At 28.6% G+C, this 72,089-nt stretch overlaps 1 long non-coding RNA gene across 8 annotated transcripts; it reads left to right on the top strand.

Moving 5' to 3' along the window:
• The first annotated feature begins 27,467 nt into the window (after nt 1-27,467).
• On the top strand, nt 27,468-69,950 carry LOC147810009 (uncharacterized). 8 transcript variants are annotated; one of them, XR_015434052.1, is made up of 13 exons: nt 27,468-27,692; nt 28,153-28,171; nt 30,096-30,203; nt 36,226-36,487; nt 38,007-38,200; nt 40,221-40,401; nt 42,369-42,580; nt 46,244-46,343; nt 47,528-47,661; nt 48,247-48,338; nt 53,878-54,061; nt 57,320-57,382; nt 62,876-62,950. It is a non-coding gene; the product is annotated as an uncharacterized LOC147810009 (long non-coding RNA). The 8 variants fall into 8 exon arrangements; XR_015434049.1 differs by lacking the exons at nt 27,468-27,692; nt 62,876-62,950 and adding an exon at nt 69,786-69,950 and having other exon boundaries at nt 27,699-28,171; XR_015434048.1 differs by lacking the exon at nt 27,468-27,692 and having other exon boundaries at nt 27,699-28,171.
• Nucleotides 69,951-72,089: the final 2,139 nt, after the last annotated feature.

Here is a 72,089-nt window from a genome sequence, read left to right as displayed (position 1 = left end):
ATTTTCATAATGACTGTCGAAGTTTCGTTTAATGTCTCACAGGCGTTGACATTCAATGTTCTGATTTATTATTATTCTATCCGAGTTACTTAAGCATGAAAAGATCTGCATGTTTTTGGCTTTTTTGACAGAATATCGCTGATGAATAACTGAGCTCTGGGGTTTTGTTTATGTATTTTGATGGAATGGAAAAGAATGGGATGCTTATTGCTTTTTTGGGGTGTAGATTTGGGATTTGCTAAGTAGTATTTTGAGTTCGATTCCCAGTCGATACGAATTCCGCATCCGGATTGCACCGACCACAGTGCTTACGTAAAATATCCTCAGTGGTAGACGGATCATGGGTTAGAGTCCCCTTTCCGTCAGGCTAACCATGGGAGGTTCTCATGGTCTTCCTCTCCATGTACCGCAAATGCGGGTTAGCTCCACCAAAATGTCCTCTAAGAAGGCATATTTCTCCCAAAACTTGATCCAGGAGTTCCTTTGTCTTCTGGATTGGGTTTGAAAAGACAAGGCTACGGAGTTGCACATCAGTAGTCGTAAACCCATAAAATTGGATCTTCTGTTTAACGACGGTAATAAAAGTAGTATTTTGCATGTTTTGGGTTAGTATGGCAGTTTCTTTTTCTTTCTTTTGCGAACCTTTTAATACAGTAGATGATTTTAGATGAATTTTTAAATGAAATTAGGTGTAACGTTTAAAAAAAAACGAAAACTAGATTTGTCAAATATATTTTTCGAGTTTAGGCAAAGTGCTTCTTCTTTCTCCGTTCGCTAAGGAAAAATAGGAAATAAAATTTCAATTACTTCACAGAGTTCAATATTCATATCTTTTTGCTTAATTTTTCTATTCTAGAAAAAAAATTAAAATAACATGTTTTTGATATTTTTTTTAAAGAAACTTTATTATTTTTCAGAGAAATTTACTTTTTTTATGATAATTTTTTCTCTCAAATCGATGAAGATAGTTTTTTTTTTAATTTGATCAAACAAAGGGTTCTGAAATTTCTGGAATTGAGAATTTTATAAATTTCTGAAGATATTTAACCTCTATATAATAAACGTCGTAGAGTTGTACAAAACTAATGCTTTATGGAGAATTTATTATAAGTCTAACTCTTTAATATTTATAATCATCACTAATAAATACCATTGTTAAAGCTATTAGCTAAATAAACTAAATAACGAATAAGTTAATTAAGTTATATCTAGTAACTAAAAACATACAATAAAAATGCAGTGAATCAAATTCCTATTTAAGTTAGTACTATTTGTAAACTGAAATTGTTTTTACAAAAGAAATTTTTAAAAAAATCGGGTAATTCAAGCAATAAGTAATATTAAAAAATAATGATAAATAAGAATTCATAATATTGTAGACAGAAAAAATAATTATTGAATGGATAAACCAGAAAAAAAAAAGAATTATAGTGAAAATCTTCTTGAATTAAACTCAGTGTTTCGTTTATAAGTAAGTAATATACCTCTAGGAAGCAGTATCATTAACGATGGTTTTACTACTATTCAAATTGCGCCTTCAATTCTCAAAATTGGCTTTTATCATTTTAAGGGAAAAACATTCTTAAGGTGTACTTCTAATATATAAGTAGCCTTGTACTTTTGAACCCAATCCAGAAGGAAAGGAAACTCCTGGATCCTTCGTGGGGGACGTTCTGTTGAAATGAACTCTCATTTGCGTTACAGAGTGGAAAACCACGAAAACCTCTCACTACTAGCCTGACTGCTAGGGGACTCTAACCCATGATCCATCTACCACTGAGGGTATTTCACTTCAGCGCTGTGGTTTGTGTGAGCCGGATGCGTATCGACTAGCCCTCGCTGGTGTTCGAATCACCTCATTTTGAGTCGAGCACTCTCAGCCCTCACGGCTTATGTGCGGCAATTTTGTTTTATAATCATCGTTGAACAGCCGACCCAATTTTGATTTACGACTGCTAATTTTCTACTCCATGGAGTTGTAATTTTATACCTAGTCACGAAGACACTGCGGGATCAAATATTGGGAGGAATTCGCCTTAATGTAGGACTCATCAAAGGAACTAATCCCAAATTTACTTTACATGTGGAGAAAAATTACCACGGTTTGCCCGACGGCAAAGGGACTCTAACCCACGAACCGTCTATCACTGAGGATGCTTTAAGTTAGCACTGTGGTCGGTGCCAGCTGGGTGAGGAATTCGCATCGATCCGATATCGCTTGGATTCGAACTCGTTTTACTTTATTGGAAAGCGACGGCGCATCGGGTCCATGAGGCAGCAATTGATGATTTCTCATATTCCTGATAATGTCTGTCGAGTACTTTCAATCAAGTTCTAAAGCGTTTGTACAGCAAGGAATGTAGTCAAGGTTGTACTGCAAGGAATGGGCCTTCAACTATTATCGAAACTGATAGAATGTTTTAGAGACCAATCAAACCTTAAAATAAACCAAAACTGCAGAGGATCGAAGCAATTTTATAATAAACTGTAAAAAAATGGCGATGTACATTCTGAAAAGTAACAAACTTCGTAGGGTTAAGTAACAAGGATTGAAAATACAAGCCTATTTTTGAAACATGTCGACTGTTATTTTCAGTCTGTATATTTTCTGAAGAGAATGAAGTTTTTTTTAATCAAATATCCTTCCGCTTTAGTTTATTTAATCATAATAAAGTTGTATTTGCAGTTATTATAATGCATTATCTATAATATTTGTAGAAATGAATTTCATGAAGAAGGTGGCCGGTTCCTGTCTGACGGGTTTCAGGTAAATGTTCGATTATAAATTTATTTATTTATTGTTCATTAAATTCTACAAACAAATGGAATGCAGTAAAAGAAAGTAGTTAGGAGGGAAGAAATTTAATCTCTACAAACCTTTATAAAGTATTAAAGAAGCTAGTATATTATTTTTCAGATAAGAATATATATTTTTCATAGATGATAACAAAGGACAATTCTTTCTGTGTGTAATACATAAAATAATATGAAGAGTATTTAAAGATGAGGCAATTTGCGGCATCACGATGAGGATAAAGTAAAAGTTCTTGTAAAAAGAGTTGTAAAAATGTATTAAAATTAATTTTTTTTAATGTGATGACGTTTTACTGAATATTTTTTAAAATCATTTTCCTTCCAATGTTGGTTTATGTTCTTGGTTATGCTATGTATATAAGGGACATTAAAATGAAACCCGGTCACTAGTGTAAAATAACGGTAACGATTTTATTAACTCACAAATGTAGTTATACACAGTACACATACTCAAAAATAGTCGCCAAAACTGTTGGCACACATTTATCCCATTGCGACACTAGCTGGTCTATTACATCTTTGAAGAAGCTAGTATAGGCTGCTGTCGGATCCAGGCCTGTCACACATGTCGTCGTCCATTGTGAATCGATATCCTCGAATAGCTTGTTTTAGAGGTCCAAAAACACGAAAGACACACGGCGAAAGGTCTGGACAGTACGGTGGATGTTCCAGCTTTTCCCACCTAAACTCGTTGTTCCTGCTTACTCGCCTGCATGTTCCGTAGTGGACGATAACTTGTATGGCCACCTTCTCTTCGACGTGCAACCACACTGTCGCTATGCAACCTCAAACGTTGCGCATATGTCAGTCTCTCTACCAATAGATGGTGCAGCCATACACGCAGTTACGTGGCGCCCCATTACGTCTAATGCAAAGTAAGACGCATTGATCAGATTTCATTTGAACGACTCTCATATATGGTGGAAAATACAATTATATTGTGGAATTTTAGTGCTGGATTGGCCTAAATTAGTTATTATTTTTTCTTTCATCGATTTGCTTCTGTACTTATTAGAAACGAAGAGAAATCAAGCTTAGAAACGGTTTACTTATTTTAGTAAAGAGTCAGAAATATTTTCTGAATGTAATATGAAACTACAGAATTTCTAACCAGAGTTTCGTTCTTTTTTTAAAAAAAAATTTGATTATTTACCTTTACCATAAACAACTGAAATTTATTTTTATACTCGTAGTTACTTATTAGATTGTAATAGTTATCCGTAATTTCGCATTTAGTGCACACATAACAGTAAAAAATGAAATAAGTATAATAAAATGTCCAAATAAGTATAGAATAAGGCTAAGAATGAAATTCAAGAATCTTCAAATCCATGAATGAGCAAATAAATAAATAAGCGAGTCAGTGGATAATGAATCATTAAATTAAAAAAAAAACAGTGAATCGATGTATCAAAAATAAATTACCATATTAAAAAACGGATCAAGTGAAATAAACAAAAATTTAATGCATCTAATTATCAGTCAGGGGAAGAAAGAGAGAAAAGATTAATTACATTATTAGTAGGAAAATGAAACAGCGAATTACTGAATTAGGGTATTAAAGAAAAAATGAATCAATGAGAAGCGAATCAGTAATCAGTGATTCTTTGAACTTTTAGTCGATTGAACTCTTAGTCGCACTATTTTATTGATTCATTAATGTGTTGATTCTCTTTCATTTTCGTTTACATATTTATCGATTCAGTAATTCAATCACCTGTTAAATCACGCATTCGATGATTAAGTCTCTGATGAATCGATTGTTGATACATGCATTCTCTTATTTATCAATTCATTAAGTCAAATTTGCTAATTTATTGATTTGCTGATAATCATTGATTGGCGACTTTATTAATTCTCTGTTTCATAAATTTGCTCATTCATTGTGTCTATGATTGATTCACAAATTTATTGCTTCAGAGATACGAATTAGTGTTTCGTTTATTTTTCTACGCTAAAATTATTAATAAATTTTTATCAACAATTATAAATGTAAATTCACAAAATGCGATAGTTCTTAAGTTAAAATTTTATTTTTCAAAAAAAAAAAGAATTTTTTTTACTTTTTTCAAAAAATAATATTTAAATAAAAACATAATGAGAAGCAATCATGCAAGCTGGAGATTATATTTAAAAAGAAAAAATGAAGAATTGCTATTATCTAAATCAGCGTTCGTGAATTCATTAATATCATGGACCACCAAGTTGAGAATACAGTCAAACCTCGCTATAGTGAACACGGTTTATAGTGAATTCCCGGATAAAGTGAACGAAATGTTCGCTCCCCTGCCTTGCTGCACACGTATAATGTTATTTTTTGTGGATATAGTGACAGAAGAGAATTTGGATAGTATGCACTTTTTTTCATCTTATTTTCTTCATTTTCTTGCAATAATTTTGAAATGTCTACTTCAAAACAAATACATATACCGATTTTTAAAAACCATCTATAGCATGGAATGTAGCAATAAGCATTTTTTCTTGTGTGCTTCATTATTGAATGGGTTCAGCATTCAAAGAAGCCGCCCTCTTCCAATGTCTGGCCACAAATGATTCAAGTCAAAGCCGATGAATTTGCTAAGCGATTTTGTGAGATTACTTTTATGTGCTCGAATGGCTGGTTAAACAGGTTTAATAAAAAGCGGAATAACATAAATTCTAGAAAAATTATCGGAGAGTCGGGAAGTGTTTCAATATTCGCGATGTTGAAAATTGCTCATCCACTAAAGATAACTAAATTTTTTTTTTGTACGCAAGACGAAGAATAATAAAAAATAAAAGTGAACATATTTTTGTTACTACGAATTATTTTTCAGTCATTTTTGTATTTCGTTCTATGGGTCAATAATTTAAATAATGCGTAATAAAAGGGGGGGGGGAGTTTGGAACTATTAGTTAAAATCGTTTGCGGAATGGTTATAGAGAAGTCCCGGTTATAGTGAACCAAAATTTCTGTCCTTTGAACGTTCACTATAGCGAGGTTCGTCTGTACAAACTTTAATTCTTTCACTTTTTTTAATGTAGTGACAGTTAAGCAGTTCATCCAGATCCCTTCCTAAATGAAAATGAAACTTTTAGACGAGGAATAAGTCTTATTTTTTGTATGACGAACTAAGTGTTAATTTTATTGATGATGACCGATAATTTGTAAGCGTTAATAAATATATTCTAAGAAATAATAACATGTGTCAAAGTTAATTGCTATTATTGCATTTGTTTGTCTCCTTTGCTAATTACCATATTTGTTATTTTCGTGTTTAGGAACACCTTGAGAAAAATGAACATCTTGTCAGAAAGGGATGAAATGTAAGTTCATTTAATTTATTTCATTCTAAAAAGAAATTCTTATAGATTTACTTGAATTTGAGAAATCATTTTTATTGCAGTCCCTGGCCGAATTATTAGACGTATTATAAGATTCTACGTAAAATCTTAAATGATCAGGTGATTACTCTATACAGCTTAATTGTTATTATGTGACTGATGCCAGTTTGCATTTTCTTACGTCCGTGTATCGATTGGTTAACATTGTAATTGGGTATAATATAGCCTACGTCACAGGTTGTGTTGTTCCTACTAAATTTAACCCATGAACGGCATTTTCTGCAAGCCTAACTTCAAGCCACAAATAAACAAACGAAGTGTTCGATCGTTTAAATAGCTGCTCGCCAGATTTTATTGCATTATAAAGAAAAGTTATTGAAACTAAATACAACTAAATAAACAACAACAACTAAAACAAATAACAGCAACTACTAATAACAATAACTAAATAAACAACAACTAAATTCCATTCGTTTAGCATTGCGTCATATGTTGTTCCTACTAAATCGAAGTAGTTGTGTTTTTTTCATATTATACCCAATTCAATACGTTAAGACATATATACAAACAGGAAGTATATCAAAAATCTCCTGAATTAAAACCCATTACATGTATGTTTAAATATAAAAGTATTGCTTATAAACTCGAGCAAATCTTGTCATTATTAAAACTCTACACTGTGTCTAATAATTTGGTCAAATTACTATAGTATGCTAATATAATACCTGATAAAATAAATATTCTAAATTTATATAATATATCGTCTAATTTATTCAATCCTCGAAATTATAATATATAGCGTCTGATTTCGCCAATTGATTCACCAATTGATTCACCAATTGATTCACAAGTGCAAACCGGTTTCTGTCTCGTAAAAAACAATAAAGCTGTATAGAATCACCTGATAATTCACACCGAATCTTACAGTGCGTCTAATAATTTGACCAGGGACGGTGCATTAATATCAAATTTGCATCCATAATATTTTTATATCAGCACTAATTGTGGAACTTAGATTCTGAATAAAGGTCAAAAAATTTACAAACTGTTATCACTGTAGAGCGATCCAAAATTTTGTTTACTGAACTTCTTTCTAAACAGAAAATAAATAAGTAAAAAATTGTTAATTGAAAGAGACACACCGCTAGAGAGTTTGTAAATCTGGTCCGATTGCGTGCTGGCAAAATTGGACATATTTCTAAATGCATTAATATTACCCATAGACAAAGCTCGAAATGTGTTTTTAGAAAAATGGACGTAGATCAAAGGAAGCTTTTTTCTATATTAAGCAGCGAGCCCAGTTTTGAAGCCGTTCCATAACACTGATCAGAGAATTTTGTGCTTTTAATATCCATATATATTAAGCTTAGTTTTAATATACATCCATTATCACTGCCCAGATTTTCTGATATTGATCCTAAAATGGCTTTCAATATTGAACCAAGAATTATTTTTCTTATCTGGAAGAAATATTACGAAATATAAACATCCAATTATGTGAGGCCTAGATAGAAATGAATCTTGATCCATTGTTGAAGGCCATTCGAAAAAATTTAGATATCCCAATGTTTATCCTATAATATTAGACCATAAGGCTCCTGCGCAGAAAATAATATTGGTCCATTGTTGAAAGCTATTCTAGGACCAAAATCACAAAATATGGACACTCAAATATTGTTTAGATACTGTAAGTCTTTATCTAAAATTCATTACTGGTTCAATGTTCGAAAGGAAACAAGCGATTGAAGGATTAATCATCACTGATGGGCACCACAAATCGCTTTGAAGACCATTCAGTTGAAAAAGATCGGTGAGCTTTTCCTAAGGACTAGTTAAACGGTCATTCTTTCTATTTTCAAAAAGGAAAAAAAGCGCTTTGTTCGGGTTGAATTAATTTTATTTAAATGTACATTCATATTTCTTTTCTTTTTTCAAAAAGTAAAAGAAAGAAAGAAAATTTTCTTTGGAAAAATATTTTTCAACTAAGCAGAAACTTTTATACACATAAAAGATTTTAAAAAGTCCAAAAAAAAAATCTATACAACTAATTTTTGAATCAGTTACTAAGTATTTAATAAGATTAATTCGGAATAATTTTTATACACTTTTTTTATTGTCCCGCAGTGGACTGATCATTAAGACACGGTTCCCAGCAGATCACCGAAGTCAAGCATCACTGGCTGCGGTCAGTGTGCGGGTGGGTGACCACTTGGATCAGTCTGCGTAGGGACCGAGAGTGTGCGGTATTGGTCCTCGTTAAACTGTGCTACCGTAAAGTGCTCGACTTCGCGTGCAGGTCGTTGGGCTACCGAAGCGGGGGTGCCATCCCCTCTGCAGAGGATCAAAATTGCGATGGCATGTCTTCGGATCATCCCCAGGGATGCTTCCCAGACCGTCGCCAATAGCCCATTGTGCAGCTCTAGTGCGACGTAAATGAACTACAACAACAACCCTTTTTTATTGAAATTAATGTGTTACAGTGTGACGCTTTACTTTAAGCGAAATGCTTTGGAGCAATTTATGTATATATATATACGGACCTCCTCGAATAACTTTTGATCTAATGATCGGATCTTCCCATTTTGAGACTCAATCGTTTGGAGGGTTGACCTCACATATGCTAATTAATAAGTACAAACTATATTTTAAGTTGAAAAATCAGACGTAAAAACAAACTTCTTCTGAATATACATAATTTTTTTTGTTGGTCAATTCGGATATCTAACCACCATCAAAATATAAAGGGTAGCCGCAATCTGAGAAATAAGGTTCCAATAGTTTTGTCAGGAGTGCTGTCCAAAGTTTGCACCCCTAAATCTTAATTTTACTTTTTGCGTATTTCACCATGTCTCCAGAACTTTTGAATCGAAATGTCTGCACACAATTATAAAATTGATATACCCAACGACAATTCCACAAAAAAGTAACTTTAAAAAAATATTTATTATTTCTTTATTTAATTTAATATTAGTTGGAAAAAATAATTTAACATTTATTTTAAAAATTAAAATTAACTTGAATCGTAAGGTGTTTTACATCATTTAAAATTAAGGTGTTTTACACCACAAAAGTTCTTTACACATGTATGAATATATTTCAAATATCCAAATCAGTCAGAAAAAAATTATGTTTTTTCAGAGAAAGTATGTTTTTGTGCCTAATTTTGCAACTTAAAATATACGACCCAATATTGGGTTTTCGACTACTATCTACTATTGCTCAACTCCGTAGCCTTGTAATTTTGAACCAATCCAGAAAACAAGGAAACTTCTGTATCGATATTGATGTGTTAAGGGAACATGGAGGACTTTGTGACTCGACAGATTTAACGTGCGTCAGTCACCATTTACTACACTGGGAGTCTTCGGCCGGCGGGGATCGAACCCACGAACTCTTGGACATGTGCCCAATCCCCTACAAACCAGGCTATACCGGCCCTCATTAGCATATTTGTAGCCATTTTATTGATTCCTTATTCATTATTATTACTCGAGCCCATTTTATTGAGTCCTAGAACGTCAAAACCTGATCAAAGTTATTCAGGGTGGTCCATTTTATTTTTTGGCTTACTGTGCACACTTATATAGTGTGTCCTATGATAAGAGGATGATTGGAATTCATACTCTTATCGTATATTTCGAATATTTCGATAATTGTGATTACCTGTAATCATACATTTCGTTTATTTGTGATTAGAATGGCATGTTCAATTTCCCATTTTAATTCATTGTAATCTTGATTATTTGATTCTTTTTGGTGATTGCAAACAATCACGACCCTATGTTATCAGAGATCACGTTACTTGTAATCGTAATTCCCTGTCATTGTGATTACAGGTAATCTATTACATTGTAGTTATCCAGGTGGCTGAATTTACAGGAGGCAAGCAACAGCAATATCTTTTAAAATTTCGAAATTAACTGCGACTTTTATGGAGGTCGCGTCATTTTTACTCTCACCCTCTGTCGCGAGAAAAGAAAACATCGCATGCAATTCGTAACAAATAAATACTAGAAGAAGAATTAGGTGAACGTCGTGCGAGCACAACTCGTCGTAGCAAGTACATTTTGTTTTTGTTTTTGTTACTGAAATGCATAGATTGTGGAATACAACACACTAATATTGTTTACGAAAAGAAGCTTACTAAATCCTAAAGAGGAGCATGATAATTTCGGGATGTATATTGGTTTTCAAATATCATTTAATTAGCATTTATCTTTTCCAAGCAAAATATTTGTATGAGTCGTACATATTAGTCGCAAGAAAATATAATACTCGAGATTGTTCAAGTTTTATTTTTCAAGCTTAATCCGTACTTTAAAACGTATTACCAGTTATCATTTATTTTTTATTTTATTTAATTTCTGTTTTTGCTGCGGTATTTCTTTTTCGAGGTTAAAGAAGGAAGTAACTAAAATTAGCTACCACATACGAAGACTTTTACAACAGACATTAGGGAGGAGACAATTTTCTCTACTTTTGGCCTGTCATTTACCCAGTCAGGGTTGCCCACCCCTTGGATGATTTTTTTTTAAATCACGCCAAGGTGGCGATTATTACTTGAATTGAAATCGCTTTTTTTATTATTCAAATTCATTAAAATATTTTTAATAAATTAAAATAAAAAAATAACTTACCTTTACTCTGATGAACCAGATCTACCACAAACCTAATTTGGCGAGATTTCGAAAAGGATTCTAAGATTCATCCAGCAATTAGGCAGTGGCTATTAATGTAAATTATCAAAATTAAATCTAGCATACATTTCGTGCCATTTAAAGATATAAAATATTATAAAGTTATGTAAAATAAAGTTATGTATGTTAGTGGTGTTAAAATGTAGTTTGAGTTTTATGCAATTCATTCTTTACCTTTGCCCAAAAGGAGAAAAAACACATGCTTTATGCTAAGCCAAAGTAAAAAAAAATCAGATAAAACGGTTCACCTTGTAGAAAAAAGGCTTACTGTTCGCAAATTTAACAATTTATCTTTTTGTGCATTTTATAGCATCTTCAATCTACTGTATTAGATATAATGGTAAATGAATGTCTCCTTCATTTGATCATAATTGCAACTTAAATATGAGCAAATGGTACGCAATAATTTTTTTTATTTAATGTCATCTTTCATTGAGACCTTCTTTTACAGCTCTTGCAAAAGACATAGCAACCGCTATGCAATAATTGAAAGACGAAGAGGCCACTATGAGGTGGAAATTGAAGAGGATTCTCCACAAGTAGGAGCATTTTAAAATACTATGATCAATTATTTTTTGTTTAATTAATTTTTAATATATATTCATTACCTACGACGATGATTGTGTTTAATTCATACAGTAAGATGATTTAAGCAAAAATTTCAAACTCAGTCATGTGAAACGTTTATTTTGCTTCGGAATTAAATTATGACTTATATTCCTGCTGTTTTTGTTCCGTAAATCTTAAAATGTTTTAACCAAAAGATTTCTTTTTTTCTTAGGAAGCTACTTTTCGGGAGACAATAAGAACAATGATCGAAAGCCACGAGAAAGATGTAAAAGAACCCCAAGATAAAATAAAGGCTTATGAAAGAATTTTACAAACAAAAAGAAGCCGGTAAGAAATATTCTAAAACGTTGGAAAGTATACGTTTAAAAAAATATTGCTTGTTGTTCATATTATTCATATTCTAACCAATCTGTAGTTAAAGTCGGAAAGGGGAAAGAATAAAATCACCAAAAAACCATTCGAGAAACTGAATTATGTTCCGTTGCCGTTCTGAATCGCCATTAAGATTCATCCTTAAATAAAATTATTGATCACACCTACCCTATTCAGTTTATTTGCAACATTTTACTTTTAAAACGAAAAGTATTTCAATTTAATAACCAATACTGTTATTTAATCCAAATATTATCGATTGGTTTGTAGCTCGAAATGCAATGCAGCCACTCAAACAGATGAAGAGCTGAGAACACCAGAGGCTGAAAGATCTTCCTCACCCAGTCCAACAGACGGTGTTTTCGATGATGATGGTGCAGATCACGAGGAACCTCGCGGTGCTTTCGATGATGATGGTGCAGATCACGAGGAACCTCGCGGTGCTTCGATGATGATGGTGCAGATCACGAGGAACCTCGCGGTGCTTCGATGATGATGGTGCAGATCACGAGGAACCTCGCGGTGCTTCGATGATGATGGTGCAGATCACGAGGAACCTCGCTAGTTGCCTTCTCACAGTTAGTAATTTTCACATTCTATTTTCTTTATTTTCATAGCAAATTATAGTAATTTATTTTTTACATTGAAAAAAATGACTCTTTATTTTGTTAAAAAAAATCGGAAACTGAAGTTCTGTTTTTTAAGGATTTCGACATCCAGTTCTACTCATGAGCATTTTTAAGAGATAATATGAAGAGATAATCTGCTGTCTTTTACCTCAAACTCATTTTTATATTTTAGCGATATACAGACATTATAAAGAGTCATTTTTATCTGAGGATTATTCTTTATTTTGAAATATCACATTTACCATCGTAAAGGAATGCGTCCCAAAGGGAACTTTTACGATCCAATCAACGAAATCAAACGTGCTGTAAAAACGCGCAATAAAAGATCTCTATATTTACGCTTGTAACCTCGATTTGCTCTTTTATTTTCGTATTTTGCAATCTGGTAAACTTTTTAACGAAAATATTTTAAACCTTTCTTTAAACATTCTGGAACGCGTAAGTTCATTTGAATTCACTACTCGCTTTAAAGATTAATTTTATTCTTTATTTTTCTTACGTTTTATTTTCTATTTTCTGCATTATATCTTTTATTTCATATATTTTTTACTTCATATTTTCTGTTTCGTTTCAATTTTAAGGGGTGCTCTTCACACTGCTGCATTGATATTTATGGCTACACTATTAGAAAATACTCTTTTGAGCGGATATAATCGTGTTGTAGCTGATGATGAGATTTTATCTTTTCATTATTTTGTTTTTTTAATTTTTTTAAATAGTTTTTTCTTAAGTATGTTTAAAAACATCTTATTTTAATATTTCTTCTCTTTTCATTCATCTTATATTATTTTCCATGTTTTCTCTATTTTTTTCAAACTTATTTTATGACTTCTGTATACTTGCAATGTATGCGCAGTAAATAAAGGCTTTTATTTTTCTTAATTTTCTTTTTTATTTTTCTCATTTTTCTTCGTTTTTCTCTGTTTTTTAAAACTGAATTCATGTCTTGAAGGGTGGCAAAATGAAGGAATTCCTCATTTTGTTGTCTCACTCCTTTGCCTAAGACAGCGCCGTTGCCAACATGTATCCATTTGATGTTTGGTCCAAGCGATGTGCGTAATTGCTTTGGAGGGCAGATTCTTCCAGTCTTTGTTGTTATAAATGGCTTTTTGGATGGCAATTGATCCTCGTATTTATGCCGCATTTTATTACCTTATTCTTAAAACGGCATGACAAGTTTAATAATACTCATATTTTGAATCAGCGAATCGTATTTTTACTAATACTTAACATCTGGCTCCCTAATTTTTAATAATACTTTTTTCACGCTTAACATTTTGGATACCAAACTTCTCTTTTTTTTCTGTAGGCATTGCTCAAATAATGCGAAGATTGGCAGATCCAAGTTTGCTGTCTTTTGGACTTGGCGGCAATCGATATCACCCCTATAGTGTAAGTAGTTTTCATATCATTTATTATTAGCAACGAAGATCTTTCTCTGTGTATATATATATATATAGGACTCCTCAGAAATAAATGGTTCCATGTTACTTTTAATATTAATTAATTTTTATATATTAAAAATAAGATAGAACCATTTATTTCTGATCTGTCGTGTCCAAGGAAATAAAAATTAAAGAAAGATCAAATTTTTTTTCTGGTTTCAATCTCGTCTTTTGAAGTCGAAGTGAACTATTGCTTTAAAATTTTGGTGAAAAAAAAATGTTCTTCATGCATATATGATCATACTATATTACCTTATATAACATTTAATTACAAATTCAAAATATGGGTCTGTTTTAGGTACTAAGACAGAAAATAACCCACTAAATTGACTTAATTGAATTTTTTTTCCATATTGATTTTTTAAATGTTACACTCTATAACAAAAAAATCGATGCATCAAGAAGCAATCATCCGATTGCTTTGAAATTTCGTACGCATGAAAGTTTCGAACAGATATGACTGGAATGATGCCGACTGGTTACGTATAATCTTTAGAGACGAATCCCGCTTCCAACTGTGTCCTGACGATCATCGAAGACGTGTTTGGAGACGCACAGGGCAGAGGAGGGATCCTGCCTTCACTATTGCACGCCACATCGGTCCTCAGCAAGGCATTATGGTCTGGGGTGCCATTTCCTTCGACAGCTGGACCCCTTTGGTCGTCATTAGAGGTACAATTACTGCACAGCGGTACGTCGGCGATATCCTAAGACCTGTTTTACTACCGTTTCTTTTGCAGCGCCCTGGGCTGGTTTTTCAGCAGGACAATGCCAGACCACATACGGCACGTGTTGCTATGAACTAACTGCAAGCTTGTCAACCTCTTCCTTGGCCTGCCAGATCATCTGATCTCTCTCCCATCAAGCATGTCTGGGATATGATAGGAAGGCGATTGCATCTGGCAAAGAATGTTGATGACCTCGCTCGACAATTGGATCGAATTTGGCAGGAAATACCACAAGAGACCATCCGGGGGCTTTATCGGTCTATGCCAAACCGTGAGGCAGCTTGTATCCAGGCTAGAGGTGGGTCAACACCTTATTGAACTTGTTACTGTAACTCTTCAATAAAATATTCAATTGTTCTGAAATTTTAATCATTTACTATTCTGTACATTGTCTTCCTATCCACGAATTTTCGTTTCAATCGGACAATTCCTTCTTGGTGCTTCGATTTTTTTGTTATAGAGCGTATTTTCGAGGATTTATTTGATTTCTTAATTTCAAAAAGATAAAGTTAGAAAGCATTTTTTTAAATTCCAATTTCATACTTGAGAATGAGTAATAAGTATTTTTTTAAAGTCCAGAAGAAAAGTATATTTCTTTTTATTCATTACTTATGAAATTTTTAATAAATGGTAAAAACTTGACTGTAGTTGGTTGTAAGTGATTAAGGGTATAAGAGTGTGAAATTGCTATTGAACAATTGTCGTTTTTTTTCTGATGTAGCTCTTTATTCTGAATTACAGTCCTTTCCCAAATTATTATCCCTAGAAAAATTATGTAACTGAAACCAGGTTGAACTTGTTTTCGTTCGTGTATCAATCGTTTAACATTGTAATACAATACGTTAAAAATAAATACAAATAGGAAGCATATAAAAAGTCTCCAAAATAAAAACCCATTACATGCATGTTTGAATACAAACGTATTGCATATAAACTCATGCCGCACATGTAATTATTAAAAAACTACAGTGTGTCTAATAATTAGACCTAGTTATAATAATATATTAATATAATACCTTATATAAAAAATATTCTAATTTATACAATAGATCGTCAAATTTATCCAATCCTCGAATTTATATGATATATCGTCGAATTTAACGAACAAAAGAAATAACACTTCAGCAGTTATAAGTTTTTTGTCCCCCTAAATAAAATTATTTGATAAAATCCAATGCTTTGTATGAAAAAAAAATCAAATAACTTCTGAATTATTCATCTTATTGATTAAATGGATTGATTTAATTTCATTCAGTTCAGCGTAAAAAAATTAGAACAAATGAAATAATAATTAGTGAAATAATAAATTAAATAGTAATGAATGAAATAATATAATGCAATTAACAATGTTTTTCTTGTTTTCTAGTAGCTACCTGATATATATCTGTTGTATATGCAATGTTAGATACGTAACGATAAAATCCAAATTTTTCTTTAAGCTGAAAAATGTTTTTTTTTCTTTACTGAAAAAAAAATTTTTTTCTACACGAAACTTTTTTTTATAAGATAAATAGTCTCAATTAGTTAATGAATGTTCATTTCCGTTGCAGCAACCCCCATCGCCGCAACCTCAAGAGCAAAAAACTCAATTGCAAGAACCTATATTGCTGCAACCTCTACTGCAGCAGGTTCCGAATCCTGTAGGGTAAGTCAAAGCGAATTTTTATCTATAAATGCTATTATCATATGTTAAACTAATATTAATGGGTCTTATATATTAAGCAACAGTGTAAAATCTTCATTTTAATAATGACACTTCTCACATTTTCCCTACTCTACCATAAATTTTTCATAATTTTTTTAGATTGGGTAAATTTTTTATGCAAGTCAATATCTTGTGTCCCATAACATAGTACAGTCAAACCCCGCTATTGTGAACCTTCAAGGGACCGAAATTTCGGTTCACTATAACCGGAACTTCACTGTAACCATTCCGCAAACGATTTTTACTAATGGTACCAAACGCCTCCCTTTTATTACACATTATTTAAATAAATGACCCATGGAATGAAATGCAAAAATGACTGAAAAATAATACGTAGTAACAAATATGTGTTCACTTTTATTTCTTATGACCCTCCGTCTTACTTACACAAATTTTTTTTTAAATTCAATTTTAGCTGATAAGCAATCTTCAATATCAAATATAGAAACACTTCCCGACTCTCCAATAATTTTTCCTGAACCCCTATTCGGCTTTTTAAACCTGTCTAACCAGCCATTCGAGCACATAAAAGTAATCTCACAAAATCGTTCAGCAAATTCATCCGCTTTGACTTGAAGCATTTGTCCAGATACTGGAAGAGGGCGGCTTCATTGAATGCTGAACCCATTCAATAATGAAGCAAACAAGAAAAACTTATGCTTATTGCTACATTCCATGCTATAGATGGTTTTAAAAATTTGTATATGTCTTTGTTTTGAAGTAGAAATTTCAAAAATTGAAGAAAATAAGACAGAAAAAAGTTCATACTATCCAACTTTCCTACTGTCTTAGGTTCACTATATCCACAAAGAATAACAATACATGTGTAGCAAGACACAGGAGCGAACATTTCGTTCACTATATATCCGGGAGTTCACAATAAACCGTGTGCATTGTAGCGTTGTTTGACTGTATAAATAAAAAAAATAAAAATCGATTGAAATTTTTACTTATATTTTGTTTTTTTATCTTTGATACAGTGATTACCGGTCTCCACATATCGTTCGCCTAAGACCAGCAGATGTTCCACCTGTTGCGGTTCTACCAGTAAGTTATGTTTCATTATTATTAATTTTTATTGCTTAACAAGTATTCATTCAGAAGAGATTGTAGTTTCAGTTAAAAACAAAACATTCCTATTTTCTAATTTAAAAAGTTTGCTTTTTGAAATGAGTAATGAAATGTTTTATTTGAGTTTTAAGCCATTCTCTATTTCTGTTGCTGTTTCCAACCTTTTAACAGATTTCTTGATTATAGCGAGTTAACTCGGGCATGTATTTTATATGTATTTTAAACATATCTTAAAGCAAAGTAGGCCTTACAGACTGGTTAGAAATAAACAAAATACGCATGGTAAATAACGCAAAGGGCTCTTTATTAAAATATAACTTAAATAATAAATATAAATTATTAAAATATAACTTTTTGTGAACATATAATTTTCTTTTATGAAAAAAATGTCAGAACTATCTATAGTGAATGGATAAAATATATTTCAATCTTACTTAATAGGTCAGATAAAACCCCTAACGATCTGGAAGTGTCACAAACTGTGGACACAAATTTTTTGAAGTAAAGATTTAATTTGTAAAACTAAATTATAATTACTATGCTGATTTGAAATATTAATTATATAAATAATTAAAATAGTATAATTGAATATTATTGAATCGACAATTATATGTCAATAGAAATAATAAAAAGGGGGCAACATTCGACCCCTTCTGAATATATAGTGGAAATGAAGGCCCGTTAAGGGTTAATTCATTTCTCATGTGATAAAGCATTTATTTCTTTAATTCATTTAATAGTATAATACATTACTCAATTTATCTATATTAATCTAAAGATTAAGTACAAAGATCCGTTAATTTTTTTTAATTTCACTATCATAAAATAGCTATCTTTTATTTTAAATAATTGATATTTGTGCTAAAATATATTTCTTAAAATATATATCTTAATATTGTAAATCAAAGTATGTGCATACAAAAAAATGTCTTTGAATTAGTTTTCTCATTTTTATCTTTTCGACATTTTTAATGAATTGAATTTAGTTTGTTGTGGAAATTCAATTAAATGATTAATTCAAAAATTACTGGCAAAAATATGAATTTAAATATTAGTTTTCATCAAAATGAGTGTTTAACCTTTTAAAAATTAATAGTCAACTATTTAATTAATGTTCAATTTTAAAATTTGAAGAAAAAAATGTCAAATTATCTACTTTAATTATTTTACCATTAAATAAGTACCAAAAATAATTAAGTTGACTTTGCTAATTTTTGTTTTCTAAAATTAAATTCCTCGTCATACAATTTTTGTTTAAGATATTATATTTAAATTGAATGTTTTATAAGAATTTATTGGATCTAAATGTTTTATATCCAGATTCAATATTTGAAAAGCATTTATGCATTTTAACAGGTTTTTATTAAGGTGTATATGATTGGTGGCTGTTAAGGAACTATGAATTGAGTTTAAAGATTGGTTGAAATATTAAAATTATAAAGTGCTAAATCTTTGATTCGAATAATTAAAATATTCATTCCAACAAGCATTTTAACTCTGATTTGAGTCAGTCTTCAATTAATCTTACGAGTTTGTGATTTCCAGCGATGAAATGATTCAATAACATTCATATTTAACCCCTTTTGCCTCAAATCCGAGTTTCTAATAAACTTAATTAGTTTATTCAAATGAAATCAGTTAGCCCATTTCATGTTTCGATTCGATCATTTTTAATAACTCTATTTAAAATGAAGTTAGTTTCGATTCGTGAATATCAAAATTGACCTAGAGTAGCAGACAGTATTCAGTATTAAGATGCATATCAAAAAGTATTATTTGTATCCTATTTCAACACGGTTACCTATTAGTTATTAAAAGTTGATTTTCACGTGCTTCTTTTTTCGCAACACAAGATTCAATATTTCATTAATGAGTTACGCAACACAGGAAGACTAATATGACATTCTACTGCGCATCAGCTATTAAATACATGAATCAATTTTTCCTATTCAAAAGCACACTTTCTCTTACCGAATTGTTATAAACTGAGATACTTATAGAATAAATGAAAGAAACAATTTAAAAAAAAGGTTTTTTTTTACATTAAGAACTGCAATAATAATATAAATATTTCATCCATTTTTTAAAGGAATCAGGATTTTGATAGTTATGTTTAATATAAATGTATTGCTAGTTATAATATTGATTTTAGATAAATAATAAGCAGCCAATGTGTAAGCATCTGATAACTTGTTTCTAACAATTAAAATTTTTGAGTAAAAGCTGAACACACTTAAAAACAATATTGAGTCTTCCCGATGAAATTATTAATCATATGAAAAGCTACGAAAGTAAAATTGGTTATTTAAATTCAATAAATATTAAAAAAAAACTATAGAATACAAACTATTTATTTCATCTTATTTCTGGAGTGTTTTTTTAATGGAGACAGTTGTGTTGATGCTTTAATGCTAGATATTTTGTTATCTGAGCAATTTTAAAATATTACTTATTTTTGCTATTTCAAATTTGCATCAAAACAGTGAAAAACTTGTTACGTATTTTTAAATTCCAGTTTTTGTCCTATTATTGATTTTTCATCTCATTTGCTTTGTGTTCTTCTTTCTGAATAATAAGGAAAAGAGGAAGAAAAATTCTTTCGAAAATGTCATTTAAAGCATTTCAAAAAGTTGAAGTATTTTAAAAAGTTATATATTAAAAAGAGGATCTGGAATTATAAACATCTCGATAAATTACGACTTTTTTTACGATATTTCTTCAATCCTTTTTTTATTGTACAATTTCACAACTGTCTTCCCCTTTAGTAATAAATTTCTTGAAACTGGTAACTTAGTGTAATATTATATTATTCCATTGTAAAAGGTAAAGCTAGGAGAGAAAGAATATTAATACTATTCCAGTAGTTTTACAACAGTATTCTTTCATTTAATGAACAAATTGACTGTTCAGATATAAAGCTTTCGTTATTTTAATTAATTTTACTAAAGCCTCTAAATTTCTCGAGAGTGACAGTTCGATCAACTACTTTTAAATGAAACTATTTCTCAGAAGTTTCGCCAACAAACCTTTTTTTCCTTCAAAAAACGATTAGTGTTTAAACAAAAAGACTACGTGATCGCAAAATAGGAGGTCTGTTAATTAGAAGACTATTTCATTTTAAGAGTTAATTTTTTCTGCTTTTGTGACTTTTTGTTTGAATAATTTTTTTACTCAATAATTACATTTCTATAATGTTTTAATTGCAATCAAAATAAAATCCTTTTCCACCTTTATGCTTCTGAAATCCTTTTATAGCTTGCTCGTAGCTTTACCTTACTCTTGAATTTAATTAATTTAATGCATAAAGTTAATGACGAACCGGATCATAAATAATTGCTATTCATTTAAATTTAAGTTTTGAATCCTGGGCTATTTTTAATTTTTTTTTATTTAGAAAATAAACTTTTTTTGTTCAGTTGTTTTTGTACACGATTGTATGATAAATTCTTACTGCTGATTGCACATGCTGATGATTGTATGAACTGGTGATTGTATACAAGTAATATACTCAAAAGTGTAAAACATTTCGAGTTTTCCATGATTATTATTGTTTTAGATTGAAAATTAAGTAAAAAAAATTGCAGTTCTTACGAATTTCGTAAAAATTTCTTTCTGTATGACGGCACATAACGTTTTGCTAACTATTATTTTTAATTAAATAATACTTTAAATTTAATGATTTAGTGCACAAATTCTTTTGTTTATATTTTATTCCTAAAAGAGTATATTTCATCATGTTCCATTACCTAAAACTTAGTAAAGGTGCTGTTTAGCCACTCTGTATAATCATAATTATGCTTAAAAAATTCAAGAATTTTGAGTCGAATCTCCCAAGTTATTGTAGATCAGTGAGTTTAAAAACAATTCGTCACGATTTTTATTTCTCTTAATGTCATATTTAAACTATATTAACTAATGAGAAATGTAATAGCTTTAAGAGAGCAAATACTTTTAAAAAACTTTCAAAAGGATGATTTCATTCACTGATGTTGTAAATTGTTTCGTAATTTTGTATCATTACATAAGTGTTACTTATTTTATTCAATGGTAAATTAATGCATAATTTAATTTATTTTATATATCTATATCGAATTAAAGAATAAATACATTTTAAATGTGAGTAAATTTAAATTTCATAAAGGCTAACATGTATATATTTCTGTTATTGTTTTACTGATAAATGATAGCAAGATTGGAAAGTTCATAACTCTGTATACTGATTTTATAATGGAAATTTGATTATTAACTGTATTTTTGACTTGTAAATATGTAAATAACAAAAAAAAATTAATTTTCACAGTAGACTCCCAATTGAAAATTATTTTTAGTTGATTCTGACTCATTTTAAATAAAAATTAAATAAATATAAAATTACTGATATAAAATAATTTAATTAATATATCCATAAATATATCAATAGAGTTCTTTTTATATAAATAATGTATTATGCAAATAAATTTCTTGATAAAACTTTGAAAAACAATGCATTTAAAAAAAAATTTGTGAAAATTAAAAATTTTAATTACAGAAACATTTATTAAGATATTTTAAGCTTACAACCTATTATGATTTTGTTCAAATGTTTCAATTTTTATGTTTAGTTCATAGTTAAAGATAACTATTTTGGATTGCCTACGGTAGCCTGAATTTGTATTTTTTCTTAATATGTTTATTTACTTTAAAATTTGAAAATATCAAATTATTTTAATTTATGTCAAAAGTTTTGTCATTGTCCAATTAATAAAATGTTAATGTTTGATTAAAAAAATTATTCCTTCATGTTTGTTACATAGTGTGGTGTTTTTGTTTTCGAAGCTCAGTGTATTCATACTTAGAAACTATAGTAGACACTAGCCCGATTCAGAAATTAATATAATGCCTAATTTAAATAACGACGTAAAATAACAATTGAGGAAGCTTTAAGAAAATAACCCGAATATGCGTTACACGCAAAAGGAAACCACTAAAACTGTGAGCTTTCTGACTTTCAACTCTTGTTGGATTAAATACTCAATAAGATTCAATTTTTGAAATAAGGCTAAAAAAATGCATTTTTAATAGCTACACGAGCAATAAAAAGTATAAGAATAACAAAAAGAGTCAAATAATGGGACAACCTTGAACTTCATGAAACCAATTACGAGTTATTAACCAAAGTCTTTTTAAACAATGGACTGTTTCGTCACATCCGTTTTAGAATGTTTGCAAAAAAATGGTAAGAATAAAAGTGACCATCATATTGAGTGAAAAATCTTTTGTGGCGAATCATTATCGAGAACAATTAAAGCAAAGGGTGTATTAAAATCAATAAAAAGCACTCGAATTTGCGGGATGCAGCTGAAATACAATTACTTACACTAGACATCGCTTTTCAGTCTCATTTGACAAACGAGTTTTCAATGGTTTATTTATACCTTTGCTTTAATCAATCTCATAATGTTGTCCTTAGTTGTCATTTTTATGTAAGTTCTAATGAATATAGTCTGAACACGTGCGATTTCCCAATAAGTCAATCTTAGAAATTTCATTTTAAGTCAATGAAAAGCGAAGTATTTTCTTGATATAGTATAGTGAAAGATATTTAGGACAAACTAATATCTCATTTATAAATACATCAACGTTACAATTGATAATAACAAAGTTGTTTTATGTAATACTAATTCCTACAGAACAGAATTACATCCCTAGCGAAGATTTTACCTCTGCTCCATGAAACCCAACTGCAGTTAGGTTAAATACTGGGTTAACATGTGATGCACTATATGCACTACATGCAGTATGGGTCCAAGAATGGCCTATATCGAACCTATATTGTCTGTTGTTGCCTTTAATTCAAGGGGTGTGATTGTTCTTGTTTTCCATTTGACCCATTTATGGCCAAGAATTCAACTTCTGCAACATCCATACGTCACACCCATTTATAGGGGAAAACCATTCTTACATCCATCCACTCATTCATCGACTGATCGTAATTTTGACCTGAATAAGAGAACGATCAATCCCCAATTCAGTACCAAAAGAGATATAATTTGCTATGGTAACATGAAGGATTTCGTAACCCGACAGATTTAACGTGCACCAGTTACCATTTATTACATAGGGAGTCTTCGGCCGGTAGGATTCGAATTCCCGTTCCCACGAACGGAAGTCCAGCGCTCTGCCAACCAAGGTATCCCGGCCTGCCTATATTGGCTAAATAATGCATGCAAAATATTGGGTGAATCTGATAATTCTATATATATACCGATATTCGTAGCAAGGTGGGTGTAAAAAATCGAATGAATCGGAGCCAAGATTCATAAATATTGGTCCAATAATTCCAAAGTTTTTTTGCTACTAAGGATAGCCCAGTTAAAGTGTACCATTTTTGTTTTGATAAGGAGTATTTTAGAACTGGTAAATAATTTTTAAAAATCTGCTACATCAACATTTAAAATATTCTTATCTAAGAATAAGACAATAATTACAATTACAGTAATCTCCCTAAAAATGAAAAAGGGGAGTGTGACAAAAAAAGAGCACCTTCAAAGGGCACTAATCTTGCAAATTATCATTTCAATCATATTTAGCTGGCAATAACAATTGTATTTATCTAATTGTATTTAGATCGGTTGTATTTAGCTAAACTAGAGCCTCTCAAAACAGAATCAGAAATATTCAAATATGAGAAATAATATTTTATGCGCATTAACTTCTAATCTAAAAATAATTTGTTGTAAGTTATTGTATTTTGAAGTTACTGCAATCTCTTTTCTTATAATATACAGTCCCCGTCCAAACTATTAGACGCACTCTAAAATTCTATGTAAAATATTAATCATCAGATGATACTAAACAGTTTTATTGTTTTTACGGGACTAAAACCCGTTTGCACTTGTTTTCGTCAGTGTATCAATTGGTTAAATTAGGCGATATATAATGTTAATTCAACGATTGGATAAATTAGATGATATATTAGATAAATATAGAATATTTAATTCATCAGGTATTATATAAGTATATTATAATAAATATACGAAATTATTAGAAGCACTGTAGTTTTTTAATAATTACATATTTTCCAGGAGTTTATAGGCAATACTTTTGTATTTAAACATACATGTAATGGGTTTTTATTCAGGAGATTTTCTATAAACTTCCGATTTATATTTATTTTTAACGTATTACAACATTAACCAATTGATACACGAACACAAACAAATCGGCAAATCAGTCACATAAAAACAATAAAGCTGTATAGTATCACTTGATAATTAAAATTTTACCTTAGAGTGAGTTTAATAATTTGTGAGACAAATCACATAAAAGTGACTTTAGTAACACAACGATGTGAAAAGGGATCCCACGTGACTTTAAAGGTAACAAATTTGCGTCAACGTTTCTCATTGACTTTAGTCCTAGTTATGTATGGTTGTGACTGCAAAGTGTCAGTCATTAAATAGCCACTGAGGTCTTTTATGAGATGTCACAAAATAAAGTTGCACCAAAGTCACATTAAGACCCTATTAGGAGTAGTATAAAGCGGTTATTCAGTGTGACTTTGACTACTGTTACTGTTTTTGACTTTATTGTGACGTCACTCTGACAGTCTGTGCTATCTGGGCACTCACATAAGCATATATAATATTTTATATAATATTTTAGTATCATAATTTAGTATATATATAATATTTTAGTATCATAATTTGGAATTAAAATACGACTTGGACGAACAAGAATAGTTATGTTTTAAATTACCGGTAACGGGGATATACTTTATTCCTTCAATAACTTACGTAAGCCTGCATTTATCACTCTTTACTTCTGTACTTAAACAATAAGGGCAGAGAGCTTCAAGAATTTTAAATTTCTGCGTGTGGTTTTGCGTAGATTATCTTAAATACCTCGTAAAAGTGCTGACTCTATGATAGCACACGTTTTAATCAATAACAATGGTTTTCATAAATGAAATATCGTATTTTCGATACTCTGCCCGAACCACATAACGCAGAAATGCGGTGATTGTACACTGTGTCACCACAGTATCCGCATATCTCACTTTCCCCCACCCCCGTAATTACAATAATATACAGTTATGAGTTATAGATACTCATTAATTGCGGTTTGAATAAAAATAGTGGAATTGTTGGCAGTCACGTTGTTACCATCGCGACGAGGGAAGTGAATGCGACCTTGAATCCTCAATTTTAACTACAAGAGAGGGCCCAAAATCGGATATAAAATAAAATTACAAGAGAGGGCTAGGATAGCCTAGTTCGTAGGGCACTGGGCCCATGTCGAAGAGGTCGCCGGCCGAAGACTCCCCGTGTAGTAAGTAGTGACTGATGCACGTTAAATCTGTCAGGTCACAAAGTCCACCATGTTCCCATAACAAATCAATACCTCTGGGGGTACTGATCCAGGAGCTCTCTTGTTTTTTGGATTGTGATCAAAATTACAAGGATACAGAATTGAACATTGGTAATCGAAGCCAAGAATTAGGTCGGCTGTTCAACGGCGATCATGAAATAAAAATGATAGTATTGAGCCGTGGTGGCTCAGGGGATAGAGAGCTCGCCTCCCGATCAGGTAAACCCTGTAGGATACAGTGGCTGGTTGATACGAATTCCGCACCCGGCTCTCACCGACCACAGTGCTGATGTAAAATATCCTCAGCGGTAGACGGATTATGGGTTAAAGTCCCCTTGCCATCAGGCTAACCGAGATAGGCTTTCGTGGTTTTCGTCTCCAATGTTACGCAAATGTGGGATAGTTGCGCCAAAAAGTTCTCTACGAAAGCAAATTTCTCTCAAAATCTGATCCAGTTCCCTTGTTTTCTAGATTATGTCCAAAATCCCTAATTTGGATTAACCGTAAATTGGATCGGCTGTTCAAGTGAAGGTTATAAAGTGAATTTAGAAGGATTATAGATGAGAGATAATTATGTACTCTTATTAGTAGAATACATAGAGCAGATAACTAAAAAAGAGGTTTTTAGTATTAGATTAGCAATTTTTATTATCAATTGAATACTGATAACGTTTCAAAAACGATAATCAAAGGTGATATCTTAGCAACTAATATTTTTCTGGGAATCGACGAAAATTTTATTTCAGTCAAGCATTGTTTACGAGTTGTTTAGGAAAATTGGAGTTATATTCGAACATTTGAACTATCAACTCCACTGCAATTTAGGTAGGGGAAGATTTTTGTATAGTGATCTGTAGCCGAATAATTGCCAAGTCTTGGCAACGTCGGGGCAGAGGGCAGTGAGAAACTAAAAGAAATGTCAAAGAAAAAAAACCTACTCGAAATTTAAATTTTGCAGCCAATTCCGGGCAAACATCTACATGTTTTTTTTTATTTTTATTTTTCCTGTTGAAAATCAATTTGGTGCCACTGCGATTGTAATTGGCGTATCAGATCCCAATAAGGTAGTAACAGAGAAGGACGCCACATAATAATATCCAGGGTTTTCCTGTCCACTGTATAATAGGAAATATATACCAGGTTGATGCTGTAGTTCATTTTACGTCGCACTAGAGCTGCTGTTGTTGTTAATTTACGTCGCACTAGAGCTGCACAATGGGCTATTGGCGACGGTCTGGGAAACATCCCGGAGGATGATCCGGAGACAGGCCATCACAATTTTGATCCTCTGCGGAGGGGATGGCACTCCCGCTTCGGTAGCCCGACGACCTGCGCGCGAAGTCGAGCACTTTACGGTAGCACAGTTTAACGAGGACCAATACCGCACACCCTCGATCCCTACGCAGACTGATCCAAGTGGTCACTCGCCCGCACACTGACCGCAGCCAGTGATGCTTGACTTCGGTGATCTGCTGGGAACCGTGTCTTAACGATCCGTCCATTGCGGGACTTATATATACCAGTAAATAGGAATATTTGGAATAAAATCCAGGGTAAAAGTGAAATTCGACAAGCTACCTCTTCGCTTAGAATGGAATAAAGCAATTTATTCTTATTTCTGCTCCCTTTAAAGATGTTTGCTTAATAGTTTGCTGCCCGCTTTTATCTTACCCCTTATAAAAATTTGAATTCCAAGGAAAACTAAAAACGTCATAGAAAAAAAGTAAGCTAAAAGCGTAAAAATATTTTCGCACAATCTTTGAAAATTGATTTTAAACCAATAATTTATTTTTACCATTTAAATTTGCTTTCAGTTTGGATATTTAAATTAAAGAACTCAATTAAAATAGAAATGCATTTCTTTTTTTTAATAGTATCTACCTATTTCAGAGTGCACAATCTTTTTTAATTTCACGGCTACTTGTATTTCTGGTTAACTAATGAAAGGTCGCATGCTCGAGTATTTAGGCATGTTGACGACATTTATTGTAATTTCAATATAAATAATATTATTTTTGGCACTAAGTTCTTTGCATGAGTTGACTTAGTTACATATTTGCATATTATTTGGCTGTCTCTTTTGCTTGATCTGTTGAATGTGCCTTGTAAATGAATCAATTTAACTGAATGTAATTGCCCTGTTAATGTTAATTTGTGTGAAAGCTCTGTTGTTTGTTTTGTTGAATGTGCCTTTTGAATGAATCGTAACTGGTGTGAAAGCCCTTGTGCCTGTTCTGCTAGATGTTCTTTGTGGATGAATTGTTGAAGTTGAATTATTATCACCCCAATGAATTTATTTGCATGTATATGCAATTATGTAAACATGTCAATTAAATCCAACGAAATTAGTTTTAAGCGTTTTTAATTTATTATTAAATTTAATATATTATTATTTCGAGTAGCCGTTTTAATTTAAAACGTCATACTTACTGTTTGATTACTTTTAAGGAGGAGTCTGTGGTAAAAGGTATGTGTACAAAAATTGTATATGGATATCATAAGATCGAAAAACTTATACATTTTTGCTTTTTTTAGGTGGATTCTGCACTTGTTCTTTTAGAGCTAGTTTTAGTTTCAAATTTATTAAAAATGTTCTCCTTTCTTTTGAAGTGATAAATAAGTAATTTGTATAATGTGATGAATAAGTAATTTGTTATTCTGTAAGAAAGTGAACAAGAAATTTACTAAGGTAGAAATTATTAATATAAGAGATAAAACTCGAAATAATTCATTAAGTAGCTTAAGACTGTGGTTAATATTCAAGGACCTTGATCTTTTGTTCATTTATTTTCTTAGTAAATTTGCATTTATTGTGTAATACTTAAATTTTGTTAATCTGAAGTGTTCTGAACAATGATATTTTTCAGAATTCCGATTGCTATTTTTAATTGAAATATTACCTTTAATTCTTTGTTTTGTAACTTTTATGCTAAGATATTAAGTTTGCAATGTTCATTCTAGACCAGTGTTTCTTAACCTTTTTGGTATAATGGACCCTTTTTAAAATTTTTTAAGAAGTCACAGACCACCCTCTGTAAAAAAAAAATATTGCAAAAACCATCAATTATTTATACTTTACGAGGGCTGATTGTGCTCCGGAAAAAATCCTGATTTCCGGATTTTTCGCTAACAGTGATCCGGAAGTTTCCGGAGATCGAAAGTCCAGACGTTTAAAAAAATCATTGATCACTTAAGTTTCCGGAAATCAAATTTTTAAAGGTGGAACTTAAAAACACAGTTTATTTAATTTGTTTGTAAGGGAGAGCCACAGAGATACTTTATAAGCTTATATTCATGATTAATATTCATTTTTTATCACTAAATAGTTGTTATAATCATTAACTCAAAAAAAAAAGACATATTTGTAAATTTTCTTCTCCAGGTTATCATAGGTATGTGTAAATGGTATAAGTATGAGTAAAATTTTAAATATATTTTTAGTAAACTAAGAAATATTGAGAAAAAGGAAAAAAAAAAAACCTTGTTTAAATTTTTTTTCTAATTTTTCAATTTAAACTGTCTCTTTTTTGTTTTTTTTTTCAAATTCAGGAAATTTTCCGGAATTTTGACTTGGACTCACAATCACCCCTGCTTTACTTTCTTTCAATTGTAAAAATGTTAAATTTTTATATGGTTTGCGAATGTTCTTTTCCTCATATTGTGGAGAATTGGTGTCATATCTAAAAAGAAAGGGCAAAGGGACAGCTCATAAAAAATGAGGGGTTGATAGAGGATTATGAAAATAGCAAATCGGACGTAATCGGTTGCCCCTGATGGTGCAAACTGAAAGCCGGTTGGTGGAGAATGTTACAAATATGACAGGGATATTAGACGGTCTGCACTGAATTTGGGGTATCTTAATCAACTAGTTTCAAATATGTATGTATTCTCACCTTTTAGAACAAAAAGATCAATGTTATTTAAATATTATTGATCCAATCGTATTAAAAGTAGTCGGCGTATCCCCAAAATATGACCCATGGAACCCTAAGGGGTCCGTGGGTCATGGACCCTAATGTGGTCCATGAACCACAGGTTAAGAAACCCTGTTCTAGACCTTAAAACTACTCTAGTTTGTTTTCCTTCTGAGGTCCACATGACAGCAACCGTTCTTTTGTCTCCAGTCATTATTTCTAAAATAATAAATACAAGTAGTATTATAATTCATTTAAAGACAACTGCTAACTAAAAGCAGTGCAGCAAATTTAAAATACCAGTTTCTTTTAAATGATTATAAAATCTCTAAAATTTCCTTTTTCTAGAATATTATATAAATGACTTGATAATTGCTTGAAATTTATATTTTTGTAAAACCCTCGGATTGTTATTTTCATGTTAGTAACTGTGCCTATTTATGCACTTAATTTATTAATTGCACATTTTCTTTCTAGATGACAAAAATATAGAACATCATTTTGGAGGCTGAAGATTACAAATATGAAAAAATTGATGGTGGTATCACTGGTAGTCAAAAACAAAACAGATTAGCTGATTTGATGGTTAGTTATTAATTAAACTACCTTTCTATTTTTAGAATTTTCTATCTTTGCATTGCATTTAATCCGATTGCATTTAAAAAAATTATTTTATCTTCAAAGTGCACAAACAATTTAAATGATTTAATATAATGTCTATTTTATTACACATTGCTAACCTTTTTACATTTCTTTTTTAATGCAACAATGTATCATTTTATTCAACATTAATTTTATGCATTGTTTATCATTTTAATGCAGTATTGTATTATGTACTAAGTATTTATAGTTATTTAAGGTATATATTCTGAAACTGATATATAAGTTTCAAGTTTATTTGTGAAAATTAAAAATGATATTATCCTCAGAACTTTAAGTAAGACAGATCTTGTTTGCATACTTTCAAAGAAACAAAATATTCTTACCTGATTTTGGATATTTACGCAACACAAGAGTAAATACCCTACCCACTGGATATTCACCCTACCCACATTTACTTTTGCAACCTCAATAAATCAATTCTCATCTCAACTATAAAAGTTTTTATGAAGAATTTTTTTTCTTCAAATATTTTACTGCAAAATCAAAAGATTTATCCCTTGTTTTAAATTTTTAACAAAAAGTAATTTATTACAAATTTTGGGAAAGCCACCTACTATCTTATTTACTTGCAACCCAATCATTAAGTTTGCAAATTTAAGCAATAAAAAATTAAAAATATTATTCTGATCAAAAGGATCACTGCAAAGGACTGAAAGCATTAAAACTTATTCAGTTGATGGAGAAAACAAAGAAGATTTAACATTAGGAAGAAAGAATTTGATTATTATTTCTGCAAGCAATCAAGCTGATTTTATTTTACATCTTAAGCAAATTTTAAGTGTGATTCTCGTTTCCTTCTTCCTTAAATATTAATTTTCAATTCATAATGTGTACTTTTTTCTCATTATGTTTAACAAGTCTTCTAAAATGGCTAATTAGAAAAAAAATTATGGTAAATCTTGCCTTCTTTATGTGATGCTACTTTTAATAGTATTAGAATACTTTTTTAATTCCTCATTTTAGGGGTGCACAACCTATGACCTGCGGGCCACATGCGGCCTGCCTACCGTTGATGTGTGGCCTGCGGTAACTTTGTGAAAGCAGGGTTGGGATTTTGGACGTCCTGAACTGGTTTTGAACAGGACACGTGGGTTTTACTGTCTTAAACTGGGTAAAACTGTCCTAAACTGGATAAAACTGTCTTAAAGTGTCCAAAACCTTGAACTTTGGTAAAAATTCTATAGGTGTAACCATTGTACACATAATAATTACATGTATCAATAAATATTTGATATTTTTTATGCAATTTACTATAACTTATTAAAAGAAAATAATATTATATAATAGGAAAAGGTTTATAATTTTTGAAGCTCCACAATGCATTGAACAACAAAAGTGAATATCTAATCCTTTAAATATAAATATGCTTTTAATACTGATAAATAATGTTTTTGCATAATAATAAATAATACAATATTAAAAAATAATAATTTTTTTAAAAAAATACTAAATTTGTTTAAAAATCAACCTTTTATTTTAATTTTTAAAAAAATTGTTTTTAAATATAAATATATTAGTTTAAATTGAAAATACAAAATAACTGAAAAATGTATTAACAGTTTTGAAGGGCATAACATCAGTTTCAGTTACTGACAATAGTGATGTATCACCACTATGCTAAAAGAATGAATGAAATAACAGTATTCTTGAATAGTACTTTGGTTAAAAAACCTGTTTATGACGTACCAAGCACTTAGTCCCTAATATTTTAACCTGTATGGCAAGGCCAAACTTCATTTATGTACTGTTGAATGAGAGGACCAATTGAACTTGATTACTGAATAATCTTCCTTTGTTTAAATTGAAGAGTCAAACAATATTAATAAAACATTATACTTTTAAAAACAAATATTCTCTAGTATACTTAATTATCAATATGTTATTAGTTCTATGATTATTTTACTTCTTAAATATTGTTCAAATAAAATTGTGACATAATTTGAGTAAAAGGGTTTTGGACAGGACAGTTTAAACCAGGGTTTAAACCGTGGATTAATCCATTCTGTCCTAAACCTTGCCAACCCTATCTGAAAGCGATAAAAAATTTCTTTAATTTGGTTTTTGTTTAAACATTATAAATTTTCTCTTATTAAAATATTTAATTCAAATTTTTATTACTCTATAAAATTCGTTTTTTTTTCTTTTGCACTTTTATTTTGTAAGCTTCTTTATGATTAGAATTTACATCCTACTCACAGTATTTATCTATATATATGTATATACACAGGGTTATTCATAATTCTCTCTGGGGCTTCGAAGCGTTATAGTAAAAAAACAAAGATGAATATGGCAAAAAAGAGCCTATGAAATTATTCCTAAAGTATTCAAATTTTAATTTAAGCAGTTGCCAGTAGATGACAGTAACATGTACCACTGAAGCCAGTTGTAGTGAAGAAAAAAGGCGTTTACAGGCGGAGGGAATTATGAATAACCCTGTGTGTGTGTATATATATATATATATATATATATATATATATATATATATATATATATATATATATATATATATATATATATATATATATATACTTAATTTTTGTTCAAAACAAATCAAACAGTACATAAATATACAACTTTTAAATGAGTAAATGCAAACGTTTCCTTACCTCCTTAGAAATAAATTTACTTTTTGTTTTCCGAAGAAAATTTTTATTAAGAACGAGAATTATTGATATCACGATTTATGTTTGCAGATAGTTGCAAATAATTTTAATTACTCTTAATTAAAGTTAAATTTTAATTTCAAAAATTGAACAAAATAAAAGCTAACCAAAAATTTATATCTGAATTAAGCCAAAGGACATTTTCCCATAGTATAAAAGGAGATGGCTATTTTTTGAGGAGTCAGATAACTGTTGGTCAACTCTGTGGGAGGTATTTGTAGGATGTATTTCATTACTGGATCCAGGGTATGGTAAAAGAGTGGTATTTATTTTAGTTTTCTAAACACTTGTTTTATTTATTTATTTTTGTGCTCTTCTCTTTTAGTTTTAAATTTTTTTTAATAGATTAAAAGTTGTCATATGTAGAAAAAAATTGAAATGAAACAGAAGTATTTTTCTCCTGGGGGGAGGGGAGTTTTCTATTTTAATTTGGAAAATCGCCAGTAAATTGGGAAAAAAGTAGTTTCTTTTTCTAAAATAATCAATTCTATTTTACTTTATTGTAGCGAATGTCGCACTTTCAGAAGGATGTTCAGAACATTATCTTCTATCTCAATTAAATTTCAGAGGAAAATAACGTTTACGATTTGGAAAATAACTTTAAAATCGAAAATAAGAGTTAAATATTAATTTTACTTGACTTTATTTTTGAAATTGTCTGAATTTCAAGAGGATTCTTCGCCCCATCACTTTAATATAAAAGGAAATTAAAATTTTCTTTTTGGAAAGTAGCTTCAAATTTTTTTTTTTTCAATAAAAAAATAACAAATTTTACTTGACTTTATTATTGCAAATGTCTAAATTTCAGAAATTACAAAACACATTTTTGCCCCCCTTTCTTTTATATCAAAAGAAAGTTTTCAACCCCCTCAGTATAATTGAAGAGGAAAATGAAGTTCTCTATTTGGAAAATAGAGAAGTTTTAAAACAAGACAATTTTTTTTCCCTAAAATTTTCAACTTCACTTGATTTTGTTCTATTATTGTCTAAATTTCAGAAGGTACTTTCCCCCCCCCCTTACTTTTATTTCAGAGGAAAAGAAAGTTTTCTATTTAGAAAATAGATTTAAAGAGGAATTTATTTTTTTTTAATTACCAATTTTAATAATTTTTGATCACGTTGAAATTGCAGAAGAGGTGAAACACTTTGCTCGCCCCCTCATTACTATTTCAGAAGAAAATAGAGTGAAAATTGAAATAAAATATTTTTCTACTTTTATTTTACTTCCTACTTGGTGTATAGCTTCAAAGTTGAGAAAGAATAGTTTCTTTTTCTCTCTCTGAAATTACCTATTTTACTTAACTTCGTCTTGGAGAATGACTAAATATCAAAAGGGGCAAAGCACATTATTCAACCCTCGCTTAAGTTTTAGAGGAATGTAAAGTTTTCTATTGGAAAAATAGCTTCAAAATTGAAAAAAAAAATTTTTTTTAATGACCGATTTTACTTGACTTTATTCTTTTGTGAGTGTCTAAATTCTGGAAGTAAATTTCAGGAGGGGGGAAACACATTGTTTGCCCCATCACTTAAATTTTAGAGGGGCCTTCTGCTCTCCCCGGTACGCCACTGAGTCTGACACAAGATAGTAGAGGAAACAGCTAAATAAGATAGAAGTGCAATGTACTGAAAGTGTTAACAATCAGCTACATGCAGCTGTGCCCTTTCACCTTCTCTGCAAAGCGTATTTGTTCCTTTGAGAAAAGGAATTAATTCTCGGAAAAGGTCCCAGGTCCCATTTAGCAAAATGATATTATCTAACATTAGAACAATACAATATAATACTGCTGTAATAAAAAGCGTTAGACTCCTGAAACCTATCTTCTATTTAGCAGAAGACTAATTAAAAGACGTCTTTTACCCTTCTTCCCTTTATGTTAAAGTAGATATGCAATTACAAAGAGGAAATTTTTCATCAATTCTACCTTAGCACAATTTCTTTCCTATATATATATATATATATATATATATATATATATATATATATATATATATATATATATATATATATATATATACACAATTATAGTACTTAATCACTTTATTTGGAAAAAACATGATGTGCCTCGCTTAGTTACTGTAATGTACTGTACTGTAAGGTTCTAAAAATGTAATATTTTGGATGGTCAAATTATTACAAGGAAGAATGATCCTCAGGAGAAAATGGGTTGAGCTTCTGCAGGTGTGCTATTGCCTTGACAACCATGACTTTCGCTGTAGAGTTAAAGGGATGAGGTTCTTGGTGCAGTTTTGTTTCGACTGCCGATGTTTGATCCGGTGTTTTCCGCCTTGGTGCGACGCATATTAAATTTGGGCATCCGAATATTATAGTTCTCTCAATTCAGCTAGTTCTTATTATTGGCCGTTCTTGTCTGTGCACATATTTGCTTTTTGTGTACTTCTCTTTTTCACATTGTATCACTCAGTATCGTAAGATGAATGTATTTTAATGCTGGAAGTCAATTTGAAAAACAACCACAAAGTGCGTACGATTGCTACTACTGAAAAAAATAAATTCAAGTTTGGTTAAATAAAACAGTCAATGACTAAATTGTTAGTAACTATCTATCCGAAATATCAGATGAGGTAGAGATGTTTTAATTTAAAATGATTTGACTTTTAAATGATGATTATTAAGCCTTATATATATTAGTTTTCTTTAATATAGTAGTGATCAAAGACGTTTAAAATTATATTTAAGAAAAATATGTAAGTTTTATTCTCTAAATGCTTCTGCCACTTTTAATATAAAATAAAATGCTCACGGCAGAGTTAGAAGTTATGTTTTTACATATCTTATTGATATCACTGTATTACGTAGAACAATATCCTCCATCTCACAGTATCTGAGTTGTGAAAGTTCAGCTTTTTATTTTTATTATTTGTCCACTCTCATGCTTGTTATCAGATCTATTAAATGTTAATATATAATGTTTCCACAATGACATTGACAACTTTATTAGTTTTGCATTAAAATCTTATGGGAATGGCGATATTAAATAAGTGAAGCAAATAAAAATTTTAATATTGTTATTTTAGTAGAATTTCTTGCTTAACAGATACAATTTACATAGTGTTACATTGCAGGCATATTAACACACATATATTATTTTACTTATTACTGGTATAATAACCAATTTTGTTTTATTTTTTAAATTATTTACTTGTATTTTTTCTGATTTAAAAGAATTATTTGATTAGTTTTATGTATATATAATTTAGCTTGGTTTTTAAACTTCAAGTTTAAAACTTGTTTATTTTTTAAATCACTACTATTATTATAGATCATTCAAATAAGCAAGGTAACAACAGATGAACAAAGAATGAAAGTAAGGGGCAGGATAAGGCAAAAGATTGATCAATTATTAACCTGGAAAAAAATCAAAAGAGGTGTGATTCTGGTCCTGTTGAGCTCTCAGATATTAATAAATCTAAAAGTAGTGATAAACATCGCTCTTCATCCTCACCTTTTCCTTAGCTACCTCAGCTCCTAATCAAAATGGAGATAAAAAGGAATGAAATAGAAATTCACGTCTTGAATCGAAGGTCAGCATTTATTTTGTTTCATTTCTTTTGTTGTTTTTTTTTTGCATTTAATTTACTCATTTTTATCATTTTTGTTATATTTCATGATTATCTTGTTTTGCTTTAAAAAAGTTTAATTATAATTTATATTGTCTATCAGTTGGTGGTTCAGCAACATTTTTCTAAATGAGAAAAAAAAATTTATTTTTATTCATATAATTTTTTTTTTCATTAAGTATTTGCTGAGACATAATTTAATTTGTCTGTAGGAAATTGCTAATGTGCTTATCAATGGTTAGTTCATTAATCAAAAGATGTAGTGCAACAAAGCTTTAAAAAACATTTTAATTTCGGGTAAAAATTTATTTGATTATGCCGTGACTTAGCAGTTAAAAAGTTGGCATGGTATACATTGTAGTTTTAAAAGTTTCCACTTTTTGAAAAAAAATTAAATTCATAAGATTGAGCCGTTAGCCTTGTGAGCTCCCAACTTGAAGGACTAATGTGTTCTTCTTTATCTGGTGTCTCCCCTCTAACCTGTCCAATTTGATTGACGCTGCTGATTGCTAAACTTAAATTAACCTCATTGTTCATGCTATTTAGACTTAATTAAACATTCTATAATGTATGATAATGTTGTGCATCAGCATTAATGTTTGCAGAGCTCAATACTTAAGTTTTTTCTAAGCTGAACATTAAAATAACAATGCTATTTTAAAAAGTTTTTCCTCAGCTTCATTTTTTTTAAAAAGAATAATTGTAATTATATCAAATGCTGATTTAATTGTATCTTTCAGGAATTTAAAAATCTTCTTTCTAGAAAATAGGAAAAATTGTTAAAACTTTTAAATTTGTTTGAGCAGACTTTAATTTTATTATTAAGTTTTTAACTGTTAAATCGAGACTGCACTGCGATCTTGATTCTGTCCTGCACACTTAAATAGAGTAGCAGATAGCTCTTAGGGAACAGTTTTAGTAGTCATTTTTGTTACTGTCAGTTGTTTTAAGGATGTCAAATTTTTGTGGCATGGTTTGTTACTCTAATTTATGTATTAATAATTTTAAAAAAATTACATAATATTACTTATATTCCTAGCTGAAAAAATGCTATTTGTTTGCAATAAAGAGTGTTCTAAAAATCACCCAATCTTTGAGTTTTATGTCATTTGATTAATAAAATGCGGATATTGAAAATAAAATGCCAGTGCAGTGGAAAGTTCTGGATTTAGACTATTAAAATTTCGCACGCTATTACAATGCAATTCTAGGTTGTTGTTTTTTTTTTTAAATCACAATTTTTGGTTTAAAACTTGTGTTTTCAATCAAAATTATTTCTTGCTTGATTTATGGAACACACTGTAGTAAAACAGTATTACTCTTGTAATAGCAATAAAATCTGCTTAAACGTGTAGCTGACTAGAAGCATATCTGCTATACTTTAAATTCCAGGGATTTTAAATTTTCTCTCCTTTTTAATTGTGTTTAGTTCTGACAACTAAAGCTCTTTTGTTATTTACGATTTTGTTATTTTGTTATATAGGAAGCGAACGGAGTTCATCAAGCAGTGGCTGTGATCGAGGTCCTGGACTCAAATCTCTTCTGGTAATATAGGGATGACCACTAGCACGTTCCATGGGTGTTGTACCTGACCTCTTGCAGCAGCATGCTTCAAACACATCTGATCATCAGTTTTCACCACAGCATAGGCTTCAAGACTCAACGATATCAGATGAGGTATTACTTGTGATTTTTATAACTGTTGTGTGACTAAAATTAAAGTAAGACTTAATTATTGTGAACGAGTTTGCTTTTTTTTTTATATACTTTTAGCTTTTTTAAGATAACTATGTGTGAAACCATCACAATTAAAGCTATCAAAAACCTTAAGAATTGCTTTTATGTAATGGTATGACATTAATTTGATATTTTAAATAGCTGTACTTATGAGAAAAAGTGTATTGAAAAATTCCTCTTTTGTTAAGAATTCAAATTATTTAAAGCAAAATTTTCACTATTATTATGCACTATTATCTAAAATAACCAGTGTATATAAATAAACTTTTAGTATTGACCATAGTATAATAAACAAAAGTTCTTCTGAAAACTCTTTTTATAAAATTACTGACTAAAATTTATATTTTTAACACAGATTTTTTAAATTGAAGTAAGAGTTAATTTTGAACTATAATCTCAATTTAAACATTATTGTTAACTATATTGCTATATTTAAATGTATATATATTTTAAACTTTAAAATGCTTGCATGAGTTAATATTTAATATATTATATATATATATATATATATATATATATATATATATATATATATATATATATATATATATATATATATATATATGGTAACTAATAAAGTTCTTGCTGTCTTTGCTTTGCCATTGAGTGAAAAGTAAATTAGTGTGTAAAGTGGTCAAAAATCCTGTCTGAGTAGGAATATTAGATGTTTTAAAAGCAGGTACACCATGTGCTGCTTATCACTAGCTGCATGAAAACTCCGAATATGTCAAGTGTCAGGGGATAGTGCTGTGAATAAGCATACTGTATGGCATTGGTTTCAAAAATTAAGGTCTGTTTAGAAGAAATTTGGGTCCATTAACGAACCCTTCACAAAATATTTTAACTTAAAAACGGGCCCTTCACAGATTTGTTTATCTTCATTATTGTTTTGCTAATAGAATTAACCCTTCCTAGGAAGGGGGGAGGGAGGGAGAAAGACAAATGCAAAGGAACTAAGTATAGACTAAATACCAAATATTTGTGTGTTTCATTTCTAACAATGTTACAGAAACGAATCTTTCACAAAATGTCTGGACACACCGCTGGAAACATCTAGTTGATTTGTTACTTGATACATTTATTGGACTTAAAATATTCTTACTTGCTTTTTAAGCATAATATTTTTTTTTCCTTCTGTTTCCCCATTTCTTTAATGTCACCCCTGCAAAATATTAGTTAGAATTAAGAAATTTGTTTTTTCCTATTGTGACTTGTATAACTAGTCATTCAATATATATTTTAATTAAGATATTCTGGTGACTGAAACATTAATAATTTTTAAAGTTAATTATCAGAACCCACATGTGCTATTAATAAGTGATTTTCTTTGATATAAAATATTCACTTAAATTTTATTTGAGAGAGTTATTCTTTTTAAGTAGGAATTGTGCTATTTTTTTTTTGTTTGTTTTTAGAATTTATAAATAACATTTTAAATGGAACAGCATAATATAATATTCTAGTTTTAAGTCTCATTAAAATTTTGTGTATGGTTATCTTTTTAATAGTAATTAGTTATGTTATTGGAAAGATATTACTTTTAGCATTCACTATAACATACGTAGCTACATATACATTCATTACATATCTTTTGTTGAAAATATTGAGTTTTTATTTTAACTGAAATGAAAAGTAATATTACTTATGTATAAATTTGACATTCGCTTTAAATATTCTAAAGAAATCAGTAGAATAAAAGTATCTTAATTTTTATTGCAGATATATCAGGAAGTAAGTGTTAAAAAAAATTTTATATGTTCTTGCAATTGCACTAAATGTTAAAATAAAATCACCACTTTTTCTAAAATAAGTATTGGCTTTGTTTGTTGTGCTAATTTTAAATAATACAGCAGGAATTAATAGTTATAGTTTCTTGATGTTTGCTTTTTATATTGCTTTATTGTCTGTTTATCTCTTAGTTTTATTTTTCTAATTGAATAACTTTATTCTTTTATGTAAGAGTATAGGCAAGCTGTTGGAAAGGCTCCTCCTCAACTACAACACAAACAGTGCTCTTTTCTCACCTTTGGGTTTGGTGGTGGTACTGGTCCCTCTCAATCTCCAAGGAAAGAGCGCCATCATAGTGTCAATGTTACACCAACATCGCACGAGTCATCTTATGACACTCCAGAAATAAGAAAGTACGATTCAACTCTGATATCCTATGTGCTGTCTTATGGAGTGTGAATCTAGAACTTTTTTAAAAATATTTTCTCCCTCTCTTTTTTGATACACGATTATTTAGCGCAAAGTAAATGATGTAAATATTTTTCCTGAAACCTAAATTCTGTTACAGGGTTCCTATAAAATGCTTATTAGTTCTTATTTCATTCCTCATAATGTGTTCAATTCCTTTTGAAAACAAAATCCTTTTTATCAAACATCTAAAGTTTATATACAAATTACCTGATTTAGTTTTAGTGCTAGATTAGTGATAAAATTAGGTGTGAGTTTTTTAAAAAAAAATATTGATACATTTAGAACAAGACTGAATAAATTGTAGCCCTTTATATTGACATATGTTTGTTTGTACTCCCATATTTTAACTGCTGGATTTTTTACAAAGAAAAAGACTATACATATTTTAAAAATTTTTGGATGGCATTGTTTTGTTTATTTTAAAAACTAGGCTTTTAACTATTGATATTTTTCAGGGCTCGAAAAACCGCCCGTCCTCGGCGGTCAAAAATTCTCTGCGGACAACGAATTTCTCGAGTCCGCTCGGACGGCCATTTTCTCGTTACTGTTCGTGATACATTTTCAATTTTTGTTATTAGAATTGATGTTTTCTCTGTTTGGGAGTACTGCAGCGGTTGAAAGGGGCTTTTCAGCAATTAACTTACAAAAAAACACATTACGTACTAGTCTTAAACAAGAAGCGTTAAACACAATTATGAACATCTACCTAAATGGAAAACCCTTTTTAGATTTCTGTGCAGAAACCTCTGTAAATCATTGGCTTGATTGTGGAACTGGCAAACGTCATATTTGATTCATTTAAGAAACACAGTACCCTCGGATAAATTGATATTCCAGATAACTTGACCTTTGTCATTTAAATTATTTCATAAAAGAAATACTAGGTTACTATCAGTAACCTAGTGTTTCTTTTATTACTGTATAATGTAAGTATTTGTAATCCTAGTGACTACTAATTCATTGTCCAATTTTTATAAATGTTTATAATTAATAAGAGAAAATTATATTTTTATTTACTTAGAAGCTACGGGCTAGTTTCAAAGAGGACGGGTGCATTGTTGGACAAGCCGTCCTCAGGGACAGTTAAAATTTCTGAGTTTTTTCGAACCCTGATATTTTTCATATAGATTTTATGAGTTTAACTTTGCTAATAATTTTATTATTATTTTCATTAATAGTCATATAAATATGAATATGATTGTTATTTCAACATTCTTAAATAAATGTGTTCACTTACAACTAAATAATTTCACTTCAAACAGCGGATCTTGCCTTTTCAAGGTAATTTACCAGGCGATGATCGTTTCTGCTGCTTGCAAAAGCAATCAAAATAAATAAATAAAAAACTGTAAAAACATGACATTTGTTTGAAAGTCAAGCATTCAATAGTGAAATATTTTTTTTAATAATTTTAAAGTCTTTGATGGTGTTTATTTTTAGTGTGAAAAGTAAACAGTAAACCTTACATTATTAATTTATTAATAAATTTTCACTCATTATTATTGCAATACGATGTTTAAATGTTTTATTGTGTATCCTTCTAAGTTTTCTCGTGAGTAACGAACAAGGACATTAAATTTTAAATATGGAATAACAAATTTATAAATTATTTTGTAGAAGAAAATTAATTAGTAATTTGCTGATATTAATTGGAATTAAAGCAGATCAACATTTATTAAAATAGATTAAAAGCTGGTTTAAACTCATTGCATTGTATAATTTACTTATTTATTTGTATGTGCTACTAACTGTGACTTAAGCATTAGGTGGAATTTTTACATTGCTCATAGCAATATTTTATCAGACTGTTGCTTGGAATTATAATTTTTAATATTAATTTCTTTTTGAACTTAATTTTGTTGCTAAAATTTATTTTATTGTTTTTTTAATTTAAACTGTTGCTACTTAGGAGTAAATCTATTGATTGGTACTGAGAGTGGACTCATGCTTCTTGACCGTAGTGGTTAAGGTAAGGTGTACCAGTTAATATCGAGGAGAAAATTTCGGCAAGTGAAAGTCCTAGAAGGCCAAAATATTCTTGTCACAGTGTCTGGCGAAAAATGTAGAGTATGCGTATATTACCTCTCAGGGCTGAGGAGTAAAATATTAAGAACTGATGGAGTAAGTATTAGCTGGTGTATTATGAGTTTAACACATATTCAAGTTCGGGATTGTTTTTTATATATTCCTTACAGTTTTATTTTAGTTATTAATGAATTGTTTTTTATTAGCTGTAGGGAAACTGAAATAGCTTTTAATGCATATTTTATGATGCAGCTTTTGATTTTAATCAATGTAGTTAATTTTTATTTGATTTCATTTATTAACAGTTACCAAATATCATTTTAAGCTTATTATGAGTAAATCATTAAATTTCAGATTTCAATATTAAATAAAAATTTGTTTTAATCTCTCCCAAACTTTTTTTTTGTTGTCCTAGTTAGAGAAGAAGTTATAAAAGTTTTAAAAACCCATCTTCTTATAGGGAGCTGCAGCAAGACTTGTCTTTTAATAATATACAGTACCTGTCACTTAATTAAGCATCATTCGTTCTTAGGAAATTTGATTGTATTAAGTGGCTAATTTTATTAACTGGTATTCTACATTTAAATAAAAATTTCTATCTAGTTGACCATAAATAATTTTAGAAAATAAATATTTATTTTCTAAAATTATTTATGGTCAACTTCTTTAAATTATCCAGTATAATATTACCTTGCGCACATCCATTTCGGGCCCATCCTTGAAAACTAACAAATCAAACTCACTTCAGCAATGCAGTAAGAACGGCACTTTAAAGCAAAACTTCTCTAGTTATGCTCAATTTGCACTTTTGTTTTCATATTTTCAATCGGGCAATCTTGTTATGAAAATATTTTTTAAATCATTCTTGAAAAATTTCACGTTCGCGTAACTACATTTGAATTCGCTACTCGCTTTATAGATTTTGTTTTATTCTGTTTTTTCTTTTTACTTTATTTTATTTTCTGTTTTAACATGTTACTTTACTTATTGTGTTCAATTTTATTTGTTGTAATTTTTGTAAAAAAATTTTTTGAGTGCTCCTCACACTATTATATTAATATATTTTGCTTTGACTATATTGATACAGTATCAGAAAGCACTCTTTTTTGCGGATATAATCGTGTGGGCTGATGAAAAGATTATATCTTTTATTTTCTGGATTTTTAAAAAAAATTTATCCTTTTTTTTTCACCCAGTTGTTTGTTTTTTTTTTTATTATTATTTTTCTATTCCCCCCTTTTTTCATATGTCTGTAATTTTCCTTTGTTTTATCTTCATTTTGAACTTATCTAATGAGTTCTGTTTACTTGCAGCTTATGCGCAATAAATGAAACTTATTGTTTTTCTTAATTTTCTTCGTGTTTTTTTGTATATATTTATTTTGTTGTATATATGTATATACATACATAATTTTGAACCTAATTTAAAGTTTCTTATGCTAAACTAAGTTTTTTTTTTTTCATTGAAAGTACTAAAATTAATGCATACATTTAACTTGAGAAAGTCAGTTTTCTTTCCAATATTCAAATTATTTGAAAATTCGAAAGGAAAATTTTTGCAAAAATCTTCGTCACAGGTGCCCACTGGGTAACGAGAAGAGAGTAGCAGTTCTGGCATTTCTGTGGCCAATGGGACAACCCCCAATTACCCGCTATTAACAACAAAAAAAAGCATATGTTTTTCATAATATTTTTCAATTTTTTTTTACAAAACTTTACCTGATAAAGGTGATGTTACAGATTTACTTTATAATAAAAGTATACCGCTTTCAGTTTTAAAATGTTAATTTGCGTTAAAAGTAAAATATCAAATCATTATAATAGTAGAGAATAATATTAAGAATCTTAGCAGATTATAAAGAAGTATTACTAGTAAATACCTATAAAGGATCAAAAAATAAATAACTTATCAGTATTTGTTAGATAAGGAACCTTACCAATTTTCTGACCTTAGAAATGTATTGATACCTTTGAAAAGTCGTTCTTGACCCTTTCATTTATGTGTTTCACTGAGAACTAATAAAACACATTGGTTTGAAAAGTAAAAATTTTTTCAAACTTAATTATATTTTTATTTTATAAAAACTTTCATAAAAATATTTATTTAAATGATTTTTTTAAATATTAAATTAAGCCTAATGAACAAAAGTGGAATAATTTAAGGTGCTTGGATGTTAATATGGCCTGTTTTTACTTGAAATAGGACTTAATTAAACATGACATAGTAAGAAAACTACTCTCATGCATAACTCTAATTCAACTTTTTGTTTTAATTCCTGTATAAATGAAACATTTTATTAATAGAAAAGAAAGAATATTTTTGGTCATAACTGAATATTTAGCAAACTTGGCCCACAACTGAATATGTGATGCATTTTTAGTAGCAAAGTATTGCTGTAATAATCTTTTCATTGTTTCTCCTAAAAAATTTTATTTACTCTTTTCTTTTTAATATATGAAAAGAATTGAAAATCTTCATTTTGGCACTTAATTTTACAATTCAATTTAATGAAGTTATTGAAATTGGATTACGAATATTCGATAGATGTCGTCAATCGGAAAAAAAAAATTTTAAAAAAAGAAGAAAAAATGACCCGAGTTTGCAAAAATTGCTTACTCCTACTTTGGCAAGCCCTGTTAATTAATATAATTATTTCATTACTTACATCATAATAAAATTGTTTTCTGTTTTTTTTCCTTCCATTTATTGAATTTTGTTTTTAAGAAAGTTAAATGATTCGCCTCGTCACTGGTGGTATATGAATATTCAATAATAAACAATACTATTTTTAAGGTTCTTAATTTTTCAGAAAAGTCCTTAAAAGTGCTTAATTTTTGCTTTGTTAAAGGAGTGAGAACCCTGAATTATATAGTGAACATATAATGGAATTATTATTAATGGAATGAAAATATATATTGTAGATATTGATTGTACATGATATCTTATTTAATACATAATTATTAGTTATAATGAACATCTCTGCATGTTCATTAAAATCTGTAACTATTTACTTGAAATGCTTCGAAACAAACATTTAAAATTTATTATGTTTTTTCTTCATTTTAAAAGCATAATAATGATTTAATAAAGATTAAAGTTATTTTATTTGTACTTTCTGAAACATATAAAAAACTCACACATTAATAAATAGAAATGAACATACCACATGCTTCAACAGATATGTATATTTAGTTTCATGAATGTATGCATTGCATCTAGAAATTCCATTCATTAACTATGAAGTAAATTATATTGTTTATTATGCTTTGCATTTTACAAAGAGTTATTTTAGCAACTTCATCATTATGCTATTGTACATTTAAATGGCAGAAATATGACTAAAATAGTTATTCTCATCATAATAATTTAATTTATTAATACCTTTGATAATAATCGAGCAATATTTTTTTATGTTTAAACCATATTTTTTGTTTCATACATATAAGAACGCATGTAGAATATATTTAAAAAATGCACTCATATTTGGGCGAAATTAGATCATTTCATGAAAAAACCTGTAAAAAAACAAAAAAAACAATTAGCCCCAAACATAATAAGGTTATTTCATATAAAAAAAGCCACATGGACTGGGTTGTGAACCCAGCCAACTACCATCCTCTTAAAGGATTTTGTACTTTTAAACTCATAGCCCAGTTTAGATATGAATTGTTTGACATTTGAATTTTATTATTCCTATCTTTTTATTTCTGATTACTATATCTATTGAAACTATGATTCTAATATTTTTGAATTTGCTAGAGGCAGTATCGAAAAAAAACTAAACAAGAAATTGCTGCTGAAATGAACCTTTCTGAAGCTGCATTTCTTACAGGATTAGAAGAAGATACTTTTGATAATGGTAAATAATTATTTGTTCAACATGATTTTTTTTTTGTTTATTGCTTGATCAAAACTGTTGGTAGATTTTGTGGTTTTTTAAAAAATTCTATTTCTTTCCTGCTCTTCAGTAAAACAATATTTTTTTTACTCCAGATATTTACAATAAATTTGCTTTTTTTTTAAAAAAAATCTCATTTCTAAAGACCAACTACTTAAAAAAAATTTTCTAGAAATTTTATACCATCATTTCATATTTATGTACACAACATTAGTGCTTTTTAGAAACAAAGAATTTTGAATTAAAGGATCCAATTTAAATAATCATCAAATGATTTATATAAAAAAACTAGATTTTCTAATTCTATATTTTTGATTTTTATGATCTTTTTGTTTTAGTGCAAGGCTCCTAAAAATGTAAAGACTGCCTTCTTTTCAATTTTATGTGTATGGTAAATTAAAAACAAGATTTGCATGTTTAAATACCTAAACTAATTTTTAGGAATCTAATTTTAGGAATTTTTAGGTAGGAGAGATGAGCATATGCCTACTCGGTCTAATCTTATAATAGCTCTATCACAGTACTGTCTTTACCCATGGCACACCCGAGCAATACCCAGGGGGTGCTTGAGAATCATACTTCTTATCAATTGTATTAAAAATAAGCTAAGAATGAACAACATTTCTTATATATTGTTTCAAATAAATATATTCTATTGTATAATGTGGGCATTTTATTTTTTTTCTACAAATAGTAATTGATTATCATGCAAACACCAATAATTTGAATAGTTCCTCACCAAGAAATATATATTTATATATCTTGTTCAAATTTTCAATCCTTACTAAAATACTTTTTAATCCTCCATTCAATTTCAAATACATTTTTTCAAACATGTAGTGAATGGCACTTGATTTTTATGCAGTTTTTTCAAATATTAATTCATTAATTAAATTAATGAATTAATTTTAGTTTTATGTGGGAAATTTTTTTCCCCTATATTCTTTATTTTGAGCAATATAATTTAATGGCAGTAATTTGTATTTAAACGTAGTGCAGTGACTTATTACATTTATTCTTTATTTTTTAATGCTTGTATACTTTTTTTAAAAAATTTTACTGTTATAGACCGATAAATTTGAAGCTGTTTTTATTTTTTAAAAACTTAGATAAAGCTTAAATTTGATAATTTTTTTAATTTTTAGGATTCGGCCATTAGTTAAGGAAAAGATGGTTGGAAGATATTGAGGAGGATGTTAAAAAATTAAAAACTGGAAGTTTTAAAATCCAGAGCCGTTATGAATGATGGACCATCCTGAGGCAGGCTCAGGCTTTCAAGGTTCTGAGATAAAACTAATGAGTATAATACTAGAGTAATCGACCACCTTTAATTTTAATAGTACTAAGTCGTTCATTAGAACAATTTTCTATACATGTTTAATCAATGTAGTGTGAGCTGTGATGGCTCAGGGGCTAGTGTTTGACTTCCAGCATCAGCTGGTCAATACAAATTCCCATTCATTCCATTACCCTGGCCATCAGGCTAACCATTTGTGGTTTTCCTCTCCATGAAAGCAAATGCTGGTTAGTTCCACCAAAAAGCTCTCCACAAAGACAAATTTCTCCCAACACTTGATCCAGGAGCTCCCTTGTCTTCTGGATTGCAATCAAAATTACAAGGCTTCGGAGTTGAACATTAGTAGTCATAAACCCAAAAAATTGGGTGAGCTGTTCAACGCTGGGTTATAAATCTCTGTAGTGCACATTATTCCTTGCATAAATAGAATTTATTTCTTGACATATTAATGGAAGTACCTATGCTGAATGATAATTTATAATGATATTTAAATTTTAAAAAATGTTAAATTCATATTATTTATTCTTCTAGATTTTTTTTTTTTTTTTTTTTTTTTTTTATCTTTAGGCAATAAGTGTGGTCTGGAATGGTTTACTCCAACCTGTGAAGTTAACCTTTGTGGGCATGCAACTCTTCAGCAATTTTATTCTTTGTTTTAAGTATGTCAATTTCATTTTATTTTTTTTATATAAAAGTTTAAATATTTTTTTTCTTCTAATTAGCAATAAATATATTTTTTAAAAGAATATTTATTTATTTGTTTAATTATTTCTTTTTTTACATATAGTGTTCTAGTTTAACTTCATTATAACCTGATATCAGTTACTAACCATGAGCTGTGGATTGCTAAATGTATTTATGTTGGTCAAATTTGAGGACAAATTATTAAATTGTTCATGTGTAAATTTATATATAATTTATGTAATTGCAAATTTATATATGTATGTGTGTGTGTGTTTTAAATGCACTCTTTCTTATAGAAATATCAGAGTTTGTACGCACTGGGAATATCGGGAAAACGCGATTTGAAAAACGGAATGTTGTCAAATGGATGTCTGAGTTAGGGAACTTAAAATTTCTGTCTTAAAAATATTTTTTTAAATCCACTTTTGTTTCTGAATTTCCTTCATTCATGGTGACAAATTATTATTTTATAATTTTGTATAATACATTATTATGAACAAAAAGTTTTTTAGCGTCTTCATTGCTTATTCATATCTGTCAAGTCTCCTGTTTTTTAACGAAAACTTCTTTAGAAAAACATTTAAAATTGCTGTAATTTTTTAACAAATTGGAATTTTGAAGAAAAGAAACTACTCAAAACTCAACTCAAGAAAAAAACTCAAGTTCATAAATAAATTGCTCCTTTCAGCATGTCAAAATTCAATTCTCTAGTTGCATACCTGAGGGTTGCAAAGAGACTCAAAGGGAATCTTTTTACTCAAATATAACAATAACTGATTTTCAAACTAAACATCAAATGTAAAATTCCTTGTTAACCTTGTACATTTTTTACACACCTCTGTAAATTCAATTTTCTAAATCATATACATTTTGTGCAAGAAAACAAAATATAAGTTGAACACCCAAAACAGCTGAAGTTGGGTCCCCTACAATTTTTTAATTAAAAAAATATCTTTTTATTTTGTAATATTCACTGCTATAAATTGTAAATTTATTTTACTCAAAATAAACTAAATTTTTAAATTAAAAACCATGTTTTAGACTTTGAAATAATGTTAATTTAAATGCAAAGTTTTACTTACATTTTCTGTAAGACAAATAAAATCTTTGAGTCTTGAAGGCAATTAATGAAATGCTAAAAATCGGAAATTTTGTTTTTGGCACCATGTTGAGTCGTAAGAATCATTCCTTAGAGCTAGAGTCAGGCACGTGTTTCTTTTGCTAATTCACGGAATTCTGTGAATCCATAATTTATATTCTGGCAAAATGGTAGTTCTGCTAATCTAAAATTTACATTTCGTTACTTGCGCATACATGCCAATTCAGTTTTTTAGCAAAGGGTCCTGTATTTTACAACTATCTCCTGTTTGCCTGTATATTCTCAAAATTTTTCATTATTTGTTGAAGAAATTAAAAAATAAAAAATTTGGTGATAAAAAATCCGCTAATGGCAAAAATACTTTTCTTATTCCTGAACAAATAGTGCTATTGCCTGTTCTGCTGTATGTTGAGTATTTATAGTTTTAGTTATTATTAATGGTTTTAAAAAAAAATCTTCTTTAGATTAAGATTTATATACATATTTTTTACTTAGATAAATGTAAGTGCTTATACAATTTCCAGTTTTGATTTTCTCTTTTTGACTTACATGATTATGTATGATGTATCAAAACTTTACTCTTAGCCAAAAAAATGTCACTTGTAAAATCTCTGTTATTTTATTTCTCCAATATTGACAGGTATGCCTTCAGTAAAATTATACTGTCTTTATCAGCATCCTCTTTAGTTTTTCTTTAGAAGAACACGAGTGTAATAAAAAAAATTCCATAATAACTTAATCTCAAATTGGTGAGCTAGTGAGGCAAGCACTGAAATATGAAATTGATATTCTAAAAAGTAATTCCAAAATAGCAAACATTCAAAAGTTCTTTCTCATTGTTTTTGAAACTTATATTTTAACGAGTACCAGTTATGTTGTGAATTTCAATTTGTAGCAGAAGAATTAATCTATTCAATGGGATTTATTCGCCCACAATCAGATTGAATAAATTTTTTATATGATCATGCAACATGTAAATATCCAATTAAGACTATCCCACAATAAATCTGTGTTTCGATCCTTTTTTTTTCTTTCGCAATTAATGAAATTTATTTTCTCATAGTTTTTGAAACTCTGATTTTTTACGACAAGCAAGATTTAAATCATGCATTTAAGTAATAACTTTTTTATATGTTTGAATTGTCTGAATACTATCATAAGTACTGTGATACTATGGCATCCATGCGGTACTTCAATCATTTTATCTGCTATTAATGCTGCAAATTTTCTCATTTCTTTTTTTTCAAATTCCTTTATTGTTTATACATTGTTATGATATGCAAAATTCTATTGATGCATTTATTAGTCCCTTATGCAATTTTTTTTAATGACTTTGTCATAGTTATTGCTACTGATTTCCATGTGTTTTTTTAATTCATATTATTCAATTTACATACAATACCATATAATTTTACATACAATATTATTTAGAACGTGCATTTGAGTAATTACTTTCAAACGCATTTGATTATCACTAAATCCGAGCGACCTTTTAATATTTTCTTCTTTTTTTTTAAAATCAATGCTGTTGATTTTCACATTTTTTTTTTATAAATCACTACATTATTGTGGTATGAGAAATTTAAATCGCACATTTAAGTATTTTTTATTTATAATTGTATAATTTTTCAACTAGTTATTTGGCATTTATCAATATTTATTTTTTTTAAAATTTCGATATTTTTAATACGTTTTTAAATATATCAAAAATATCGAGATAATGTCTGAATCTCAAAACATAAATTTAATTAACCCCTTTTTGTCGCTCTCGATTAGTTATAAATACACTCGGGTTAATCATTCTTTTTTCAGTTATTCCTGAAAATTTAAAGTTTTTATTTTCATGCGTTGACAATTTGCAAAGTGCAAAAATGGAGTAATATGTCGTTTTTCTCAATACATATATTTTTTTATGTATCAATAAAAATGATTTTCCTTTTTATCTTTCTACAAAGGGATAAAAAGAATTTAAATACAAAAAAATATACATTGTGAATAAAAAATTTAAGATAATTTCTTCTAGCAATCATACGTCTGTTAAACTTGTTACTTGATCGCCTAAGTTTAAAATATTACATAGTCTAAGAATAGTAACTGAAATATTTAGGAAAATATTTTACTTCATTTATTTATTATATTTATTTTTTATTATTTTATTTATTATATTTATTCTAACTCTTTTTCCTGGTAAGCCTGCTAGATTTCATTAATAATTATTTTAAAGCCTAATGACTTAGGTTAAATTTTTAAAAATAATTTTCAATTATTCTATTAATTTTCATACTTGTTTAATTAAATGAGAAAAAAATTCAACATTTTCAAAAAATTACTGTGTAGTAATTTTGGAAAATGTTGCATTACTGTGTAAATTTTACTTTGATTGGAATGTGAAATGCATGGAAATGTTTCCTCTGGCTACAAAAAAGCACTACAGTAAATTGTACCTCAATTCTAACTATTCAATTCTATTCTCTATTCTATATATTCCATATTTACTATGATTTCTACTAAAACTGCAGTATATTTTGTTATAGTTTTAAACTTTTTATGTGTATGTTAATATTACTTTTTTTAGTTTTAATTAAAATATGGGATATAAAATTAATAATTAAATTAATTTATTAATAATTATTTAAAATTAATAAAAAAAAAGGGAAATAAAATTAAAAAGGAATATAAAATTACATACGTTCCAAGTCTCCTGTTTTTTAACAAAGACTCCTATATTTTACAACTGTCTCCTGTTTACATGTATATTCTCAAATTTCTCCTTATTTGTTGAAGAAATTGGCATTGAATTATCCGCTGACATACTCAATAATATAATAAATTGACCACCCTCATGATAAGTGAGCTGCAATAATTTTTTGAAATATTCTGTTTAACAGACTGTGTTAATTGGTCAAAAAATAAGTTCTGTCTTGAAAGTTTTTTAGAGGGGCACCCATGAATATTATTTATTACAATGCTTGAATCACACTGCATACATTTAATTAACCCTTTCTTAAAGGGAATCTGTTCACGTGATTTTGTAGTACGTACAAATGAATGGCTATACCATCAATCTCAGTTACTTCCTTAAATTTCACGATTTTTAAAATCCTCTTTTTTTTTATCTTTCTTTTAATGCCATGAAGACTCATAAAGTATGAAAAAGGAGTAATTATATAATTTTTTCTATATCTATATTCTTTTCTGTGTTGATAAGAAAAAAATATTGTGTAAAAAATTTTATCTCTTTTAATTTTGTAAATGTTACTTTTGTGCATTAAAATTACCATCTTTTAAATATCTTCTATGTACAGTGCACAAAAAAAAGATATCACGCTAAATAACTTTTGTTCTAATGATCAAATTTTCACTTTTTTAATGTCAATCTAAATGGTTTCTGGGGGTGACCTCAAATATGCTAATTATTAAGTGCTAACCATTAATTAAGTTATGAATCAAACACAAAAATGTATTTTCTCTACATTAACATATATGTTTTTTTGCATCTTTGGATTCTTAACCTTTCAAATATAGGAGGTAACTGGAATCTGGCAGGGTTGCCACTCCACAGGAAGAACAGGGAAAACCTGGAAAATACAGGAAATTTAAAAATCACCTAAAATAACAGGGAATTATTATTTTTTCTTCATAAACTGTGAAAATACAGGAAATTTTTTTTCTTATTTTTATCTTTTAAAAAATGGTGACCACTCAAAGCGTGATCTATGGGATATTTAACCATGATATTTCAGCTGTACTAAACTATTTCATTTACTATAGCATTATTTAGGTATGCTCAGCTGTTTTGCCAGCAATTAAAACTAATAAATATAGTTTGCCTAATATAGCTCACACAAGAGTGCAGTAATTGTTTCCTCTTAATATATTGCGTATATGTACAGGGAAACCACAGGGAATTTTTTTTTCCTTCCAGATTTGAGTGGCAACCCTGTCTGGAAAATAGGGTCCCCATAGTTTGGCCAGGAGAGCGTTCCAAAGTTTGAACCCCTTAATGTTAATTTCACTTTTTGTGTTTTTAATCAATTTTCAAAAATACTAAGGAAATTTTTTAAAAAATTGCACCCACTCATAAAATCTGTTTACTCAAACATAATTTCACTCAAAAAAATTTTGTAATAGTTTATTATTTTTCTTATTTAATTGTAGATGAAAATTTTTTTATACCATATTAATCTATTTTTTTCAAGAAAAATAAAATAGAGATCAAATTATTAAAGTAAAAATTTTGATATCAATATTTTTAAATAGTAGTTCTATTTAAGCAATTTTCATAGAATCTTAAGAACAATTACAATTTACTAATGTTCTAAATTCAGAAAAAACATTCTGAAAATACTTATTTTGATATTCTCTGTAAGTTTTTATGATTCTGTTATAATTTACTGTTGTACTTATATTTTCAGGTAAGAGTTTGAATCATTAAAAAACAATGAAAATGAATTATTATCTGCATCTTCAGAGGTAGTTGGTGTGATAGTGACTAGCAAGAGGCAAATTCGATTGCAAAGATGATGCCGGAAATCAGTATGACTTAATATCCCGTTACTTTGCACCCTAGTTGGGAGTAGCTGAGGACCCAGTCGACTGGTATTTATCTTATCTTAATTATTTTACGTTAAATTTACAATTATGCAAAATGAAATGAAAAGTTGAGATTTTGAAATTTTTGCTTTTTTGATGGTATATAGCCAGGCCTCAGTTGATTTATTTCTCTTTTAAAATAAATAATCTCAAGAAACAGAAGCTAGAAAATATATTTCATAATGAAAAACAAAAAACTTTATTACCTTTAAATATGAAGTAAGAAAAGTTGAAATTATTTTAGTACTCTTGTTACCAGCCTTTAGATAAATCAGATAAAGTCCCATATCTATCTGTTTTGTCTCTTGTCGACTGTAATTTTTTTTTTGTCTTTCACTTTTATTTATGAATTTCTTTTTTAGACACTTAGCATTTATTCCTTTGAACAAAATTTTTTGGTTTCCTCATTTAGTCTGGTGGGTCTTGAGAATGGATGGCTATGTTTTGAGTGCTCAAAACATGTCACTTTTAATACTTTAACAATTTTTAATTGTGTTATGTGTTAGTCACAACACACTGAATTAAATGTTTGAGAAAGTAAGAGAGTAGATGAGAGGCCGACATATAATGTTAGTTTTTTCTGTAATAGTGTAAATTATTCAATTTTTTGATAATTTTGGTTGCTGAGGGCCATTGTTTTCATTTCCGGTCATTGTTATTTTTAGTTGTATAACATATATTATTGCTTCTATTAGTACTTGGATTTATTATAAAATGAGTAGTCACAGAAGCTATTAAAGTTTTTTCATTTCCTTTTTTATGTCTTTTGTTTGTTTGTTTCATTTTTGTATGAGTATGCAATGCTGTTTAAGCTTATCCCAGTGTAGTTGATTTTTCCAAATTCCTTATTTGAAATAATACAACTGTAAATGTTAAAAATATGCAGTTGACAAGTATTGGTTGCATTTACTGTATTTTGTATTTACTATCTGTATAATGATTTGCAACCACAAACCAACAAGGGGGAAGGTTTTGTTAAATGTTGGTTGTCATAAAGGTGGAAGCATAGGAATTTTATCTAGAGAAACATATTATGGGTAATGGAAATGGGTAATTTTTAGAACAGTTTGGGTGCTGAGGATTAAAAAGAATTCTTTTTGAAGTGAAGGATCTGAGGTCTGGTTATTTAAAGATAATAATTTTTAATATTTTATTTATTTGCTTGATCTTTTATAAGAGAATTTATCTTTTCATCATAAATTTAAGAGTCTTATTTTTTTCCTGAAATTTTTTTTTTTATAACCCTTGTTGAACAGCCTACCCAATTTTGCGTTTAGGACTACTAATGTTCAACTCCGTAGCCTTGTAATTTTGAACCCAACCCAGAAGACAAGGGAACTCCTGGATCAAATATTGGGAAAGATTTGCTTTCCTGGAGGACTTTTTGACGGAACTAACCCATATTTGCGTTACATGGAGAGTAAAACCTCACACGTTCAACCTGACGACAAGGGGACCATATCCCATGATTCATCTACCACTCAGTATATTTCACGTCAGCATTATGGTCAATGCAAGCCAAATGCGGAATTTGAATCGACCAGCCATTGCTAGGATTCAATCCCAGTGTGCCTCATTGGAGGACGAACGCTCTATCCCCTGAGCCATCACAGCTTGCTTAAAAAAATTTTAGTTATTTTTTGTGAAATATGAATACATACTTCTATTTTGCATCTTTGGTATGTTTTATTACTAAAGAATTAAGATAATGTTGCTAGAAAAATAATATTAACTGAAAGGCAAATAATAATTAGTTTTCTTTTAAAAAAGATGCATCATTTTAGCTTCGTTAATTCTTTTTTTTTTTTTTAACCTGAAGCTTTACTTTCTTTTAGAATAATAATCATTTTTACTTTTATTCACTTTATCCATTGTTCTAGAGTTGGCTCCAGTTCCAACTTGTTCTGATTGATACTTTATTGCAATCATGGTTAGAAGAAAATATAATCACTGGTACAATGAACAAGTAACTAAAATATATTACTACCTAATTCATACACAGTTTCAATGGTCTATTTGCTTGTCTCTATTTGAATTTTTATTTTAAGTTAATAGTGTGAATGTTAAAGGAAATATTATAAGTACAGAGAATATAAAAGCATGGAATATAGAGAATAGAAAAATAAATGGAGAATAGATTATGGACAATTCGGATAATACAGTGTTTTCATCATAGAACAAAATGGGTGTGAATTTCTTACCCTTTCTCAAAAACAGGGTGAGATTTCTAAGACTTAAGTGAGATTTCTAAAAACTAAAAAAACACAAAAACTCTTGAAAAAAAAAAATCATTTCTTTAATTATAATGCATTTTTAACATCTTCTATTTTTTAAAGCATTAAATATTTTTGGTGCATCGTCATAGAAGATTTTGCCTTTACAAGGTATTTGTCCATCTTACTTTAGCACATAAAAAATTTGAACGTCTTACATGAAGAAACCTATCCTACGGTAAACACATGGTTGCAGAGAAATGTGTTCTGAAAGGGGTTCTGTGGTTGTGTTCTGTTGTTCAAAAAGGTTCTGAACAATACTGGTAAATAGGGAAGCTAGATAACGGGGCAGATGTTGAAAATAGTGAAAGATCCAGGAAGAAAAGTGAAACGGATTTTATTCTAAATGGCGTAATTCTAAGCTTTTTCCAAAATTTGAGAAATTCGCGAATTTTGAAATTGATTTATAGAATGCGCGAATTTCTCGCGGTAATAATTTTTTAATGCGAGAAAAGAAAACAAATATGCGAGATTCTCGCGCTGTAGTGAAAACACTGTAATGATATAATATAGAATATGGACAATAATAGAATATAGAATTGTCAAATGGAACTTCATTCCTAATTATGAAGAAATATTCTATTTTGTGCTATATGCTATTTTTTATTATTTCAAATCATATAACTAAAACAGCTTACCATTCGTTAACAATGATTGCTGGTCAGGGAGGCCATGGATTATTTATTTTATGATGGTCGGATTTATGATGATGGTCGCAGGCCATCATTAGTTTTTAGCCCTGGTTGTATTTTTTTCAATTTAAGATATCTTTCTGTTAATCTTAAATTGTTGACAAATTACTTTGAATGTTAAAAATTTTTACCTTTTTTCCTTGTGTAGTTCAGATTAATTTAAATTTTATAGTATTAATTGTTTTAGTTTTAACTAAAACAATTAAATAATAAACAATTAAATGAAAAAATAAATTAATCATATTTACATGTTTTAATCAAATGTTTCGGCCTTTTATTAAAATTAAATTACTTTTCAGGTTCTGCTCATTCAGTGCTTGATCCATATTGGTCTGAAACTCTACAACAGAATTCTTTTTGTGGTATGTTAAATGTGTATTTGTAGAATTTTTTTTCTTTAGTCTAATTATTGGGGTGCATCACCTGCGATCCGCTGACTGTTGATGTGCGGCCTGCAGGAGCTTCTGAATGCAATAAAAAGTTTCTTTTAATTTTTGTTAAAAGTTCGTTAAAAAATTTCGTTAAAAGTATTTAATTTTAATTTTATAAAATATGTTATTAAGTTTACTGATAAAACTATTTAGTGCTTCATAATGCTTAGATTAAAATCATTATATTTGCAACTGACATGACTAAATATGCGTGCGGCCCTTTGTTATCTACCTGCCGTGCAAGTGGCCCTTCACTTAAAAAGGTTGGGCACAGCTACCTTATTTTCATGTTAAAGAAAAAAAAATTTGTGGAGTAAAATTTCTTTATATGTAACATAACTTTTATAAGGGTAAGCTAAGTAAGCAAGATCCAAGCTAGAGTACATCATGAATGTGCAAAAATAGTGTTTTATCCCTGTTAGGATGCAAGGTATGTTATTTATAAAAGCCTAACCCTGCTCTAAATTGATAAATTTCAGGAATATTTCAGACAAATTTAAAAGGAAATCATCAGGCAGGACTTTTAGCTTTCTACTTTACATTGTAGTATTTGATCAATGTAAGAAAAAATGCATCCTAGACATTAACATGTTAATATTATTCTCTCAGTTTTTGAAATTACTTACTACTAATTATTTTTTTCTATTATGAGAGAGCATAAATATTAACTGAAGGCAAATAAGCAACTATATGACATTAGCATAACTCTGAAATTTTGTTCAACTTTTTTATTTCAATAAAATTAAATACATTCCGTGACTATACTCTTATGAATGGACACAGGAACAATGTTACATTTATTTTTATTGGTTGTAAAATAACATAGTTTTTAGATATTTGTATGTGAAGTTATTTATTTATTTACTTTTTTTAAAATTGAAATATTTGTACCAGATTCTTTCTGATTTTCTAAAGTTATTTTTCAATATAATAGTTTTTAGATATTTGTATGTGAAGTTATTATTTTTTTTAAATATTTGTGCCAGATTTTTTCTGAAGTTATTTTTCAATTTTTCCTATTACTACACTTTTTTTTTCCTACTTGAGGAGAATGCTTAGAAGAAAAAAACTACTTGCCAGAATTTACAGTAGGCTGTTAAAAGCATTTACATTAAAGAATAATTGAAAAACAACTTCCAATATTCCCTTTCTTGTAAGTTTCAAAATTTATGATAACTACTGAAATCAAACTCTAAATTTATCAATCAATAAAGAATGAGGTCACATAAATGTTTCATTTACTACTTACCTGTAACTACCAAACATTACATTTTATATTTTTAAGATCCTCTTATGTAAACACTTTTTAAATAGTATAGTTACATATGTATCCCTTGTTTAAAATTATTCTATCATTAATTTTACTTTGTTTTAAATTCTTCTACCCTATTTCTTATAACAGGAATAAAAAATGTACTATCAGAATTGTAAGTAAGGTGTCAGCACTGTGAAATGCATATTTATCAACTAACTTAAATAGTTTAATAGAATTTCAAGCTATATCTGTAAAATATGATACAGCAGATAAGATACTGTAAAATTTGTATTTCAAGATTAGTTGCTTATAAGTTATATTTTCTTATGTAACTTAGATTTTATATTTTTTAAAAAACATAAATATTTAGTATGTATCAAATGAATATTTATCAACTAGCTTAAATAATTAAGTAATTTCAAGCCGGATCTGCGTACTGTATTTTTCAATCCTTATTTTTCATTCATTTATTTTATCTTCTTTTTTACTATCTCATATATTTAGATTTTAAAACTTGCTAATTATCCGGGTTAATACCTCAGTTTCATAAATACCCGAGTATTTATAAATTTTATGGAAAACTTAACGATCATGTTCTTTTGGGTATTAATAAATTATATATATTTAAGGTACAATTAAGTTTTAATTACATTGTCATTAGTTTATTCATTATTAATTTTGAAGAAAAACTCATTCAACTGAACAAATTAATTATTGAAATCATTGAATGTTTGTTTTTATTTGAGAGTGGCTATGTTTTAATCATCCTGAAGTTTACATTTTGATTCAATATTTTTGGTTTCTAATGTAGAAATCTTTTGCCAGAAATATATTTTTGAATTGTAAAATTTTTTTCAGATTTAAGTAATTTTGGAAAATTTATCATATAAAACTTTCGCTGCTTATGAATATTATTCAATCCTTCTCGGATCTATATTTAGTTGTGATGTGATGATATCTGAATAATAATGCTTAATGTGTTAATTTAAAATTGGCTGTAAATTTTGGAGTTTTTACATAATTATTAGTAATTGATTGAAAAGTATAGAGCTTAATATTAAATAGATTTTCAATAGAGTAAAAAATATATGCTAATGCTAGCTTGCATGTTTCAATATTTTAACGTGCGTAATATGTTGTTGCGCTTCTTCCCTTTAAAAAAAAACTTCTTTGGAACTGCTATTTTTTTCTACATTTAAGGGATGTTTTATTAATTGCTTAACTCTAAACAAAGATTTGCATATACATAGCTGCCAACTCTACTGGCAGTTTCTCGTGGTTTAATTAAAATTCTCCTAATTTGCTAAAATTGAGCAAGTTTCCTAAAAAAAAAAGTCCCGATTGAAATATATTTTTGCGCAGGTTATTACTTGAATATTTAAATAAGTATTACTAATACATAATAAAGTGAACCTCACTTATAGAAATCAATTCAAAACTGTTTTTGTTTTAAAAAGTTCAATTTATTTTTATTTAGAACACTCTTTTTAACTTAATTAAAAACATCTTTTAACTATTTTTGAGGAATTAAATGCCAATAATATTTTAAATTATGAGTAAACATAATCTATAACATTTAAAGTATGTTTAATGTCAATCATAACTGGAAAATATAGAAGTTTTTTTATTTTGGTGGTTATAAAAATCGCTAAAATTCCCTTTGTGTAAAATATTTAGTACATTATGCAACAATTACCATGAAATTTATATTATTTCGTAAAATCTACTGGATTTTTTTCATATCCATGTTGACAGCTATGCATATATTATTTATTTCATGAAATATAATAAATAAATAAAATATATAACTTTTACTATGCCTAATGCTTTAGAGAACTGAAGCTTATTTATACTTCCAGGAATGAAAAAAAAAATTGTTTTCTTTTTGTTATTTAAATACATAAAATTGATTTGGAAAAAGATGTTTTTAATAAATTGAATAATTAATTATTTAATAAGACCTGATTTTAAGTCTAATTAGGATATGGCAAGTGATATTGATAGCAAAAGCACACAAATATACATAATTTATCTTAACTGAATTTAATTTGAAAATATATTTTATTCCTAACTTATATAACTTTAAAATAATATCTGATAGATTAAGAATTTAAAAGGTTCATCAACCTTACATACAACGATGGACTGGGATACTGAGACCTATACCGGTGCACTCTCTGTCTTGATTACTTTTTGTTGAAATAAATCAAAAAAAGAAAAATAAATTGGCATTAATTTCCCTTCAGTTTTAAGGGGAACAAATTATGAATAAATGATTTGTAAAAAGATTTCATTTATTGTTAACCCTTTTCACATTGTTTTTTCCTTTAAGAAAAAAATTTTTTTTGTTTTATTTTCGTTACTTTTAAATTACTCTCTTATACTATTTTATGTGTATATTTCTCATTCATTGTCAAAATAAGAGAAAAGTGTAGTTTATGAAAGGCATTCTAAAAGACAATCTCTCCAAAGCATATTTTAAAAATAAGAAGTAAAATAAATTTTTTTCAATAAGCAGCTTGAAAGCTTTTTTCTATAATTTTAACAGAAAATTAAATTTAGAATCACTTGAATTTATTAATACACCCCCTTTAGGAAAAAAAGATACTTATGCAATTTTTACCATATGAAAATAGTCCTAACAAAGTGAAAATTTGTAATAGTAATGAAAATGAAATCTGTGATCTCAGATAACTTTACCACTGTGTAATTATCATTTAATTTTCTCAAAAATGAATTATAAATAAAAAAAAGCACTGTTTTTCTTAAAAAGATATTCTTAAACCATCACATAGCTTTTTGCAAATTCGAGAAGCGTTTTTGTTATAAGATGTTATTGTTATTTTTTTGGTCTAATTAATTAAATATTTTTAGATTTTGGCTGTTTCATTTTATAAGTATGATTTTTTTTTTGTGTATTAATACATTGAATTAATAATTCCATACTGATGTTTACGTTACCTTTTTTTTTCCATTATTATTTGGATTTTTTTAAAAAAAAATTCTTGCAGTTTGTGTTGATAAAAGTTTTTAATTTTATTTTGAAAATTCATTTATTCTTTAGATCTTGCTGAAAGTTTTTATTTTAAATTTTATGTAAACTTATTTATTTAAATCTTTTACACTTTCATTATTTTGCAATAATTTGTTCACAATAAATATTTTAATTAAATGGAATATTTTTTCGAATTTGTTTCTAAAGTAATTAAATAAGAGTTACTGATGTGTGTTTTGAAGACTTTTATTTATCCTTTAGTTTTTTAAGTGGTTCTTAATTTGATATTTCTTAGTTTAAAAGTTAATATATTGTTCTGAATATGGTTTTAAAAAATTATATAGTATTTAGATGATTATGGAACCATAGTTTTTGATCTAAGTAATTTTCACAAGATTGTTAATATAAAAACTTAAAAGGATTGATTTCTAATAATGTTTTAGGATTTGCTATTCATTTTCTATTCACTAAGTATTTTCTTTTTTTTTTATTGACAACACTCCAATATTTGAAAGAAAAAAAAATTTCTATACAGCGTTAAAGTTTCACATTTTTCAAAGTTTCTCATTTTCCATGTTTACAGTAAATTTTAATTACATTTTAAATAAGCGGTAAATTTTTAACCTCATATCGAAAGAAATGTAAATCTGTGGTCTATTATTCAAAGAAACATTTAAAATTGTTTTTTTTTTTTTTTTAATTTTATTTTTATTATTTCTCTTAATAATTTGAGGAGAGGGGTGTGAACGCTGCAAACAAAAAGCTCAATTACATTTTTTAATTGTGTTACATTTGTTTGAATATTTAGTTATTTACTATCATGTTTATTTTCCTGTAAAATTTTTCATTAGCTTGTAAACTTGCAGTGAATCATGCTAGTAAATGATATAGCTAAGTAAAATACGGAACATAAAAAAATTAAAAATACATATTACAAATTGTATACAAGTTTCATTGGGAGTACACAATTGTATTCATTTACATTAAAACATCTTTAATGACGAAAACATTACAAAAAACATACATTAGAAATAGTGTGAAATATTCAAATCAACCTAATTATGTATGCTCCATTGTAGCTTTTAAGCTTGTGCATTATTTTTATTAATTTTGATTTTTTTAAAATCTCTTTTATACTTATCAATCTTTTTATCATAATATTAATTATTTGTAGGACTCATCTTCACTGTGCTGCTTCTTGCAATAATTCAACTATAATAAAATTTTTGCTGGAAAAACTTTATCAACTTGAGTAATCATGAAACAACTTGGGAGAGAATGCTTTGTACAGTAAGTTCTAAATAATATAAAATTTGTAAATTTCTGTATCACATATACACTTTAGAAATCAATTGTTGCAAAGATTAACATAGGTGATGTACAGATTATGTTGAGTAACCTCCTTATTAAATACGCTTCAATAGTATTTTTTTAAATTTATTCAATTGCTTTTGTAAAATTGTATTTGATTATTACATACAAAAACTTTATATAGTAAATTCCATGTAGTGTGACACTAGTTGCTTTCTTCTGCCCAGTATATGCTCCATTTAATATCATGCATGTACAGAACAATTTTTACAAATGACTATATAGAATTCTTCATTCAAGAACACAATTATGTGCTAATTTACTTTTGCAGATGTTTTGTTATTTGCAAATTAATTTGGGGTCTCTCTTTACATCTCATTATATCCGTGTACCTTATATGAAAAAGTCATTCTCAGTCAATTAAGAATTCATCTCATAATGAACTTTAATGAACTTAATGTTGATAATAGAGTGAAGTTTACAAATCAATGACTAGCAATGAAGAAGCTTTTAAGACAAAAATTAAGTTACAGTTTTAAATTGCCTTTACATGAGAAAATATAATTACTGTTTCCTCATTTGACTGCTTTAAAAACACACAAAGATCATAAACTTTTTTCTTATAAATAAATAATTAATTAAAATGAAATAGAGAATATTTTAAGTGATATTTTATTGGAAAGTTATTTACTATTTTAAAGAAAATAGATTGCATCGCATGGAAAATATGTAAGTGACACTTAATTTCATTTTCTAAAAATTTTCATATATTTTCTGCCTACAACCAGTGAACCTTTAAAAATGTATCATCTATGTTTAAAAAAATTGATGTGTGTCATTAAGTGCTTTGTGGATTATGCACGAATTTGCTAATTCACACTTCGTGTGCCACTGGATTCTCAAATAATCAGGAGTTTACTATATAGTTAAAAAATATCGACAAATAACTAAAACTGAAATTGCTAACTTTTGCATTATGTGGAGACTGTTTTTCTTTTTTTAGAGGAACCAAATATCTTTTTATTACAAATAAAAAAATATATGATAAAATAATTTTTTTAAATAAAACTAATTAAAAGATCCTAATTGAAATTACAACATTTAGATCTTAAAGTAGTTAGAAACAAAAGGGAAAACAAAATATATTGATCTAACTTCCAATAAAAATTATGAAAATAAATGTACATTTAAGCTTTGAAAAAATATTGTTTTTTTTTTTTAGTTTTTATAGTTTTTTTTAAAGCAAAATTATCTGTTTGACGCAAAACAAATTAACAGTAATAAATTTGTTCCTTCATTTTAAAATTTTGTTCTCTTATATTTACTGACTATGTTCTTATTGTTAAACAATAGCATTCTTATTCCAATATTGTTTGAAATCTGAGAAAATAGAAACAACATATGTACATTATTAAAATTAAAAGTTCACATGAACTGTTCAAGCAGAATGAGCAAAAAAAAAAAAGGAATTTTCTGATTGGTTAAGCATTACCCATTGTTTTAAATGTAACTTTTGATAATTTAATTTTTCAAATATTTTAAAGATGACATCGGTAGTGATATTTGTTAGCCTATAGGTTTAATAGTTAAAAAAAAAAAAGAAAATTAATTGCTTTCTCGCTAGTACATTAATATTTAATTGTTTTTTTAATTGCTTTGTCAGATAAATTTAATGAACATTAATGGTAGCATTTTATTTATTTTTTATTTTACAACTTGATAACTATTCCAATTTTATTGTTTCTTAATATTAGTTAAGTTTCTTTTTTTAAGATAGAAAAAACACTATACATTTAAATACAAATTTATGTTAAATTTCATCTCCAAGGCCTGTGAATAGTTCTTTCTCGGCTTGAGTGCTGTGGGGAGCATTGGAGCATATATTATCAATAAGACTTCAAGCTAAATAAATTTTGCATAATATAATATTAATAAGGGCAGGCTATAGGGGATAAATCTCCCATGACCTACCTAATCAAAAGACAAATTAAAAAGTAATTGAATTGTTCCCCACAGACAGTTAAAATCATGAGAAGAGATCCAAAGTTGGTGGTTTATCGAAAAATAACATAGCCGAAAATGAAGACAACCCCCCATGACCAATAATAGGTTGAAAAATACCTTGGCAATCGCAAATCGCCGACAAGACTGTGAGAATTAGTATAACCGTGTAATTTAAACATATTTGCAGTAAGACATTTAGGAATGAAGAGTTATAAATAATAAAAAAAGAATTGATTAGGCACAATGGTGAATTAATAAATCTACATTAGTATTGAAATAAAAAGTTAGTCGTTACATTGATCAATGAGAAAAGAATAAAATATTTTGTATTCTCCATTATAAAAATTAACTAATTGATTTAATTTAATTATAATTTGATTTAGAATGAGTAAAAAAACAAGTTTAAGAAATTAAAGAAATTTTAAAAGTTATGAAATAGGTGATGCCCATTGTGGCCTCACAGCACTATCTTGCTCTAGTGAGTTATCCTGACTTAGAATGAGAGAAAAGTTTGAATATTTTAAAAGTTATTCAGCTTTTTTAAAACTTAGTGAGATTTTTCTGAATGAAAATTATTTAAATCGAAGACTTATTCTTAGCCCAGATAATGTAGCATTGTTCAAATATTAAAATATAAAACCGTTTTCACAAAAATTTGTCTTTACTTCTTATTGATGTTTTACATCGTTTTCAGAACTAGCATGGATAAATAATATTGGCTAAAGATAGGTCAAACATGACCAGGGCTCCCATGGGTCTATTACAATTATTTTATAAAATTCTACTTTTAAGTGAAACTTTTCTATGTTTCCATTCTCATTCAATGTTTTTGCTCACTAAATCTAATTTTTGACGTAGCAAAAATAAAAAAAACTAAGTTTTCTGATAAAAAATTGCATGGTATAAATAAAATATGAGATGAACTTCCATTGAAATTTAGCTAATATACCTGGAAAAGTCAGGGAATTTTTTATGAAATTGAGTGGGAACTAGGATGACCTAACAGTTGTTGCAAACTCACAGCAGTTATAAAAATAGCTTGTTATTTAGAAAAAACGACACAGAGTCGACGACAGAGTCTTTTAAAAATACCCTAAAACTTATTGCTATGGTCAATGACTATTTAAGATCAATACAAAGAATTATTTATCCCTGATGGTTACAAATTATTGTGGCGATTTTAAGAAATAAAATTATACAAAATGCAAAGGTATTAAAAATACTTCAGTACATTTTTAATGTATTTCCATTTAACATTAAATGACGACATTTTTGATCCGCTCTTCACAACCTAAACTCAATCCCGGTTGTTGGGCTGCCCGCCTGTACGCTTCCCGTTATTTTGACAATGTTTTCTTGTTTTATCTATCTTATTCGCTTTTTAATTCTGCTTTAATCTATTTATTCACGACATTGTGCTTTTTAATTGGCTTATTTACATTGCCTTTCCTTGCTTTGCAAATTTTAGCGTCGCCTTTTAATTGTATTTGATAATTGTTTGTTTTACCACTTTACATCTTTACCTTCTTTTGTTTTACATTTGAGATTTTCTTGGCTCCTTACGCCGTTTTCTTCTGTCTTACCTGTTGTCAATTTGTCATTGACTGTATTGGTTCTTTGACCTATATTAACTTGGGATCTCCGTTTACCTGTGACCTTTTAATGTTTTCTTATGTTCACTTCAGGTACACGTTTTTTTTAATGGTTCACTTTATGTTTTACTGTTCTTGAATACATCAACAGTTTATACTTTGTGTCATTTATTAACCTGTCACAATGTTAATGATCGCTTTGGTTTAGCGACCCAACTTACTCTGTATTATTACTCGTTTTAATACTATGTACTGTCTGCACATGATGCATTGTATGTCATACTGTACTTTCCTGCGATGTGTTGTAAAATTTTTCATTTGTGTCTTTGGCTCACTATAAGGGAGGTCCCGTCGGCTTCGGCACTATAAGGCGGGACTCTCGGAGCATTTTAATTGTTTTACTGCTGTTGCCATCAGACTCTGTAATATTTTAGTTTTTTTGTATTTTATGTACTTTTCTGTTTTTCTTGATTTTAATAAACATTTACCCGTATGCCCTAAATTGGAGCGGGTCGGGGTAACTATTTCATTTAACATTAAATAAAATATTAAAATTCAAAATTATTACACAAAAAACGGCCAAAAATTTAGCATCTAAAATTGTGTATACAATTCAATGTACTAAATTTAAATTAAGATTGTAAAATAAATAAAAATTACATTGTATTATTCTATTTTGATTTTTGTCATTAAAATTCTCAAGCTGTCATCATTCTTATAAAAATTTTTAGATGTATGGTAATGATATATTTTAAGATGTATGGAGTTTGTCCTACACCATAGCTACCAACTCTACTGGAATTTGCCATTTTTTTTCTGGATGTAATTAAAATTTTCCTCATATTTGTACATTTTTGAAAATTCTCTATAATTGAGGGAGTCTTCTAGTAAAAAAAAAGTCTCTATTCGAATAGAATTTTTATACATTTTATGTCTCGCTTGAATATTTTGATAAGTATTATGAATACATAATGAAGTGGGTCTCCCTTAGAGTAATCAGTTTAAAGCTTTCCTATCTTTCTTTTTCTTTGTTCTAAAAATTTCAGTTTCTTTTTATTCAGAACACCCTTTCTATATTATAAAATCTTTTAATTATCAATGATTATTTACTTCTCTACTGCTATTTAAAATTATGAGTTAACATGAAACAGAAAGTTTCGAATTCATATAATGTCAATCACAAATGAAAAATATTGCAGACCATTTATGTATATTAGTGTAATAAAGGTTTCGTATTTTGGTGACAATAAAAATCCCTAAAATTCCTTTTCTGTAAAATATTTAATACATTCTGCCGGAAACCAAATATTGTTACTTTTGTAAAAACTTTTATATATTTTGTACAAAGACTTATATAGTATAAACTAATAAGAAACAAAAATTTACAATAATATTAAAATCAACTCATAAAGGGTAAGGATGTTAATGACAGCAATAAAAATGGTTCAACTTACTTTATTATTCAATATACCTAAGCAAGATTGCTAAATATTTCCATACAAATATTCTTTTTTCATTCTAAATCAGCTGCTACTAAGAATAAATGTTATTTGAGTTACTAGTGGCCATGAAACTGTTGAATGGTAAAGATGTAAAATGCTGGGAAGTCAAACTTAGTGCAAAAATATTTTTAAAGTGCAGTGAAACATAAAGAAACAACTTAGTTTTAAATTTTTAATATATGTGGTAATCATAGTTTTTTTTTCTTCATGATCCATTTTAATTTTTATTTAAAGAATGGATAGAGCATGAAAGACCTTTTAGTATTTATATTTATCCTGATTAAAGGAAGGTAGTATTTAGCTCTGTAATTAAAATAAAATATTTTATTTTTATTTTAAACTTTTAATATTTAAAAAGAGAAATAGAAAATTTTCATTTTATTATATTTAATAATTTTAATTTAGGTTTTATGTTCAACAGTTGAATACACTGTCTTAGAGATGAAAATTTTATATTGCTATTAGAAACTGTTTTAAATATTGAAAATAATTATTAGGGGAAAAAAAATTCAGTTATTTTATTTTGATTTGAAAAGCACAATGTAAAATACTATTGCAAATTCTTATAAATGCATATTTTTTTCATACTTTTTTAAAATTGTTGTTAGAAAAATTATAGATTTTTTTAAAAAATTTCATTTCTCATTTTTCGACATATTATTTTAAATATAATTACAGATTTCCAAAAATATTTTTTAAAAAAAAGTGCTTTAAAAAGTTTCAACTGTTGGAGCTATTTTAACTCTTCCACAGAGCCCTAGAGTTCCACGGAATGTCATTTGGGAACCATTGTTCTAGAGTGTGATCCACGTATATAGTTAAATTCGCAAACTATTTTTAATGTATTTCAAGATATTTTCATTGAAATCCAGCCAACTGAATCCATGAATTGTATCATTAAGAATGAGCCATAATTACGTTATAAAATAATATTAATTAATTAAAATAACTTACATCTTTTTATTTTATTTATTTATTTATTTCAAATGGTTAACTGTGAACAATTTTGGTTACGGACAACTTGAGCTGAGATCCTAAAGCATTTGTACTCAGTTAAAAGTTTTCATAGTACTGCCCAGATATCTTGTGTTCTGTCATTCTAGACTTGTTCTATGTCAATTTATAAAACAGGTATCTGTGCACCTGAAAGTCATGGAAAGTCACGGATTTCAGTATTGAACAAAATTTGTCATGAAATGTCATGATTTTATTTATTTTTTTTTTTTTTAATCATAGAAAGTCATAGATTTAGGTCGCCAAAAAAATCTTATTTTTTAAAACTGAAAATTCAGAATATTTGAATTAGTAACAAAATCCCCACTCACAGTCATATTTCATTAAAATATAAAATGTTTTTTTTTCCCTGTTCTTTATTAAATTATGATGTTCTTTCAAAAAATGAAAGAAAGAACATCATTTCTAGAGGGAATTATCTTTTAAACTTCAGTGATTTCAAATTCTTTTTATTTATTTTTATTTTACACTTTTAAAAAAAAAAAATTTTAACTTTAGTAAGTGAAAATATCTTCATAAAAATTTCTTGAAATTATTCATGGTAAGTCATGTATTTGAAAATCTGAAATGTATTAGACAGGGCACTATAAAACTTCATTATCATTCTATAATTGTAAATCTATGTTATAAAAAGTTAATAACAATTTTCTTTTTATTGCAGTATATGTATCGAGAGTCCTGTAAAGAGGCTAAGTCTGAAACGTCTTCTGAGAAAAGATACAAGATATAATTATATTAATGTTATTTTTTTCACCTATTGCAGAATATATTGTACTTATTTTCTAAATATTTTAATGGCTCTGTATGTAATAAAAATATAATTCAATGCGTGTTCTCCTTTACTTCAGAAAACAAGGTTGTCAGAAATTATTTGAAGAAAAAAAACATATTTTTTAAATCTAGTTTTATTTCTTTCACATTTATTAAATCAAAGCTCAGATAAAAGTTATATTATTTACTTAATAATAATTAATTAATAACAATGTAACTAAAGAGCTACTGTTTCTAACTTAAAGTGGTTAAAATTAATATGCAATTGATACAAACTAATCACTGAATAAAGTTGATATACATATTTGCTTCAATCAAGCTCGACACCCTCATTATTGTGTGGATCGAAGGTCGGGTTTGTCCTTAAGATATCGAATGATGATTCATATCTAAACTATTTCAGTTATAAGCATTACACACTTTTATTTTCGAATTATTATTGTCTCACAAACTTGGTCCCTTCGCAGACTGAGCCAAGATGGTTAACCACCCGCACACTGAAGCCAGTGATGCTCAACTTCGATGATCTACTGGGAACTGTGTCTTAACGATAAGCTCTAGGGCGACAAATACAACTAATTATTATTAATAGCTGCCTTTGAAGGGTCGAACACTAATTTCTTTATAATTTTTGGATCAAAAGCGATTGATATTAATACCAAATCCAAGGATATTTGTCAAAATTTTCAAAAACATAAAATATTTATTAAACATTAATATTTATTAAAAATAATATTTATTAAAAAATATTTATTAAACATTTTCTTATTTTGTCTATTTCACCCTAGATACTGGTATTGCTAAAATCAATGATGATGGAAGTAAGATATGAAGCGGGTTTTAAAAAAAATCTGTACCCTTCATTTAGTGTCTACTTGAGTCTATTTCGGTTATTGGCATTGTTCTCTTTTGTTTCTAATTTTTATTAATTGCTGCATTTGAGGGGATCATTTGATAGATACATTAATGATTTTTAATTAATTTTTGGTTCACAAGGGAACTTTGATGTTAATCCCGAGTCGAAGGACGGGTGCCAAAATTTTGAAAACAGATTATTATATGTTAAATAATTATTGAACATTTTTATTTTGTCCATATAATAATAGGTGGTTGAAACAGGTCTCACTAAAATAATGTTGCATTTATGATATGAGGCGAGGTAAAAAGAGTATGTTTTGCCTACATTTAATCTGTATAAAAATATGGTCCTATACCTCCCTCTAATAATAACCTATTATATTCAAATTGGACCACATATTATATTACCGCGTAATAGTGTACCCTACCAGAGGAAATAATAATAGACTTTGTATCAGGTACACAATGTGGCCCTGTAGTTTACTATGTATGTATATCTAAAATAGTATTCTGAAAAGCTTTAAAATGAGGAAATTCGTCTTCTAAAGAGCTTTAAAAATTCGAAGTCAATCGTTTCAATATTAACACAAGGCCCGATATCAAACCTTAATATTGACTCATAATATTTTAATTGGAACACGTGTTATATTACCGGGTAATAGTGTACTAATTAGGGTCCAACTTCGAAAATTATACCTTGATAGTAAAGGGAGTTAGGGGGTCTCGAATTTTGAACCTTACTCTTGCCATTTTATTCTTTTTTTTATTATTCCATTACGCTTTCTTTGCTGGTTTTCACACACAGAAAACACCCCATGCATGCTAGAATATCCAAAATGTTACAAAAGAAGTCGAAAAAGAGCAAATAAACTGATTTTCCTGGAATTTTCCAGTTCTTTCCCATTTTCCAAATAAAAAAAACTATTTCCTACATGCAGGATCCTCCAGAATATCGAAAAACACATAAAAAAATATATAATTTAAAATTAACAAAAAAAGAAATTTTTTTGAAAATTTGTGCGTCCCTGGGATTCGAACCCAGGAACCCTCCCTCCAGCAGCGAACTTGCTTCCCTGGTGGCCTACCTTCCAGTCCACGGTGATAGGTGAAGCCTACCACAGTTTCGCTTCAAAAGCTCTCTCCTCTCATCTTCGCAATATACCTTTAGGGGCCCCCTGTGGCCTATAAAAATTCTCTTCGGGAGCCTGGTTTGGACCATAGATCCCTACTTAGGATCCGAGTTTGAAAATTATACCTTGATATTAAAGGGAGCAAGGGGGTCTTGAAATTTGAACCTTTCTCAAGCCATTTCATTTTATTATTATTTCTTTTTATT

This window comes from Parasteatoda tepidariorum, chromosome 5 (genome assembly GCF_982258835.1).
Source record: "Parasteatoda tepidariorum strain Cologne lab strain chromosome 5, Ptep-v5.0, whole genome shotgun sequence".
NCBI lineage: Eukaryota > Metazoa > Arthropoda > Arachnida > Araneae > Theridiidae > Parasteatoda > Parasteatoda tepidariorum.
This window is presented reverse-complemented; position numbering and strand designations above follow the sequence as displayed.